This window comes from Hibiscus syriacus, unplaced genomic scaffold, assembly GCF_006381635.1.
Source record: "Hibiscus syriacus cultivar Baekdansim isolate YM2019G1 unplaced genomic scaffold, ASM638163v2 tig00117009_pilon, whole genome shotgun sequence".
Taxonomy (NCBI): Eukaryota; Viridiplantae; Streptophyta; class Magnoliopsida; order Malvales; family Malvaceae; genus Hibiscus; species Hibiscus syriacus.
In genome coordinates, this window is record NW_024063521.1 from 1 (window position 1) to 72,089 (window position 72,089).

Genomic DNA, 72,089 nt, shown 5'->3' on the forward strand with positions numbered 1-72,089 from the left:
AATTTCTTCATTTCTTGCCTTCTGCTTTTTTTTTTCTTCACCAGCGCGACAGCACAACCATGGCGACAAATCTTCAGTGAACTCGAGAGCCACACCGACCACTCGACTCTAGATCCGACAACGGCGACACCCCTACTCCGACTCCGACGAACACCGCAGCAAGGTACTTAACTCCCTATTTTATTTTAATTTTTTTTTGAACTCATGGAATTTACGTTAACTACGAACAAATTACAAACTAAATTTTTATTATTAGTTGCATTCGAATTGAACAAATAAATTAAAGAAACTAAAATATAAACTGAAATACCTTAGGATTGTTGAAAAATTATGTATTTTATTGTTATTTCCATTTGAAAAACGAGAGTCCCCCCTTCTTTACATTTTTTGTTCGGGTTTATATAGCCTGAATTATACATTTTTTAGTTTTTTTTTCAACATGTTTGAAATTGTGGATGCCTTTGTTGACTTGTGGCTTGTGGATGAAGCGGTGATAATGGAGAAATCGGTGGGTAGGCTTATAATGTGGCACCGATTATTTTTTGTTGACTTGGTGATGTTGGTCGTGATCTCCGGGGAAAAGTACTGGGCGAAAAGTAGTGTCTACACGTGCATAACATTAGATTCCAGAAACTGTGCTAAAAATGATGAAAAATTCTTTTTTTTTGGAGTCAAGACTGAACTTGAAGGCATGACTTTGGCATGACTTAGCTGACGTGGTATCCAGTCATTATCTTCTAGAAGGTCTATTAAGCATTTCATGAGGACAGAAGACTCAGCCAAAATTTAAAATCAAATTTAGGAATTATCTTTATTTTTAGTATTTAATTAAAACAATTTGTGTAAGTATCTTTTGTATTTTTTTAGGATTTATCTTAAGCATTTTTAGGGTTTTTAAGAAGCTATAAGTACCTTCCTTGTGGTGAGCTTCAAACATATCTCAGATTGACTGAATTCTTTGTTATAGTTTTCTTTCTTCTATAAAGTTTTTACTTTTCTTTTTCTAGTTTTTTACTTTTATACTTTTCATTGTTTTTTCTTTTAAAAATAATAATTATGATTTCTATCATACTTAGCGAAGTTTTTCATAACCAACGATGAAGTGATGACACAATTCTGATCATAAGAAATGAAGCACTCAATACCCTTCGGGTTACATTTTTGTTTTCATTTTCAGTTTTCTAGAATCATGATCGATAATCAACCATACTTTTATAATAAAAAAACGTTTTCTTTTCAAAAAGTACATGTTGGATTGATTGTGTTTTCGATTAACAGTTGGGAGGAAGGATTGTCTTGTAGCATATTCGACTTCCTGTGAACACATTTAACTACAGTCCGCTAAGGGAAACTAAGATCGATTCGATTATCAACGAGACACTATAATCCGAGTCAGGGTTTTTCAAGGCTTTTAAATTAAAATTAGCGCTATTAACGATTGTCGTGATTAATCACATAAGGATTGATAATTGAAAATTGGTTTAGATTGTTAGTTCAATTGAGAGAAAACAAGTTATAAGGGTTGAGCCCTGTAAATTATACCCAATATGAATCCGAAACTTAAATCTATTTCGATGATTGACGGAATTTGAGGCAAAGTGAAATCCTGAGGCAGATTTTTATTATGAATTTTACTTCAAAATTACTTTCTTTCAAATTTTACTTTCTTCGAACACAACCTGCCATTTTTACTTTCACTTGCAATTTCCGCCTAGCCCAGACACAAGACCAATTCATCGACTAGCCCAGAAGCAAACCAATTCATCGACAATTTCAATATTCCTGCGGATCGATCCTGCTCTCTCCATACTATTCTTACTTTATTTTTATGAGATTAAAGTATATTTATTTGACTTCAAATGACACGTTGTCAGCTTTTCATAAGAAAAACACAAGCAAAATGTCCATTCCTCACGAAATACAATTTCAGTCTTGGGACGTAAAAATGATTTTATTGACATTGCCTAAACAGGTGAATTGTTATAGGACTTTAGGGTATTTAAAAAAGGAGAGAAGACGAACGCATTCTTACTGCTTAGAACAATCAAATCCTGACCAGAACCTTCACACAATCTGCCTCCTCAACAGTTCAAATGCTTTGTTTATATCTTCTAGCTCCACTTCATGTGTCAAGAGTTCATCAAGATGGATTTCCTGTGAAAGAAAAAAAGAGAACAAAAGAACATGCATAATTTCAGAAAATCCCTTTCATATACGATTCTATGTTATGTATACATGAGTGAGTGCCAGAAAAAAAAATTAAAAAATCCGCATTAATAATAGGAGTGAGATATTACGGAAAAAACCCATGCATAATGCTAAATGAGACTTCAATGTTTACCAAAATCATCATTTGACTAGTATTCTTTTTTTTGAAGTATTTTGACCTCCAACGTTTTATTTTGGGCAAAATCTCTTTATGGAAACTATTAGTTAAGACATTGTTAACACTCCAAAATAAGAGTCTTTTTATAAAAATAAAACGTTGAAGTCAAAAAATTTCCCAGAAAAAGAGTAAGATCAAAGTTCTTATTCTGTCAAATATTACGGATCTTCTTGCTTTAATATAAAACGTTAGGGTTAGAATGCTCCAAACATATAGTAGAGGACAAGATGGCCATTTTAATATACATTGAATGCTAATTTTGACATTATACCAAAATATAAAGAAATAATCTTATTTATTTATTCTCATCAATGTCTTAAAACAGCTAAATGTTTTATACTAGTTATAATCGATCCTTATATATATATATATAATAAGATAACATCTTGAAAAGATTACTTTTATAAAATCTTGTATAGATGTTAAAAGATCGGGATCCTGTAATCATGAGAAAAATTATTATAACTAAAAACAATACCTTATTTCTGCATCTTTCAAATAGGATTGGAAAGTCAGATGTGGTTTTTATTCCTCCAAAAACTTCCCTTCAGTGTTCTTCCGCAAATGATGGGGAAGAAATTTATCTGCAGACTTAAGTCATTCCCTGTCCCTATCATATGGTTGTTCCCTTTCCCTGTCCACCAGTGAAAACCAGACCATACCATCAAATTTTTGGAAAACATCCCTCCGTTACTCTATTACCATACATTTCATTACAATTTACTCACCAGTTTTGTGGATTCAATGGCTTCATTGAGCAAGGGTCCAACCCCGGTGCACTCGAAGCTATAGTCCACACCCTTTCCATCGGTTAGTTCTCGAACCAATTCGCTGACGGACTTATCGGAATCGTAAGGGTTTATGAAATCCGTTATCCGAAAACTAGTCCCTTTTCTTTCTTTCTTGGGTTCTTGTCTATGCCGATTATTTTACTAGCACCTTGAATCCTTGCTCCCTCAACTACCTGTTGATTTAAGAACACATTTTGCAACGTTTGATGTTATGAAATGTTGCGATTTAGTAACTATTGATAGTGGACTAAACGATGTAAGATCATACCCCTAATCCGACAGTTCCGAGACCGAAACGGCAACGGATGAGCCCTCCTTAACCTTAGCCTCCTTCCAAGCAGCCCCAAATCCAGTTGAATATCCACATGAAAGGAAACTTGCATGTGAAAGGGACATGCTTGGATCAACCTTGACGGCATACTTGGCATGTATAACTGTATATTCACACCAAGTAGGAGAGCCAAATGCGTGGTACAAGCTTTGGCCTTTGATGGACATTCTTGAAGTGCCATCCAATTGTTGGCTATCCGAAAGCACAGGGTACTTTAAGCACATTGGTCTGCCCGGACGCGCAATTCTCACACGATTGACATTCTGCAACATAAGTTGGAATCACAATATCTCCTAGTTTTAGCCCATTGACTTCCTCACCATGCTCTCCACCACTCTGAAAGTTGCAGACATAACGTTTATAGCTCCTGGTTTCGTTTTTTCGTTTCGATCATAATGGAACATAGAACAGAGGGATCGATTTACCCGACGCCTTCGTGCCCCATTAGCCGAGGGAAAACTGGCTGAAAGAGGGCAAAGAAGAGTTCATCAGCAAACAATGACATCTAAGTGGCTGAAAAAAGGTTACTTACGGTTGGGAATCCGTTGGTGGACAATATGTCAGAGTGACAAACACTGGCACATAGCATTTTAACTCTAACTTCAGATGGTTTTGGTGGTTCTACTTGTATCTCTTCCACATTCATTGCCTCCCCTTTTCCCAGCATACTATTGCTGCCATGTACACATGCATCAGTAGGAAGGAGATAAGATTTTAATAATCTGGGGTGATTATAAGTAATATCTCTCCACAATCTTTTTAGTTGTTAACAATATACGACACAACTGTTCTAATCAATATTCTATTTTATCACTTATGTCATTCGATGAATTCAAGATATTGTAACAATTAAATGTACTAATCGGAACTTTTAAACTTGCTCCTGTAACGAGTCGAGTCAGATGTCTGAAAGCATCGGAGTTTTGTTTCCGAACATGCTCCGATTCTTAAGATCATCATTCAATATAACAAAGAATCCGAACTCATGAATGTTGATTAATCATATTCTAATTAAAACAATAATGGTAAAGTTCAAGTTACCTTTGCATGTTATGACTTGACAGCTGCCCTTGGTCATTGTTAGGCGATGACTTTGCTTTGGTTGCAGAACAGAAACTTCACAAGAACGAAGAAGATCATTGCTGCTTCTCTCTCCATCTGCAAACATAAATAAACTAGCAGAGTGTGGGCACCTTTCTTGTCTGAAAAACATTAAATTAGGACTGGGCACCTGTCCACCAACCTGGCCACGCTTAGCGGTTATTTCGATACCAGCACAAGGACAAAAGAGAACAACAAATATCACGTTATAGATGCTAGTAATTTATAACAGATAATAGTTATCTTTATCTCATTTCTACGGAAATATATATTACTTTTAAATGAAAAACAAGTGAATTTAAAGAAATCAAGAATAGAAATTTTTGTTACACTCCAATTTTAAGGCTTCGCTTTAAGTTATTTGGATCGATTCGGGTCGTATATCTAGTTTTGTTGAGTCTTCCAACGTGAAATTTCTACATACATAAGAACTCAAACCTCAAAATTTGAACAAGATTTAAAATAGTAATGTCATTCGAGTTTCATCTCTTTATTTTAAATATAAGAAATTTGAAAGACTGTTAATCATGATAAGCAACATCTATCTTCAAAATTGCACAAATTTGTACGAAACTTCTTTTAAAACAATAAATTATACAATACAATAGTTACATTATTTATTATTATTATTATTATTATTTCTAATAGTCAGTACTAACCGGTATTATTTTACATCATCATTTTTAGCTAACAATTTCAAAATAACCTCAACATTTTATTTTATATATTACTGTAAAAACAATTTGTGCTTAATTGTATGAAAACGTGGAGGAGTCGATTGAGAGTGGAGGTTCAAAAGGTATGCGATTTATTATTTAATGTATATTATATAAAGACATAATTATAAAATTATCAACGTTTGTATAAATTATCATTTTGTGTCGTATCTTTTTCTTGGAGTATTTTAGCCTCTAATATTTTATTTTAAAGTAAAATGTCCGTTAATTAAATGAAAATCATTAGTTGATTAATAGCTAGTTCTTCCTATTGACGTGATAAATCCATATGTGATGCCACATCATCAAAAAATATTTTAAGTTATTTTAAATATTTTTTTTTAATAAATGTATATGTAATTAATGAAAATTATAGTTTACTTTAAAAATATTTTTTTCTGACGTGTATTACACATAAATTTGTCACATCCTCATGAAACATTTATTATTAGTCAACTAAAGATTTTCATCTAATTAAAGCATATTTTGTTTTGAAATGATAACGTTAAAAGGTTAAAATACTCAAAAGAAAAGAATAGAACAAAGTGACCATTTGTACAACATTAGAAGATAATTTTATCATTATATCTTATATAAAGTGATGAGGGTCACCTAAAAACTAAAATGATATAATAATGATGAGGTTCACCTAAAAATTAAAATGAGAATTAAAATAAGAGAAAATAACCTCAGTGACCAAAAATCCCATATAATATACGATTTTAACAAACTTTTTCCGGATTTGCCAAAATGACCAACAAAATCGCAATGCGATCGCTAATTCGCAACGCGATCTCCATTATCGCAAATTCGCGTTGCATTTCGCGTTGCGATAGTTGGAAATCGCGTTGCGATGGTATACAGTGTCGTTGCGATTTTCCCAATTCGCAATGAATAAGTAAATCGCAACGCGAATTGGGAAAATCGCAATGCGATACTGACTATCGCAATGCGATAATAAAAATCGCAACGAGATACTTACTTTCGCAACTCGATACTGACTTTCGCAACGCGATAATACATAATCGCAATGCGATTTTCAAAGCGCCATTAGTATCCTGGCCAAGTATTTTATTTTTAAATTCCAAACATGAATATTAATATATTGGAACACTGAACTGTCCACATATATCCCGTAATCATAACTCATAACCTAAAACCTAAAATCACAACTCAGTCCCATCTCCATCTCTCACTCTCTCACCCATCTCCGACGAAATCCGTCCCCATCTCTGGCGAAATCCGTCTATCTCCATCTCTCAGAGCCACCCTCACAATCAGAAATGGAAAATCAACCAAATCAACCAACGAGGGTTAGTTTTTTTAATTATTTTCTTTTTGAATTTTTTGCATTATTATTAGGTTTTTCATATTGAAATTGATGATAAGTTTACTGGTAATTTCAATAATAGATTAACCATTTCACTTAGATTGCTTATTAAATCAACCAAGAATCGCAACGCGAAATGCAAATCGCAACGCGATTTTAGTTTCGCGTTGCGATTCTCTCGTTGCGATAGTCATTTTCGTGTTGCGATTTTCATTTTCAGAAACTATTCTTCTTCTGCAAATTGAAACTTGAATGAATTGCATTACTTCAACCAAAAAACAAAGACAAATACGAAATTCACAGTGTTGCATATTTAAGTTTGAAGAATAAACTACCACTATTTATGTTTATTATTGTTTTTGGTATATCTTCACAGTGTAGTTTTTGGTATATCTAATTTAGTATGTTTATTGTTTTTGTAGAACTTTTATTCGGCTCAATTGACCTTGAGAAATAAAGTCAGCCTGGCCAAAACAATTGCGTCGAAGCTTTCACCTGCACAAAGAAAAATGTTTGAGGATACATGCTTCGGGCCATGGCTGAAAGTACAACATCCCGGTGGAGATGCGATGTTGACACACCTGTTTCTTCAAACCATGACTAGCGATCTACCAGAGACTATACAACGTCGTGATGAAGAGATATGGTTTGATTTTCCACCGGCGTATACGTGTTTTAGACGGGAGGAGTTTTACTTAATCACCGGTCTACGCTTCGGACACGATGATGTAGGTCGGTACACTAGACACATTACCCGCCCATCATGGCTATCCCAGGTTTTTCCTGAGCTGGAGAGGCCGAGTCTACACGTAGAAGACCTGACAAGATTTTTGAATAATAAAGATGGTTTACTCGGATGGATGACGTCGACGTTGTCCGAGTATGCCTTCTAATTCTTTTGCATGCCGGCTTTTTAGGCAGAGAGGCCAGACAACCTATTCCAAATGATCTAATCAAATTGGTAGAAGACCTAAATGCGTGGAACCTGTTTCCGTGGGGCTCGTATTTATGGAAAGCTACATGGAATAAGTTATCGTCTGCCTTGAATGATCGAAAAAGTTTGCATGGCGATGGTTCCAAATACACTTTGACAGGCTTTATTTGGGCCTTTAAGGTAAGAATTTTTATATGATGTTTCCAAATTATAAGTAATTATTTAACAATTACTAATGTTTGTTATTATATTGTTTGTAGATTTGGATATTTGAGGCCTTTCCCGCCATGAGACATATGCAATAAAAACTTCAAATGATATTCCCAGGGCTATTTCCTGGAAGAGGAAACGGACCTTGCAATGGGAAGATTTACTACGGTATTGACAATAAATAATGTAAGTTAACATAAATACTACCATATGTTTATAAACAAGTTATTACTAGTACACGTTTAACTTTGTTTGAGCTTTATATTGTTAGGAGGCCAACACTCCTCTACAGAGGCTGACACCCACGGAAGCTGAGCTTGCCACTGATTGGTGGCAAGCTAGTAAGCGTTTTTTTGATGGAACGGTTGATGAGCATCCTTCACTTCGGGAGCCATCACCTCGCCCAGAGCTATCACCTCACCCAGAGCCATCATCTGATCGACCCGGCTATACACCTCCACAACGACAACCATCACCTATTCTGTCACATCATCGAGCCTCTTCTCCACCATCACCGCAAGATAGGCGACCGGCAAAGATGCCACGACGTTTATCTCCCTGTTCTCCACCTCCACCTCAATGGGGTACTTTACGCAAAGACGATGGTGCATGGCGTGTTGAGGTGTCTACATTACGCGGTGAGGTAGCTGCTCTACGTGAGATGGTAGCATCGTTGTAGAATGAGGTTCATACTCTACGCAACGAGGTAAGTTTAAGATTTTTCATACTCGTAATTCATTCGGTTGCTGCCAATACTGCTAAACTGTTTTTGTTAGTATTTGTTTTTGGTTTTGTTTTTGTCTTTTGGTTGAAGTAATGCAATCCATTCAAGTTTCAATTTGCAGAAGAAGAATAGTTTACTTTCGCAACACGAAAATGACTATCGCAACGCGGAAATGGCTAACGCAATGCGAAATGAAAATCGCAACGACAAAATCGCAATGCGAAATGAAATCACAACGACAAAATCGCAATGCGAAATGAAATCGCAACGACAAAATCGCAACGCGAAATGAAAATCGCAATGCGATTTGTGTTTCGCGTTGCGATTTTGTCGTTGCGATTTCATTTCGCGTTGCGATTTTGTCGTTGCGATTTTCATTTCGCATTGCGATAGCCATTTCCGCGTTGCGATAGTCATTTCGTGTTGCGATTTTAAGTTTCGTGTTGCGAAAGTAAACTATTCTTCTTCTGGAATGTTATATATGTTGTCCTTTTAAATGTTTATATAAGTGCTTACTTCTGGAATGTTATCTGAGCATTTTGTGAACTATGATAGAATAATGATTTGGGTGAATACAATGCTAGTTTGAAATATTTGTCTTGGTTTAATATCATGTCTATTTATTTATTGATTTATGTATTAATTTTTTTTAGCGGTCCGATAAGGTGGATGCTTTACGTCGGGTTTTCCTTGCACGACGGAGTTCACGCATCAGACGGCGTGGACGTGCTATTACGTCTCCGTTCACCCCAATGGTGCGAAGACTCCGCAAGAAGAAGCCCGACTCACCGGTCATCCCTCAAGAGTCCCCTCCAATCGTTCAAGAGGCCCCTATTCTCCCTCAAGATTCCCCCCCACCGTTCAAGAGGCCATTGTCATCGTTGAAGAGGTCCCTCCCACCATTCCAGAGCCCGATTCACATGGGGTAATATATCGAAGTATTGAGAAACCCCCACGGTTCCGGACATGATGGATGAGAGTTGGCTCTCGTATGAGTTACCGGCTAGTACCCTTCCGGTATCTGAAGTGGAGAGGTGACAACTACCGGAAACAATTGTGGATAATACCCTTTGGGCTAAGACCGCAGTTGATTTTTATCTACATGAGCGGAGCCAAGGGTGTTATACTGACATCAGCAAACTCAACGATGAAATGTTTTTGTTGCTTGATCGGTCTTGGTGGGGTGTGCTATTAGGGGTTGAAGATAGTGGCTATTTGGATGGGGAGGTAAGTCTTATATTTGTCTTATATATGATTTTGATTAATTTGTTTAAAAATTAATGTAATTCACTAATATATGTATTTTTTTGTAAAACAGCATATCGATGCGTGGGTGTCACGTCTACTAATAATAAGGAAGCTTAGGAAAAATAAAAAAAATTCGCTATATACAATAATGCCGACGGCTTTTCACGCAGTTCACTTGAAGAATCAACGAGATGAATCATTTTTGTTGGGCAATGGACAAGCTAAACTTTATCCTGCATGGTGGGAGGTCGATAAGGTTAGTGTTTATTTTTTAAATTTTTTAAAGGTGTTCATAAATAAGTGCGCAAATAAATGAATTATTACTTATGATCGCAGGTGTTTATCCCTGTTTTGGAACGTCGTCACTGGCTTCTCGTCCAACTTCAGCTCCCATCCCTGAAGATAATAGTGTATGACAGCATGATCAATTACATATCACTGTCTGATTTGAGAGATATTTCAAGGGATGGAGCTCTCATTTGGCTAAATTCTTGGATGGGATTAAGTATTGGAGTCATTCTGGACACAAGAAGCCAAAGAAGTTCAATGTCACAGTTGTCAGAGACGAGACCGCGCCACAGTAATCGCCGGGAGCCAGAGGGGATTGTGGTCCTCTCGTATGCCTTTGCTTGGCGCGTTTGACGACGGGAAGCACAGAGTTTTTACCTCCCACCGATAGAGATAGAGCTGCAGTAGGCTTGTGGTTTTGGCATTATATGGCTAGAGCAATATATTCGAGACGCTGCCTACCTGCATCCGTGTTATGAAAGTGTCCATTGTTAATTGGTAAGTCAAATGCAAGTTTTGTTAACATATATACTCCTTTTGGTTTCAAATGTTTGGTTAAGTACCTAGAATTCATAATTTGCTGTTTGTAGGTTTTAGATGTGTAGGAAGTCTTGTTTGAGCAAATGTTTGGTTCTGCAGGTTAATCCTTAAGTGAGCTGCGTGAAATGGATGTACGGGGTCACAAAGTTGTTGATTCATTGATTCAATAATTGATGAAGAAATAAGAATTATTATTTTTTGATTGTTTAATTGATTTGTAAAAGATGATTTGTAAATGTTGATTTGTTAATTGATGTGTACATAATTTGTGTTGAAATGTAATAGTTGATTTGCTGATTTTCAATATGCTTTATGTTGAAGGCAAACATACTATCGCAACGCGAAATGGCTATCGCAACGAGAAATCGCAATGCGAAATGAAAATCGCAATGCGAAATGAAAATCGCAACGAGAAATCGCAATGCGATTTTCATTTCGCATTGCGATTTTCTCGTTGCGATAACCATTTTCGCGTTGCGATAGCCATTTTCACGTTGCGATAGTCAAATGAATGTCTAATAATTGATGACAACTGAACAGATCATAGCAATGTTCAAACTCAAGTTACTAATACATGCCTAACTGAAAATGTTAAAAGTGCACACATAAAATACACATAATGCAAGTTTTGTTAACATATATACTCCTTTTGGTTTGAAAATGTTTGGTTAAGTACCTAGAATTCAATAATAATTGTTAAAAGTTTATGCATGTTAATCCTCGTTGCCTTTTTCATTTCGCATTACGATTCTATCGTTGTGATTTGCATTTCGCATTGCGATGGTCAAATGATTGCCTTTCGCAACGCGATTCTGACTTTCGCAACGAGATAATACAGAATCGCAATGCGAGTTTCAAAGTTCGCAACAGGTTTTAGTTTCGCAAGCCAAATTTTTTGTGTATATATATATGCAGCAGCAACAACTCATAACCTAAATCCCTAAATCGCAACTCATTCCATCTCCATCTATCACTCTCTCCGGCGACATCCGTTCCAATATCCAACGACATCCTTCCCCATCCGGCAACAGGTCTTAGTTTCGCATCTCGTTAGTTTAGTTACAACCATGAAATCATCTAATGTTAATCATGTTTGGATAGATTTGTGTTTCGGAGGGTCATGGGAGAATGTTCATGGTGTTTTCCAATATATGCCTTTACCCATGAATCTTCAACTAAAACTGTCATTAAAGAAGTTAACTTATGAAACCCTAATGTTACGTGTTTCAAAGAAATTGAATTTAGAGCCCCTAAGTGGATTTAGACTATCTTATCAGAGAAATGGTAAAGTTTATTTGTTAACCGACAATGAAGATGTTGAACGATTCATTGCTTACATTAATGTTTCAAGTGATGATGTTACATTGTATGTTGTTGAACCTAGAAGTAGTATTGTTGGGTCAGTAGCGGGTAGTAATCAATTAAGTGGGTCTCAAAACCCACAACCTTTCTCTAATCCAAATCCAAATCAACTTTCAGCACCAAATTCCGGTTTTCGTATTGACCAATTAGACGATGATGAGCCAAGAGAAAAAATTGTGAGTACTAGTCAGTATTCGAAATTTGATCTTGGTCAATACCCGGACTTTGATATTGGTCAATACACGGATTTTGATGATGTTTCAGAAGAAGAAACAGACCATGCGTGTAATGATTTTGATATTGGTCAATACCCGAATTTTGATGATGAAACACCCGTTGCCGACGATGTTGTTGATGATAATGAGGAGGAAGTTACGACTGTGAATGAACATGTTGAACATCCATTCTGTAATTCATATAATCCTGAAGAAGAAAAAGAAGAAGAAAAAGTCCCCGAAGAAAAGAAAATGCCACGGGAGTATAACTGGAATATGCCAGAATTACTTCAGTTACCGGAAGAAGAGTTGGCAAAGAAAGCAGTTGATTGTTACACAAAAGTTATTCGTATCAAGAAAGATGATTGTTTGATACAAAGTAAGACTTGAAGATAGCTTTGTATACGAAATGTGTGGAAGATGGCTATCAACTAAAAGTTAACAAATCAAGCAAAGATCGTTTCGAAACAAGGTGTACGATTGACAAAAACTGTACGTGGCGTATGATTGCAAAGAGGATAAAAGATTGCGCAATGTTTCAAGTTAGGACTTTTATTGATAAACATACATGTTCAAGAACCCAAGTTTTTCCTCACCATAGACAGGCAAACAAAAAGGTGTTGGGTGGTTTTCTGGCTGAGTTAATGTTTTGAATGGCAGGGTATATCGGGGACATGAAATTATGACTGACATGAATGCTCAGTTCAAGATTAGTATATCATATTCTCAAGCTTGGAGAGCCAAATGTTATGCCTTGGAATTGTTTAGGGGGTCGCCAGAAGCATCGTTTGCCCAACTGCCGGCTTATTGTCACAATTTAAAGCTGAAAAATCCTGGGTCGGTAACTCATATCAAAACAGATAGAGATGGACGCTTTGAGTTGTTGTTTATCGCCATTGGTGCTGCGGTTAGTAAATCAATATAATTCTGTTGACTCATTTCTATTAGTTACATGCATTTCACATTTAAATGATTATATTTCTTGTGTATATTATTTTGTAGATTCGTTCGTTTATTACTTGCATGCGCCCAGTTATTATAGTTGACGGAGCACATTTGAAAGGTCGATACCTTGGAGTAAACTTATTAGCAGTAGCCATGGATGCTAACAATGGGATATTGCCAATAGCTTACGGGGTTGGCAAATCTAAAACCTCTGATTCATGGACATGGTTTATGGGGCATCTTAGGGATTGCATAGGTCCTATTAGCAATCTGACAATCATATCCGATAGGGCAAACTCAATTGACAACGTTGTTAGAAGGTGTTTCCCAGATGCTTTTCATGGACTTTGTGGTGTTCATTTGTATAGAAATCTAAAATCAAGGTCTGCTGGTATAAAAAAAGCACAAAATGGACATACTGGAAGGCTGTAAAGGCTTATCGGGAAGTGGATTTCAATAAGCATATAAACTGTTTAAGACGTGTTTTGCCTCAGTGTGCTCAAACACTAGAAGATGTCGGGTTTGAAAGATGGTCAAGAGTACATCAACTTGGAGCAAGATATGGTTTCATGACGTCTAATAGTGCAGAATCAATTAACGCTCTAAGTCGTCATTCCCGGAAATTACCCATTACTATGTTAATGGAGTTTTTTCGAGCCTCTATTCAATAGTGGTACTACAAGAAAAGAAACCATGCATGTATTATTTCTTTGAATTCGTAACTTATCATATATTTTACTAAGTATTATTTATTTAAATTTACAGGAACATTGGAACATCGTGTTACACCATGGACTGAAAAAAAGATAACGAAACGTGTTGTGAAGTCAACGTCATGGAGAGTTGAACCATGTTCAAACACTTTGTTTGAAGTACTGGATAATAACTTAAATGGGCTTGTCGATCTAAATGCAAGGACGTGTAGTTGTATGAAATGGCAAACATTTGGTTATCCATGTGGCCATGTTATAAAAGTTGCTCTTCATCTAAACCAAGATGATTCAAGCACATACGCTATGGATTGCTACACTACAGAAGTATATCGACAGACTTATGCCGAGATTGTCTACCCTATTTCACATCCTTCTGAGTGGGACATACCAGATGACTTACAAACAGTTTTTCCACCAGCCATGGACAGAAGGCTACCTGGCCGACCAAAAAGTCACGATCGTATACCGTCTAAGGGTGAAGAGAAGAAGAGATTGACATGTAGTCGGTGCAAGGAAAGTGGTCATACAAGGTTGACATGTGGATCACCAGTGCCATCACAATAATCTTTTCCTCTACCAAAATATGGATCATCATCAAAATCCAAAGCTCATATGGTGTCAAGAAAAAGGCAATCAAAATCGCAATCATCTTTAAAATCCCAATCACAACTGGCTTCACCTTTTGGGACTGTTAACTTAGGTGATTTTTAAATGCAAACGTTGTATTATGTAGATTTTATGTGTGAACTTTTAACATTTTCAGTTAGGCATGTATTAGTAACTTGAGTTTGAAAATTGCTATGATCTGTTCCAGTTGTTATCACTTAATAGGCAATCATCTTAATGTCCATCGCAACGCGGAAATTACTATCGCAATGCGAAATGAAAATCGCAACGAGAGAATCGCAATGCGAAATGAAAATCGCAACGCTAATTTCGCAACGCGAAATGAAAATCGCAACGAGGGAATCGTAATGCGAAATGAAAATCGCAACGCGAATTTAATTTCGCGTTGCGATTTTCATTTTCGCGTTGCGATTCTCTCGTTGCGATTTTCATTTCGCATTGCGATAGTACTTTTTTCCTTCAAAATAATGCAGATTGAAATCAACAAAATCAACCATTACATTTCAATCAATTAAACAAGCACAAATAAGAATTATGTTAACATCAATTAAACAAATCAACTTTTACAAATCACCTTTTACAAATCAATTAAACAATAAAAAATAAGCAATAATTATTAGAGAAAATAACACTTCTACTATTGAATCAACTTTTGCAGCCATACATCATTTTCACGCAGCTCACTTCTGAGATTAACCTGCATAAACCAAACATTTGCTCAAACAACACTTTCTACACATCTAAAACCTACAAACAGCAAATTATTGAATTATAGGTACTTAACCAAACATTTTCAAACCACAAGCCTATAAACATACCAATTATTTATGGACATTTTTATAACGCGGATGCAGGTAGGCAGCGTCTCGTATATATCGATCTAGCCATATAATGTCGAAACCACAAGCCTACTGCAGCTCTATCTATATCGGTGGGAGGTAGATACTTATACTTCCTGTGATCAAACGGTCCAACGCCAAGCATACGAGAGGACCACAATCCCCTCTGGGTCCTTTCGTTTGTTGTGGTGCGGTCTCGTCTCTGCTAACTGTAATATTTAGCTTCTTTGGCTTCTTGTTTCCAGAACGAGTCCAATAATTTATCGCATCCAAGTATTTAGCCAAATAAGAGCTCCATCCCTTAATAATATCTCTTAAATCAGCCAATGATATGTAATTTATCATTCTGTCATATATTGCCTTAAGGGATGGGATCTGAAGCTCGACGAGAAGCCAATGGTTACGTTCCAAAACAGGATAAACACCTGCAATCATAAGTAATAATTCATTCATTTGCGCACTTATTTATGAATACCTTTAAACTCAATCTAAAATAAACACTAACCTTATCGACCTCCCACCATGCAGGATAAAGTTTAGCTTGTCCATTGCCCAACGCAAATGATTCATCTCGTTGATTCTTCAAGTGAACGGCGTTAAAAGACGTCGACATAATTGTATACCGTGTATTTCTTTTATTTTCCTTAAGTTTCCTAATTATTAGAAGACGTGACACCCCCATCGATATGCTGTTTTACAAAAAAAAGACATATATTAGTAACTTACATAAATTTACAAAAAAAATAATCAAATGAAAATATAAGAAAAATATAAGACTTACCCCTCCATCGAAATAGCCATTGTCTTCGACCCATAATAATACGCCCCACCAAGACCGATCAAGCAAAAAATAGATATCATCATTGAGCTTGCATATGTCAGTGAAACACCCCTGGCTTCGCTCATGTAGATAAAAATCAACTGCGGTCTTAGCCCAAAGGGTGTTATCCAGAATTGTGTCCGGTAGTTGTTTCCTCTCCTCTTCAGATACCGGTATGGTACTGGCCGGTAACTCATACGAGAGCCAACTTGAATCCATCATGTCCGGCACGTCAGAGGGTTTCTCAAGAATCCTACATATGACGCCATGTGAATCGGGCTCTTGAATGGTGGGAGGGACCTCTTCAACGATGACAGTGGCCTCTTGAACGGTGGGAGGGGACTCTCGAGGAATGATAGGGGCCTCTTCAACGATAGGAGTGGACTCTTGAGGGATGATAGGCGAGTCGGGCTTCTTCTTGCGTGTCTTCACACTATTGGGGTATACGGAGACTTAATAGCACGTGCACGCCGTCTGATGCGTGAACTCTGTCGTGCAAGAAAAACCCGACGTAAAGCATCCACCTTATCGGTCCGCTAAATAAAAATACAAATATCAGTAAATAAACAGACATGATATTTAAACAGTGAAAACAAAGATAAATATATTTCAAACTTTCAACCAAAAGACCAAACAAAGACAAATACTAACTTCACAGTGTTAAAGTAAAAAGTTTAGCAGTTTTGGCAGCAACCGAATAAATTTACTAAGCAATCTAAGTGAAATGGTTAATTTAAGTGAAATTACGAGTAAATTTATCATCAAGTTAAATATGGAAAATCTTAAACTTACCTCGTTGCGTAGAGTATGAACCTCATTCTGCAACGATACTACCATCTCACGTAGAGCGGCAACCTCACCACGTAAAGTAGACACCTCCACACGCCATGCACCATCGTTATCGCGTAGAGTACCGATCTCCTCACGCAAGGCATTGACCTCATCACGTAACTCCCTTGACTCATCCCGTGGAGGTGGAGAACAGGGAGATAGAAGTCGTGGCATCTTTTTCGGTTGCCTATCATGAGGTGATGGTGGAGAAGAGACTCGATGATGTGACGGGATAGGTGATGGCTCTCGTTGTAGAGGTGTATAGTCGGGTCGATCAGGTGATGGCTCTGGGTGAGGTGATGGCTCTCGAAGTGGAGGAAGTGGAGGCTGCTCATCATTCGTGCCATCAAAAAAACGCTTACTAGCTTGCCACCAATCAGTGGCAAGCTCACCCTCCGTGGGTGTCAGTCTCATTAATGGAGTGTTGGCCTCCTAAAAATATAAAAACTAAAACAAAGTTAAACGTCTACTATTAATAACTTGTTTATATATGATAGTATTTGTGTTAACTTACATTATTTATTATCGCATATGGTATTAAGTCTTCCCAATCCAACATACGTTTCCTCTTCCAGGAAATAGCCCTAGGAATATCATCTGAGGATTTTAATGCATATGTCCGCATGCTGGGGAAAGCCTCGAATATCCAAATCTACAAACAATATAATAACAAACATTAGTAATTGTTAAATAATTAATTATTTTTGAAAACATTATATAGAAATTCTTACCTTAAAGGCCCAAACAAAGCCTGACAAAGTGTATTTCGACCCATCGCCCCGCAAACTTTTGCGGTCATCAAAGGCAGACGACAACTTAGTCCAGGTAGCTTTCCATATATACGAACCCACGGAAACAGATTCCATGCATTTAGGTCCTCTACCAATAATATTAGCTCCTGAGGAATAGGTTGTCTGGCCTCTCTGCCTAAAAAGCCGGCATACAAAAGTAGTAGAAGGCATACTCGAACAACATCGACGTCATTCATCCGAGTAAAACCATCTTTCTTATTAAACAATTTCTTCATGTCGTCGACGTGTAAGTTCGGCTTCTCTATTGACTCATCAGGAAAAACCCTGGATAACCATGATGGGCGGGTGATATGACAGTGTACCGGCCTACATCATCGTGTCCGAATCGTAGACCAGTGATTAAGAAGAACTCCTTCCGCCCAAAACAAGTATACGCCGGTGGAAAATGAACCATATCTCTTCCTCACCACGTTGTATACTGTCGGGTAGATCGCTAGTCATGGTCTGAAGCCACAAATGGGTCAAACTAGCATCTCCACCCGGATGCTGTACTCTCAGCCATGGCCCGAAGCAGGTTTCTTCAAACAATTTTCTTTGTGCAGGTGAAAGCTTCGAAGCAATTGTAGTGGCTAGGCTAACTTTATTCCTTAATGTCAATGAAGCCGAAAAAAATTTCTACAAAAAAACAATAAACATACCAAGTTAGATATACCAAAAATTACACTGTCAAGATATACCAAAAACAAAACAATAAACATAAATAGTAGTTTATTCTTGAAACTAAAATTTGCAACACTGTTTTTGTCTTTTGGTTGAAATGAAAATCGCAACGAGATAATGAGAATCGCAACGCGGAAATGACTATCGCAACGAGAGAATCGCAACGCGAAATGACTATCGCGACCAGACAATCGCAACGCGAAATGAAAATCGCAACCGCAAAATAAAAATCGCAACGCGAAATGAAAATCGCTACGCGAAATGAAAATCGCAACGCGAAATGAAAATCGCAATGCGATTTTGGTTTCGCGTTGCGATTTTTATTTCGCATTGCGATTATCTCGTTGCGATAGTTATTTCCGCGTTGCGATTTTCATTCTCGAAACTATTCTTCTTCTGCATTACTTCAACCAAAAGACAAAGCAAAGACAAATACTAACTTCACAGGCCAAACAGTTTAGCAGTATTGGCAGCAATCGAATGAATTTAATAAGAAATCTAAGTGAAATGGTTAATCTATTATTGAAATTACCAGTAAACTTATCATCAATCTCAATATGAAAACCTAAAATAATGCAAAAATTTCAAAATAAAAATAAAAAAAACTAACCCTCGGAGGTTGATTTTCCATTTCTGAATGATTGTGAGGGATTTTTGACTGTGAATGGTTGTGAGGGATTTCGCCGGCGATGGGGACGGAAATCTTCGGAGATGAGGACGGATTTCGCCGTAGAGAGTGAGAGATGGAGATGGGACTGAGTGTTGTGTTTTTGGGTTTGAGGTTATGAGTTGCGATTATTGTGGACGGTTCAGTTTCCGAGTTATTAAGAAAAAATTCGTGTTTGGAATTTGAAAAAAAAAATGCGCGTTATTACGAATGGCGCTATGTAAATCGCGTTGCGAAAGTCAGTATCTCGTTGCGATTTTGTATTATCGCATTGCGATAGTAAGTATCGCATTGCGATTTTCCCAATTCGCGTTGCGATTTACTTATTCGCATTGCGAATTGGGAAAATCGCAACGACACTGTATACCATCGCAATGCGATTTCCAACTATCGCAACGCGAAATGCAACGCGAATTTGCGATAATGGAGATCGCGTTGCGAATTAGCGATCGCATTGCGATTTTGTTGGTCATTTTGGCAAATCCGGAAAAAATTGGTTAAAATCGTATATTATATGGGTTTTTTGGTCACTGAGGTTATTTTCTCTTAAAATAATTATAATTATAATGATAATGATGATGATAATAATAATAAACGGGTCACGGGTGGGTATAGTTCCCACTATTGGCATAGAAAATAAAGTGGTCATTGTCAAATTTCAAGTAGAAATATCTTTGGCATAGAAAATAAAGGGGTCATTGTCAAATTTCAAATAGAAATATCTTTAATATGTGCATATATAGTAAAAATAAATCTTAGGTGGGGTCAATTTTGTTACTCTTTAGATTCAAAGAATAATATATGTTAAACGAACCAAATGACTTCAATAGTAAGATAATTGTTGTTATTTTTTGAGGTTTTGGGTTCGTACACCATGAATGTCAGAGGAATAAGCGTTCAATATTAAGTGGTTGAGAGTTATCTTTAAACAAATATTATTACCTTATACTTACCCTAAATTAATAAAAAAATTAATAACCTTTGCTTACTAGTATGTCTCCTGGGTCAATGTTTACATCACACATTAATAGATCTAACATTTTAGCAGAATCACAAATTAAGTGATATCAATGATTAAAAAGTTGTTATTATCCATTAAAGATTTGAGTTTGAACATGATTCTACAAGAGTATATAAATATTTTATTATTAAACGATTTAGAATCTTTGAAATATATATTCTCTTGTAGGTAATAAAAAAAAACATTTCATTAGAAACTCCACTATTGTGGAGGAAAGCAATGTGGGTTGACCTATAATGATATGATAAGCGTATTATGAGCTACATTAATTTAGGTTCAACTTTTAAAATTCACGTAGATCATTAGTTGAGCGTAAAAAGATTGGTGGGCCCCATAACAAGGTTCATATTTGCTTAGTTTCAGGGCATTCGAATGAGGCTAAAGTTATGATGAATATCTGTATATTTTTTTTATTGGAAATGGATAATTCTTTTGTATCATTCATGTTATTATATTTATTCAATTTGGTCTCTTATGTTATAAGAAAATTGATAAATTGGTCCTATCAACTTTCACTTTTATGATTAAGTCCTTCTTTTATTGATTAATGATATGTAAATTTAATTTTTGATTTTTGAAGGGCCGAACTGAGTGAAAAAGGCTGCACAAAGGACTTGGAAGCTTATTTAGAAAATTCAAAGCTAGGATTTCGAGGTAATTAAATTTGAAGCAATATTAGAGGAAATTGCATTATGAGTATAATCATGATGACCTACCGGAATCTGAAGACCGTATTTAGAGTGTTGCATATCTAGATTCTAGATCGATCCTGCTATCTATTAAAAATAAAGAAACAATATCTAATATGCCCTAGATTTCGAGTCAACGAGTATGAGTTGACCCGAGGGTCTATGAACCGATTCGTTGGCCATTTTTGTATTCTTTTTTTTTCCCATTATTTTCGAAACAAAATAAGAAAAGAAGGGTCTTGATCTAGCTTACCTTGCTGTGTTTGGGTCTTCTCCAGAGTCGGAGTTGTTCACGAGGTAGTCGAAAAGTCGTAACGTTGCTGCAAGTTGGAAAGTCGAGGCCTACATCCATGTTAGGGGTCGGTTTGAGCTTCTAAACACTCGGTTGTAGGGGTTTAGACAAAAAAAAGACACTTTAGTTTTCGTTTGGCCAGGCTAGAGTTTACCCGACCACCGTTGGTGGTGGTCGGAGGGGAGGCTAGTTCCAATCTATGGCGACGTGAGCAGCGACCGTGCTCTTTGGGGGTTATGGTTAAGAGATAAAAGAAAGGGTGAGGGAGGCTTTTAAAAAAAAGGAATAACTTTGGTTTAGTTTTGGCCTTATCGGCCGTTTCTGGTAGTGACCGGTGAATACAGTAGACACCGGTGTGTGACGGTGGTCAGCGGCCGCATGGTGAGGGGGAGTTGAGAGAAAAAGAAGCTTTTTTTTTTAATTAGGGTTTTTATTTAAAAAAAAGAAAATGTGAGACTTATTTTTAAGTTTGAGGGCTAATTGCGTTTAGATCCAATACTTTGCGCATGTTTTTCAGGTTAGTACCTAGATTCCTTGATTTCGGGATTTACTTTGAATGTTCAAGCACTAATCATGCTATTTTCCGTTTTTATGTTTTAAGTGTTTACTTTTAGGATATTCTCGCTCATACCCCTGAATCATTGCCATGTTTTCTCATTTTGGTCATTTGTTTTGTTTTGTTTTTAGTTAATTCAAATGTGTTGTCCTTATTGAGTGTTTTTCTCATTCTTGTGAATATTAGTAATTACCAAGTGTGAAAAAAGCGAAAAATTGTGCGCTAGTCCCTCTAGTTAGGCGTGTTTTTGTATTATGGTCCCTAAATTAAAATTAGGTCCTTGAATTATTATGTTAGTTTTAATTTAGTCCATATTTTGAGTTTTTATGGTCATTTTTAAATTTGGTCCTTGAATTTTGTTGTTGACTTTAATTTAGTCCTTAGATTAATTATATTATTGATTAACCTTTTTCTAATTAGTTTGTTAAACTTTTATTCATGATTATTAATTAAATTTGTATTTTTTATTTTAGCATATTTAGATTACTTTATATTTTAGATTTAGTCCTTACATTTAGATTTCTTTAAATTTAGTCCCTTGTTAGGTAGTTACCTTTTTTAATTAGTTATATATATTTGTTTTGAATGTTGATATGTTACATATGTGCGAGTACGCAAATGATTTATTTACGAATCACATGACATCATTTTGCATAATATGTATGATACCCTCACAAGCATTACTCGATTGGATTCAAATAATTGGATTAAGGGTAATACCATTTTATTTTACAATTATCGTGAAGTGACTATCTTAACGTATAAAAATGTTACATTCGATGTTTTTAAAATGAAATCGTATCCCGTCAAGTGAAGACCTAAAAATTTGACTACACTTAAAACTTGGGAATGAGAGAAAAAGAAAAGAAAAAGAAATATTAATCTATTTAAATTCTTTGAGAAAAGATCGTTAGAACTTATAAAAAGTCCGATCTCGACGTCTTTAAATAATCGAACATCCTTCTTTCTAAAAGGATTGATAATTTTTATTTAATTAATTTTTATTTTATTTTATTCATGCATTTGAAAATTGAATTAGTAATGATTTTTTAAAGGGGATAAAGATATTTTTTTATTTCGATTGGAGTAAGAACTGAATGTCTCAAGGTATGAGAGGTCTTTTCTTCTCGATAGGAAATAATTAAATATTATTATGTTTCGTTCTAAAATTCAAGGAATAATGTTTGAAGTTATCTTAAACTAAATTGAATTTGAACTTGTAGATTTCATTGCAAAGACAATTAATTAATCGACTAGGTACCGATTTAAGGCACTGTGGGGGTGCTAATCCTTCCCCACGCGTAATCTACTCCCGAACTCAATTTTCTGGTATGCAGACCATAAATTTATTATTTTAATTAAAATTAATACTTTTATTAAAATGAAAATATATTTTTGGGTGCCCAATCACACCCTAATCAAAGTTTGGTGGCGACTTCTTGAACCATTCTTTTTTTTTCTTTATAAACGAAACAACATTCGAAGCCATATTTTAAAAAAAAAATCACATCTTTAATTAAAAATAAAAAAAATTAAAGTTGTTGTGTTTTTTAAAACAAAAACAATTTCGACAGCTTGGCTACTCTGCTGGGGACTTTTTTTTAGAGAGTCGAGCCGATAGTCAATTAGTTAATTGTCTTTGCAAATAAAAATTATAAGTTTGTTCTACTTCGGTTTTGATTCCTTGTTTGATTTTAAATAAATTTTTGTTTGCAATTTGATTAACCACTGAATAGTTATACTAATTTGTTTGCTAATGTGTTTAGATTTATTGTACATTTTTTGGATTTGAGGAATGAGTTTGTATGTTGTGTGATTGTGTGTTTTTTGCTTTTCCTCACACACTGTGCACTTGCATTATCATAACATGAGCTAAAACCCTGCTCCATCCTATTTAAGTAGGAGTGAGAAACTACTCCCTCGTGTGGTTTTCACCTCCATACGGGATAGTGAATCACTCCTGGATCTAATGCCTTATGGTCCTCGTGATGATTTTCACCTCGATATGGACATAAGGAGGTGTATTCCCTCGAATTGAACTCAATCCGAAAGCCTGTGATGGGTCAGGATTGAGGGTTTGGCAACCCAAGGGGGCAACGATAAGGACACTTCAAGAACCTTTTACTTTAGAGCCAAACCCATCATATATTGAACCTAGAATCCGAAACTAGGTAGAGCCTAATCCAAACCTTAAGAATCCCGTGAGGAGAGTACATTAGGAAAAGCTTTTTTTGCATCTTTTAATTTTTGTAGTATAATTTTACTTTTCTAATAAATGTATAAGAACTAGAAATCATGTGGCTATGTTTCTTTTATTCCGAATAAGCATGCGAATTAGGTGACATGAGGTTAGGATATATATGTTGAACAAAGCATGGGGGCAGAAAACATGTCTGGGTAGAACTGGTATAAAAGCATGTCAAGGTAAATACCTTGTTGGGTAGGATCTTTTCTTTTCATAAATTTTTTTTATGTTTTTTGGTTTAGTGGTACTAACAATTTCTTTTGTTTTATCATATTTTTCTCTGTCTTTTTTTTGCATGTGCATTTTCACATCATAACCAAACAAGGTGTTAATTCGCAAGTGATTGACCAAATTAGGTCTTCATATCGACATAAGAGTTCCATAACAAGGTAGTCAAATCCGTAAGGGCAATGACTTACAGACAAAGTTGATCGATGAAAGAAGAGCTCAAATTCGATCAAAGACTCCTATTAAATGAACAAAGATTGAGATGATACTAAAGAGTCAGATGCTAGTCAAGAATGAGAAGACCCTTCACGAGATATCAAGGTCGCTTTCCTCTTGAAGAAACCCACAAAAATTGAGGTCTAGAGATCCAACAATCACAATAGGTGAATTAAAAAGAAGATAGTGGATCAACACTTTGAGAAGTCCAACAATGAATATAAAGACAACATAAAATCATGGAAAAAGGCCTAGATCAAGTAAATAAAGAAAATAAAGCTCGCCTATCTAGTGTAAGGAGAATTTATGGTCTGATGAAGATTGCTTTATGGTGGTTGCTTTTGGAATTAACACCTTGTGATTTTGCATTATTGTTTTGCATTAGCTTATTAATTTATTTGTTTTTTTCTATTATTATTTTTATAATAATTCTTGTCGTTTTGTTATCTTATTTGTACTAACTTGTTTTTATGTCACTTTTGTTTTTGCTTGTATTGCATGATCATGCCATAATCAAAAGGTGTTGCTTTATGAGTGACCATCAGAGTAAAAGGTTTTCATGATGAACAAAGTTTTCATGATCAAGTAGACTATAACACAACTAGGGAATGGCATCTTGAGGAAGCTCCGAGAATAGTAGAGAGCTATGCACCCAAAGATCGTATGTTTGACGAAGAGCAAAAGGAGATAAGAGAGATGAGAGAGCAAATGTCTAAGATGATGGATATAATAACTACTTTGGCCAAAGGAAAAGAGACTTCTACAAAGGAAAAGAAAGAGCTCGACAAAAACAATCTCGCGGTGTCAAATGCACAAGGACTACTTTAGAACAAGTTGATCCTAGCTAAATTGAGAAATCAAACACAATCTCCATTCATATCAACAAGTTGTCTGGAGACACCAAGGAAATGGTGACAATTGTAGAAGTTCAAAAAGATGAAAAGAAGCCATGCAATTAGAACTCGTTGATATTTGAGAGTCTACTCCCAACGTCAAGGGAAATAAACATTAAGACTCTAGTTCAATCTAAGTCGAGAGGTGGCTCCCATTTTGATTTTATCCTTATATCATATAAGAAGTTATATGATAAGCTTTTAGAAGCCCAAAAGGTGACCCCGCATTATGTGAAACCTTGGCAACCTCTATATCCAAATTGGTATGACCTTATGTTCGTTATAAATATCATGTTGGAGCTCAAGGACATTCCATTGAGAATTGCACCGCCTTCAAGCATCGAGTCCAACATCTTTTGGATCATATAATATTGGAGTTCGAGATGAAAGATCGACCTAATCAATAACTGATTGTCCTGTTAAGATAAGCCAAAAGTGTTCAAAGGTAAGGGTATCAGTGGGGGCATCTATGAGGAAGAATGTTTCATAAAGTACAAAGCTCAACTGCATCATTTGAGGATTGGAAATGATAAACTAAATAAAAAGATGGAAGCCACGCGTGATGGTTTTCAAAGGACCAGTCAAGCCTTTAAAAATGTTGGTATAGGAAATGCCCCTGGGAGTGGGCAAAATGGGTCACTAAACTAAAAAATGATGTTTAACAATGGAGAAAAAATTACAAGGTGCATGAAGGTCGAGCCAAGAAGTTCTCTTATGATTTACATATTGTAGAAAAAAGGCGTAATATAGCCGTTAATGATTTGGGAAGATTTCAAACCAAAAATCAAATGTTGAATATGTTTATAGCCAATATGGGTACTTCATATCAGCGCCACAAGTGTGAGAATAATGCTGAGATAGAAGCCACTAGAGCCAAGAACAAGACATTGATGAAGCTGATAGATGATTCTAGAAATGTTGCATGATAACTACGTAACAACAAAGACTTTCTTATAAGGAAAAATGAACTACAACTCTGAGAATTAGTACATAAGATGGAGGAAAAGATAACTTCATGAAATAAGCTATTACCCAAGGAAGCAATATGGCCCACAAATTGGTTGATTTAGATGGCTTTGTAAGATAATTGAAACAGATTGACAACTCAACACCCGAGCATGAGAGAAAGTTAACTTGGTTTTTGAGAGAGACAAAGAAATTAGGAGTTAAAACTATTCCTTATATGTAAAGTTTGTTTGACTTACCAAAACCTTTGTGTTCAATGAAAGTTGTTTTAAGATGGTCACTCTGGAATAACACCTTTTGTTTACATGCATTTGCATCACATTTGTTTATTTAAGCATTTTATGTATTAGTCATGAAAACATAAAAATAACTTATGGAGGGTTATGTGACAGTAATACCAAGATCATTCATTCATACTACTTCCTCATCATCATGAACAAATAAATGGAAACAATGGAGCAATCTAATGAGGAATCACATTATCAGTTGCAAGGGCAGTTGACCGAGTTACAACAAGATATAGGGAATCAAGCATCAAGTCCTCTACAAGATGTATCTAATCAAATGATCCAAGTGTTGGCAACCAAGATTAGTGATAGAGATAAAATAACTAATAAAGATATCGATGTTATCAAACTAATGCGTTGATAATGATAACCTACCCTAGGGCATTCTACTCGAACCTAGGGAATAGCCTCATTAATCATAAGTAATTTAAACATAAATGCAAGCGGTTGAAGAAGTAATTGGAGCTATGAAAAGTGTTAATGCCTTCCACAAAGAACTAGAAGCAAGAGAACTCACCCTGGTCCCTGATTTGGTCATCCCACATGAATTTTGGGTGCCTAATTTTGAGAAATATGATGGCACCAGTTGTGCCCTAATTCACCTAAAAATATTTTGTAGAGAGATGGAAGTATTTAAATGATGATAATATTTGATTCATTACATCCATGATAGTCTTGCTGGGCCAGTTATGTATGTTATAACAATTTGAACAAAGAGCATATCAAGATGTAGGTTGATCTAGTTGATGCCTTTCTGGGGTAATATCGATATGTTAAAGGCTTAGCCCAAAACATCAAGATCTTCAAAGAATAATGATGAAAGCTATTGAAAGCTTTAAGGAATATTTCCTAAGATGGAGAGGGGTGGCAGCACAAGTTCAACCTCCCATATTAGAAGAAGAAATATCATACATGTTTCATAATTCTCTTCCAGATCCTTTCTTTGAGTTAATGCTGGCAAATTCAACAAAGGACTTCGAGGATTTTGTGAAAGATGAGGATTTAATTGAAAATGCAATTAAAAAAGGAAGCTTGAAAGTCACTTCCAAAAGCCCAACTGACCATGAAGCGAAAGTTGATGAGGTGAATGAATGTCATGTCTAGAGCCCCCATAGCTGCAAAAGAAAAAGAGCAGTTAGTCGTTTAAACCAACCAAAGAAAGTCTCACGATTAAGAAGTACTTTGAAGTTGTTCCAAACCTCTATCTCAGATCTATATCCCCATTTGATAAAAGGTCAATACCTCACACTGAGGCTAAAAAAAGTGCCACCAAACCCTTCTGCCCATATCTATGATCAAGATAGTGTCTGTGATTTCTACGTGGGGGCATCTGGGCATTCTACGGGGAATTATAGGTTGCTGTTAAAGGAGATAGAAATGCTTGTTGAAAATGGAACATTGACCAAGAATTGGTCGATCAGTGGATGACGAAATCGAGTAGGGCATCAAAGCACAATATATGGCATCATATCGAGTCAAGTGTCACTAGATTAGATGAATAATTTGGGGCATCCTAATTATGAAGAGATCATTTCATCCATGAAGCTTTATTTCACTTGCATTGTCTTGTTTTATTTTGTTTTGTTCTTTCTTTTTTTACATAAATATTTTGTGAAAATGTTTTGTGATTGAACTTATGCTACTTTTTAAGGTTACGAACAACGAATTAAATTTTCAATATGTTAGTTCTTTGAGTATCAAATGAATTAAGATTATTTTAATTTTTCAAGAATTATAAATCTTTGGAAAGCGACAAAATTAGACCTTTCATATCCCGTCCAAAGCCAAAAGCCCAATTACTCAAATATTTTACCTTAAATAATTAATGGTTAATACCAAAACCAAATTTTGACACTACATCTATCTGAGTCACCAAATTCATAACATTACCTCTCTTTGAGGCACTCAAAATCATACCCTTAACTCTATTTGAGGCAATAGGGTCACATCATCATCTTCTTCTCAGACATAACACCCTCATTTTTATACCAATAAAACCTGAATGCCTTAAGTAAAAACTTTGTGTGTGAATCTTCCTACAAGAAGAGATGAGATAGGGTATTATAAATTAACTTTTGAAGATAAGCTCTCAAATAATCAGATTATACCATGCTCGAAGCAAGAAGAAGAAATAAAGGAAATGGCATTGATAATTTTATCATGTATTAATTACATTGTTTTCATGTAAATAAAAGTTAATCTTGAATATTCATCCCCCTGAGGATACCTATTTTTGAAAGGATTTCTATGTGTCAAATGATGAATGAATTCTTTCAATATCCATTCACAAAAGGAGAAAAAAATATCCCTTGTTGTCTTCATTTAAGCCTAAATTATTTTCCTTCTGATTCAACCCTAACCAAGGATCACCCTACACATTGGTGGGAAAGGTGAAGGAAATATGCTCACATGAGTGAAGACCATCAATGTAGGTTTTATTACAGGGGTAAGCCCTTGTGAAATCAAGTGAAAATAACAAGACACATCAAGGTAGACCAAGTACAAGTGCGGAGATCAAATCAAGTCGAGAACAATGAAAGAAGTTTTAAATGCAAGAAATAAATAGGGCATGAAGGTGCTCAAAAATTGATGTCCTAAACTCATCCAATAAATTAATATTCGAAAAAAAAAAAAAGGAAAAGAAAAAAGAGAACAAACCAATTACTTCAAGATGAGTGACTCATTGAGCCTCAAGCCACAGGTTGATCAAGTAGAAATGGTTCAAAGATCCAGATTCAACATGAAGAGCGAGAAATGCCAAAGATATAGGAAAATGGAGATGAAATCTAGGGTGAAAATCCAAAAAATGGGTAGTATAGAGGGATCCAAAAAAGAATGAAAATAAAAGACAAGTGGTAAGTAGATTCAAATTTGATAAACAAGATTGAAGGCATCAAATGAATTGATTATTGGTTCGATCACCTTTAAACACTTGTTTAGGCCTATTATCCCTTTCTTTCATAATCGTGAACCGTATCTACATTACATGCTTAAAAAGTCCATTCTAATCATACATGAAGTTCTAAGCATAAGAGACTATCTTCATATTTCATTCTGCCTCTCAGGATTAATTTTTTATTTGCAAAAGGTTTTCTAAAAATCTTTAATGCATGATAGGAAAAGTGACAAATGGGGTTCAAGACATATAATTTTGAAAGATGTCTTGAAGCCAAAGGAGGATTTGAGTTGAAAACTTGAAAGGGTGCTCAAATATTAAATTTAGCAACTAAGACATAAGAGGTGATCTTGAAAATCTCTTGATGAAGCACCTGACATCCCAAATGTCTCTTGAGAGTTTGGAACCATTAAGTATATCTTGAAGATAAACATAACAACCACTTCCTCAAGTCAGTGGTCATCAAAGAACTATATATGCTATAATAAAAAGGCTAACCTGAGAGACATTACCTTTCTATAATCAAACTATACCTCAAATTTGTCATCAATATTGACACTTGTCAAAGGGATATAATTCTTGAAGAATCAAAAGAGTAATTGATTTTTTGATACTTAATGAACTCTTGTTTTATAATTTGTTTCAATGCGAGCCTTTTGAAAAATTCTTCATCAAACGTTTTCACATTTTGAAAATTGAAAGAGGAAGAAAAATATTTTCAAATAAGACAATCTCTCGAGAATGAAGGAGGTCCTTGAAGATGATGAGACTTTTCTGCCTCAAATAAACAAGTGAGAGAAAAGAATAAGAGCCAAAACAAGAAGAATAAACGACATTGGAGAAATGAAGACATTCTTTGTTTTATTTCGAAGTAATGAAGTTTGAAAGATCAAAAGACTCAAGAACAAAACTTCTTGTACTTTGTTGTGACATAATCAACATCAGTAGTAGATCATGAAGCAGGTAATCACCTTAATAAGGCGGGCTTGTAGTTTTTGATAAATGATGCAAGAGTGAGACCAGTCAAGGATGAAATTTTGGCACCCAAATATGGATGAGTCATGAAAGTACCCATATTGGGGCATGACCAAAAGCCCAGATCATGTTGAGATAACAAGTTTCAGACAGAAAAGACATTGAGAATAAGCGTCACAACTTGGAGTGTCAGGGCACCGTGAATTTGAGAAGAGCTTACCTTGTAAATCAAACCAATCGAGCATCAATTAACTATAGAGAGACTTGGAAAAACATCTCTGATAGCGCAATTGAGTCAATAACAAAAATGGGCATCAAGGTCATATTTCTAACCATAACAAGAATTCGAGAAATGAAACATTTCTTATGAGACTTTAATGCAGATAAGAGACAAAGAAGACACAAAGACAAAAGATGATCAGATGGCTCTTTAAAAATGCAAGATTGAAATCATAAGTTGCTACACTGATATCTGAGTAAACCCCAAAGAATAGTGATCAAGTGGAAGAAGACTGAGTTCTCCACTTTGGAGTCAAAGGAAAATTGAATCAACATTTATGCATTGATGAGAACATCATTTACATAAAAGAAAATAAATTACATTGATACATTTAATTTCATTCGTGTTTCACACATAAATGCATGGTTTTTACAGATCTTCCAATGAAAAGAGAAGATTCATGATGTCAAAATCCCAATAATTGAAAACTAGAATTCAAACCTCAAATACAGGGAATCATGTTTAGATAAGCAGAACCTGAAGAACATAGGGGCCCAATCCATAGAAAAAGCATTACTTTGAAGTGGGGCATATTACTCGACCATTAAGTTGTTTTTATATAATTTGAAAAATGAGAAAGCGATTTTTAAAGTTTCTCATTTAATATTTTTAGAAAATGAAATTTTTGAAGAGTAAGAAAGTGATTTCCAAAGTTTCTTACCTAGTAAGCTATTTCCAAAATTTGTAAGTCCTTCGGGCTATCAATAAGTCTTTCGAGCATGATGATTAATTCCTTCGGGTCATCTGTCACTCTTTTGAGCAGGATGATAAGTCCTTCGGGCCATCTATAAGACCTTTGGGCAAGATGCTTTCATATGATGTTTGTGAAAAATGAGAAAAACAATTTTCAAAGTTTCTCATTTAATATTTTCAGAAAATGAAATATTTGAAAAGTAAGAAAGCGATTTCCAAAGTTTCTTACCCAATAAAATATTTCCAAAACTAGTAAGTCATTTAGGCCATCAGTAAGCCTTTCGATCATGATGATTAAATCATTCGGGTCATCTTTCAATCTTTCGAGCAAGATGATAAGTCTTCGGGCCATCTATGAGACCTTTGGGGCAAGATACTTTCATATAATTTTAAAAAATGAGAAAGTAATTTTCAAAGTTTCTCATTTGGTATTTTCAAAAAATGAAATTTTTGAAAAGTAAAAAATTATTTTCAAAGTTTCTTACCTAGTAAACTATTTCCAAAATCGGTAAGTCCTTTGGGCCATCAGTAAGCCTTTCAAGCATGATGATTAATTCTTTCGGGTCATCTTTCATTCTTTCGAGCAAGGTGATAAGTCATTCAGGCCATCTATAAGACGTTTGGGCAAGATGCTTTCATATGGTATTTGTAAGAGAATGAGAAAGCGATTTTCAAAGTTTCTCATTTAATTAAAAAAAGAGAAAAGAAAAGAAAAATGGAGAGAAAAAAGAGAGAAAGAAAAATGAAGTGAAAAATAGAAAGAGAAAAAAGAGAAGGAAGAAAGAAATTAAATAAAAAAAACAAACCTTCAAATGTGCTAATTAATGGTAATTATGTATTTTGCAGGTTCGCCACCACATGAGAGATTGTGGCAAGTTAATAGAGAAGATTTTGAATATAGAGGAGTTGATCGATCAATTGAAAGGACTAAGATCTGCAGATTGGGATAGACCTAGCAAAAGATATTCCGATTCGAAAAGAGCAGATCATTCGGTTGAAGAGCGAAGGAACAAGTTGTTAAAATATTAAAAATGTTGGTGCAGAGAAGATGGAGTTTCAGTCAAACGAAACAAAATTATGCCATTATTTGTCTTTGCTTCATTCTTGTTTCCACAATAACAAGCATAGATGTGCAACTGTAATACTAATTTTGTCCAAATGATTTAAATTATTAAATGCGATTGATGATCAATTTAAAGACGTTTGCGTAATATCGTCAATTTGCTTCAAGTGGCTTCGGGATGGAAAATAGTTCAAGGGTTTTGAGAAATTCCAAATAGTTACCTATGTGGATTTGGTGATCATACATATTTATTTTGGGTTTCCAAACTTAAATTCAAATTCAACCCAAATTAAAAGGGTCCAAATTAAATATCCAATGTTCAAGTCCATTTACAACCATGCAAATACATCAAACAAATACCCACACAAATTCTCATACCCATTAAACAAAACCCAACATTCCCAAGCCCATTTCATAATCAAATGATCCGGCCGTGGAAACCAAAACAACAGTCCAGACGCCCCCAAAGTCGTACGTGTAGCCCATGGGAAGTCAGCAGTCTCTCGGCCGTCCATTTCACGAGATAGAACTGTTTCAATGCTGTAGGTATTCCCAAATCAGCACCCCTCCAGTAGTAACAAATTATCCTCGTCCAAGGCTAAGCTCTACTCGTTCCCTTGAGGTGTTCCTTCTTCGTTTGTGCGATGTGTTATACCCCTCTGCTCTTACAGAGGGTACTGGAAGGGGATTTTCATCACAACAAAACAAAATTGATGAAAGGCATGGACAAGCCTAGACTTCCACGTGAATTGTCATGCCAACAGTGGTCCTTCGCCAGCACCAACAACTCTCTAGTAGCCACCGAATCTGGTACCCTCTCCACAGCAAGCCACGCGCGTCCTCATCAGCAACCAAGACTTCCACATGAATGGCCACGCTAGCAGTACTCTTCCAGTAGTCAAGGGCACGAGTAGTGGTCCCAGCAGCTCCGCTCCTTGCCATGACAACACCGAGCTCCTCCATCTGCAAAAGCAATGCATACAACCAAACAAAAAGGGGCCGATTTATAATTGTGGGTAGAGTGAATATAAACCCCCATTCGAAAAGAAAAGGGGATCGACATTTTTTCTTCACCATTCGAACCCATAGTAAAAATCCTCTCCCTCCCATTCGAAAAACTAGAGAATCTTGTAAGGGGTCTTCCCCATTTTTGATTCAATATAATACAAGTATATTTTCTCCTCCGTTGTTACAGAAAGCAGTACAAGCAATGAAAAACCTTTTTTTCACTTTTTAAGGTATTTTCTATACCTATTTCGAATAAAAAATAGTTGCCATTTTTGTATTTTTTTTTTCATTTTTTCAAAACAAAATAAGAAAAGAAGGGTCTTGATCTAGCTTAACTTGTTGTGTTTAGGTCTTCACAAGAGTTGGGGTTGTTCACGGGGTAGTTGAAGAGTCATAGTGTCGGAAGTGGGAAAGTCGAGGCCTTTGGCCATGTTAGGGTTGGTTTGTTCTTCTAGGCACTCGATTGTAGGGGTTTAGACAAAAAAGAGACACTTTAGTTTTCGTTTTGCCAGGCTAGAGTTTACTTGACCACCGTTGGTGGTGGTCAGAGGGGAGGCTGGTGCCAATCTATGGCGGCGTGAGCGGCGTTCGTGCTCTTTGGGGGTTTCGTCAAGAGAGAAAAGAAAGGGTGAGGGAGGCTTTTAAAAAAAGGCGATAATTTTGATTTAGTTTTGGCCTTCTTGACCGTTTCTGGTAGTGATCGATGAATGGAGTAGACACTAGCGTCTGACGGTGGTCAGTGGCCACATGGTGAGGGGAAAGTTTGAGATAAAAAGAAGCTTTTTTTAGATTAGGGTTTTCATTTGAAAAAAGAAAAGAAAAGGTGAATCTTTTATTGAAGTTTGAGGGCTAATTGCGTATAGATCCCTAATACTTTGCGCATGTTTTTTAAGATTAGTCCCTAGCTTCTTTGATTTCATGATTTACTTTGAATGTTCAAGCATTAATCATGTTATTTCCCATTTTTATGTTTTAAGTGTTTACTTTTAGGGTATTCTCGCTCATACCCCTAAACCATTATTTTTAGTTAATTTGAATGTGTTGTCCTTATTGAGTGTTTTTATCATTTTTGTGAATAGTAGTAATTACCAGGTGTGAAAAAAAGTGAAAAATTGTCTTTAGTTTAGGCGTGTTTTTGTATTCTGGTCCCTGCCATATTTCTAATTTATTTATGCTTGATATTGATTTATGCTAATTGTTTTCTCCATGCTGAATTGTTTCATTGTATTAAAAATTAGGTCCCTAAATTATTCTTTAAGTTTTAATTTAGTCCCTATTCTAAGCTTGTATTTAAATTGGGTCATTGAATTTTGTTGATGACTTTAATTTAGTCTTTAGATTAATTATATTATTGATTAATCTTTTTCTAATTCGTTTGTTAAAATTTTAGTCATGATTATTAATTAATTTTGTATTTTTCATTTTAACATATTTAGATTACTTTATCTTTTAGATTTAGTCCTTACATTTAGATTTCTTTTAATTTAGTCACTTGTTAGGAAGTTGCATTCTTTAATTAGTTGTATATATATTTGTTTTACATGGTGATATGTTTACATATGTGCGATTATGCGAATGATTTATTTACGAATCACATGACATAAGTTTTTCATAATATGTATGATACCTCAGAAGCATCAGTTGACTCAATTCAAATAATTGGATTAAGGGTAATACCATTTTATTTTACGATTGTCGTGAAGTGACTGTCTTAACGTATAAGAAGGTTACTTCTGATGTTTTTAAAATGAAATTTATCCCATCAGGTGAAAACCTAAAAATTCAACTACACTTAAAACTTGGGAACGAGAGAAAAAGAAATGTTCGTCTATTTAAATTCTTCGAGAAAAGATCGTTAGAACTTATAAAAGGTTTGATCTCAACGTCTTTAAATAATCGAACATCCGCATTCTTTCTAAAAGGATTGGTGATTTGTATTTAATTAATCTTTATTTTATTTTATTCATGCATTTAAAAATTGAATTAGTAATGAATTTCAAAGGGGATAGTGATATTTCTTTATTTCGATTGGAGTAAGAACTGAATGTCAAGGTATGAGAGGTTGTTTCTTCTCGATAGGAAATAATTAAATATTATTATGTTTCGTTCTAAAATTCAAAGAATAATGTTTGAAGGGATCTTAAACTAAATTAAATTCAAACTTGTAAATTTCATTGCATAGATAATTAATTAATCCACTAGGTACTGATTTAGGGCGCTGTGGGGGTGCTAATCCTTCCCACACGTAATTGACTCCCGAACTCAATTTTCTAGTACGCAGACTGTAAATTTGTTTTTTTAATTAAAATTAATATTTTTATTAAAATGAAAAATATTTTTTTGGGTGCCTAATCACATCCTAATAAAGAATTGGTGGTGATCCTCGAACCATACGCTTTTTACTTTAAAAAGGAAACACCAAATTTTTTGAAGCGAGATTTTTAAATCAAATTCTTTAATTAAAATTTAAAAATTAAACTTGTGTTATTTAAAAAAATTAAAAATTATTTCAACACTTCAACCTAAGCTAGATGAGTTAGTAACTCATTTGTCTTGCCTTGATTAGAGAAAAAAGTTGGTGAGAGCTCAAAACCTAAAAGCAAAAGAAACGAGGTACTTGGGTGAGCTTGAGGTTCCCTACAACTCTTAGGTGCAAGGTAACATACTTCTAACCTTAGCTTACTGCTTGTACATAAGCATGTATAGCTTTGATGCATGTTTGGGAGTATAAGACATTGTGTGCACTTGGGTGGGGTTTAAAGCATGAAAACATTATTTGTTGTTGTTCTTTTTTAAAGTAATGGCCTTTCATGTTCCTTAAGTACTAAATAAGCTTTAAATATCACTTGGGGGGACCTTAGAGACATTTTAGGATTGATTTGGGGCCTTTGGAAGATTGAAACAAGGCTTTTAAGTAGAGAGTATCGGTACTAGAACAATAGTACCGATACTTCCCATCTTGGAAAAGTAAAATTTCAAGAGTTTGGGAGGAGATATCAATACACAATAAGAATTATTGATACTACTTGTATGGTATCGATACTCGGACCAAATTGGATTCCAACATCTAATTTTGGTATCGGTACTCATGTGAGTATCAATACCAAAGGGATAGTGTCGATACTCCCCATAGGGATATTGATAATGGGGTATTTTTCAAATTATCGAGTGCAATTTTGGTATCGATACTCAAGGGAGTATCGATACTAAGGAGGGTGATTTTTGATACTCCCAAGTGGGTATTGATAATGAGAATAATTTCCAAACATCGAAGGTAAGTTTGGTACCAATATTTAGGGGAGTATCGATGCCATTGTGAAGGGGAGTACCGATACCCGAGGTGGAGTATCGATACCCACGAGAATTTGTAGACAATAATATTAGTCGAATAGGGAAAATAGGTAAGTTTCTTTAAGAGGGGACACTCTTCCATAAGAATACAAGTGGTAACCTTAATAATTGTGTAATAACATAAGTGTTGAACTAAGTTTTTGATTTTTGATATAAAATGATTATTTTATTATTTTAAGTCGTTAAAATTTGCATTTCATAAAATTATAAATAATTTGCCATAAACAAGTTTAAAGCATTTTTCAGTGTGAAAAATAATCTCAATTGGTTTTGAGTTAATCCACATTTTATAAATATCGTTTTAAAGCTCAAAATACTTAAATTTTAGCTAAAACACCTTTAAGTCTCGAGACTACTAAGGTAGTCTCGATACCAAAATTCTAGAAGACTTTTTGGTATCGATACCAAGGCCTCATTCTCAAAATCGATATGTGGGTATCAATAATGGTTCAAACAATATTGATACTGATGACTTAACGACTATATGTTTTACCGTTGGAAGCCTCGGTCTTAAGACCAACCACTTGGTATTGAGACCAAATGTGCAGGTGAGCATTAAATGCTTAAAATTAATGAATCCAATGACTCTATTCATTCTTCAACAACTCCAAACGACTAGATTGGTGTTAGAAGACATAAAAGAGACTATTCAAATGGAGAATAACAAGAAAGTGAATTGCAAGATCAAACCATCTTTAATAGTGTTTTAGAGCAAAATAGTCAAATTTTTTATACACACTTGTGAGCTACATTGTTAAATTTACTCAAGTGTGATTTTTGGTGAGTGCTTAATTTGTGCAAACACATTTTTTCTTTGCTTAATTTGTGCAAACACATTTGTATTTGTGAGGTTTATATTTTGTTTTCTAACTTTGTAATTACCATTTGGGAGAGTGTGTTCTCAAGAATTTGGGGTATAATTCTTGAGGGAGTTATAAGGTTACACCTTATCCATAAAGGTTCGTAAATCTAGTGTATTTGAGAAATTCTTAGTGTGAATAGATAAGATAGTGGATGTAGACTTAGTTTAGAAGTCGAATAATTCTAAATTGTTGTACAAAGTTTTTATTTTCAATTGCTTCCAACACAAATTTTTCAAAGGCCAATTCACCCCTCTTGGCGATTTTCGGTTAATCGATAAAGCTAACAATTATTATTAGAGTGGGTCTCTATCGATGGTCTAACAACCTTGAGAAGATCCTAGGAGAGCTCTATCAATTTCTACATTCAATCGATAAAGATTACTTCGACTTTCGGCTTATACTATATTGAGGATATGCACTCTATCACTAGGCCACCCTACTTCAATGATGCAAATTATTCCTATAAGAAAAATAGGATGATGTTGTTAATCAAAGTCACTGAGCTTGAGATTTGAGATGCCATCGTTGACGGTTCTCCTGTTTTTCCAAAGAACCAAAAGGATTCGACAACTGAAGATATGATGCTTGCACAACTCAATGACAAAACCATGCATATCCTCTTTTGTGCTCTTGATATGGACGAATATAGTAGAGTATCTTCATGCTCTAATGCTAAGAAGAAATGGGACAAGTTAGAGGTGACCCATGAAGAAACTAGTCAAGTTAAGAAGTCCAAGATTGACATTCTCACTCTAAACTAGAAGAACTTCAAGATGAAGCTCGATGAAGATATTAAACAATGTTTGATCGGTTTACCATGATAAAAAATGACTTGAATAACTTTGTGAAGATTTATCCTAATGAAGAGATTATGAGAAAAATGCTTGCCTCATTACCTTCATCTTGGGAAGGCAAAGCTAATGCCATCGAAGAAGCCAATGACTTGGAGTTATACACCATCAATGTGCTTGTTAGCTCATTACTCACTCATGAAGTAAAACTTCAACTGAAGAAGGAAGAAAAAGAAAAGAAAAAAAAAAAGAGGAGGTTAGAATTGCCTTCAAATCCACTAATGAGAGTAATCAAGAATCAAACAAAGAAGTGGATAAAGATGAAGATATGACCAAACTCTTCAAAAGATTCACTAAATTCATGTCTTTCAAAGGAAAAGAAGGGAAGCATGAATCGAGTAAGAAGAAAGGTCCCTTGGTGTACTATGAATGCCAAAGTATGGGACATGTCAAATATGAATGTCCTCTTCTAAAGAAGAATGGATCAAGAAAAAAAGGCTTTTGTGGCTATATGGAGTGATGAAGACTTCACCGGCGATGAACGTGAAGAAGTAGCCAACCTTTGCCTCATGGCCATCCAAGAAGATTCAAAGGTATCCTCTAACTCATCTAATTCAAATTCACATACTTTTGATGAGTTACAAGATGCCTATGATGAATTAGATTAATGTGAAGTCATGGTTTCAAAACACAAAAAGATTAATTCAAAATTGAAAATTGAAAATGACTCACTTTCTAAGAATAATAATGAACTTGAAAGCAAAGTCAAGGATTTGCAAGAACAATTAAATATTTTTGAGAAAAAGAATTTAGACTTGCAAAATTTTTTTCCAAAGTTCATGAATATCATCAAAGGAAAATTGATGACCTTGAGAAAGAAAAGGCTAATTTTGACAAAGTCATTAAATAAATTTGAAAGAAGTGAGTACTCCAAATCAAAATTTCAAAATAACTTTTACAATAGACATGCTTATTCCCCTAAATATTTTAAAGGAAAAAAGGTTAAGAGTATATGGGTCCCTAAAGGGCTCATTGCCACTAAAAATAAGGATACATTATCTCTATGGATAATTAAGGGGACTAAATTGCTTGAAACTAACATTAATGGACCCAAAAAGATTTGGGTACCAAAAGTTGCATAATTGTCGATTGTAGGTGTATTGGAGCAGTGGTGAACAATGTCATGGTATTTAGAGGCTCTATAGATACTAAGGAAGGACACTTGAAGAGAGGGAGATTTAAAAAATCAATTTTAATTCAAGTGGTAAAATGTTTTAATTTCATGCAATTTTTGTGCTTTTATGTGATTACATGTGTTATTATTTTTTGTGTGTGCTTGATTGTGTGTCCCCAAATAGTGCTTAATTGCAATTAGTGAGGGGGAGTTAATATTGCATGAATTTTATTTATGTGGTCTTGTGTGCTTAATTTAATATTCTTTGGCCTTAATTATTTTTTGTGGTATGTTTTGGACCCTGTTTATTATAATTAGAAAACTCTTAAAAAAGTCCATAATATACACTCTAGTAAAGTACCTAGGAAAAGTCTTGAGACCGCTAGTCTCGGTATCGAGACCGGGGACTATGTAGCATTTAAACCCCATTTTATCTAAAACAAATAATCACTTTTCTTTAAGCATTCAAGCCGTAAACCAAGACCCGTCTCTAAAATCTCTTTTTTCCACTAAAAATTTCTACAAATTTGTGCCTAAATCTTCACTCTATTATCATATAGAGTGGATTAGCATTATCACCATCACAAATTATCTTCAAAAATTGAAAGTAATGAATATGAAACCCATTTTTTTTATTTTCTAAATTTATTTTCAAAATTTATTTTAATTCATGTTGTTAAGTTCTTTTTGACTCTATAAATGATTTTTAAGTTGTTTGAACAAATATCCTTTTCTTTAAAAACATATTTTACTAATTTTTTCTTCAAATTTTCTCTTTATAAGGGTTTCAATTTTTTTAATATGTAACAATTGTCAAAATTGGTTGCAATTAGGATGTTTATTGGATATATATTTGCATGTTTTGCAGGAGATCAACCCAATTACCATTATTAGCCTCGAATAATTGTTTTAGGTTTGTTCTCCAAATGTTCAACAAAATTCCCAAACGTAAAATCTTTTTGTTGTTTTTCATTTTTTTCTTTATAAAAAATGCCTCCTAGAACTTCAAACAAGCGTCCTAGGACTAGTAGGAATATCCTTAAAGGTCAATCCTCTAATTACACAAGCTTTGAAAATGCTTGCTTTAGGAATCCTGATGCTCTCGGATTATTTAATTGCTTTATAAGACTAAACATATTTGTTCCAAGCGTACCATAGACCCTGATTTTCTTATGTCATGGGAGTATCAATTTCCTATCTTTGAATCCTTCGTCTTGTGGGATTGTTAGACTTGTTTAGCATTCAAAGTTTCATCCAAACCTGGTTTTTGCTTTCTTCTCTAATACTATTCTTGTCCATGCCCAGGGTAATGATGATAAAATCATTGGGATTGGGGCATATCTCATGGGTCACACTTTCACTCTTAGTTCATCCTCCATTTCTTTTTACTTGAATATCATTGATAATGAATCTTTTCAAAGAAAATTAATTTGTTCAAATGGATAGATTCCCAATTGATAGCTCCACTTCTCTTAATTTTTCGGATCATCTCTTGGTACTCCTCATCACTTGGTTCTGTCGTCCTTCCGGTGGTAAAGCTACTCATATGCTCTCTTACCTATTGGTGGTTTTATCATATTAAGAAAACATCCGCTCGAACTTTACCAATATTATTTTCTTAGACCTCGTTGATGTTGTCTATAAATGGGTCAATTACACTGAGACGTTTCCATATGCTTATATTCTTAGCTACATCTTTAGGGATAAACTTGGGGTGTCTACTGTCTTTGACCCTCCTATTCCCATCGTTAGTGTCATTGATCTCAAATTGACCCGCAAATCCAATTTGGATTTTGATGACATTTTCGGTGAGTGACATCTTTTAGTAGACAAATCTTGGATGACATAAGGAGGAAGAGAATGAAATGGAAAAACCACCGATGCTCCCACCTCAAGAGGAGATATTGATTAAGTCCTTGCATGATTTTGTGGTTCAAGGAATCGAGAACATAAATGCTCGCTTGGACACGCTTGAGAATGATGTTCACTCAATACATCATCACTTGATGCCTCCTTCTCTTTCGCCACCGCATCTAGAAGAATAGGCATTTTTATGTCATTTTTGGGCATTTACTTTTTCTTTTCGACTTATGCACTTAATGACTATTTTTGGAACTTTATGTTATTTTTTGTTTGATACATTCATATGTTGGTACTTTATGGATTTGAACTATTGATGTTGATCTTATGAACTTGTTAAGCATAATTTGATCTTTTCTTTACATTAAATCTTTTTATGTTGATCTTATGTTTATGAGTTTGCTTATTTATGTTGAATATTTGAGTTCCCTATTACACGAACATATTTTCTCTTTTGAAACTTAATTTGATTTTGTTATAATACAAAGGTGAGAAATATGTATAAGTGTAAAATTTACAAAATTGTAAGCCAAATATCATTTTAGTCAAAAAATATTTTTCTAAGAGGGAGACTTTATTTTTCACAAAATATGAAAAATCATTTTTAAAAGAAAATTTTCACAAAAGATTTTGTTATATGAAAAGGGGAGATTGTTGAACTAAGTTTTTTTATTTTAATATAACACGATTATTTTAATATTTCAAGTTACTAAAATTTGCATTTCACAAATTTTACAAATAATTTGTTATAAAAAAATTTAACATTTTTAAGTGTAAAAATAATCTCAAGTGTTGTTGAGTTAATCCACATTTTGTAAACATCGTTTTAAAGCTTAAAACAGTTTTTGGTATCGATACCAAAATTCCAAAGGACTTTTTGGTATCAGTACCAAGGCCTCAGCCTTGAGACCGACGGGTGAGTATCAATAATGTAATACTCAAAAATTTTAGTTAGTGACAAAAATGTAAAATTTGAAAGTTAAGTGGCCAAAGTATAAACTTTGGAAAAAAATAGGGACTAAAGTGTAATTTTAAAAAGTTATGTAATTTGGCCTGTAAATGAATAGTTTACCCCCAAGAATGATGTTTCTATGGGAATCAGATTTTTCGTACGGATTTTGTATTAAAACCTATAAAACGATAAAGTTAGAGAAAAATTCGGTAAATTGAATCAAAGAAATTTTTGGAAAATTTAAAGGATAATAAATTAAGCTTAGAACCATTATTTCCAAATTTTAAAATGATGGAAAATAATATGGAGCATTGGATTTAAGAATTTATTTTCATGTTCAATTTGGATCGTTGGATGAAAAATGGCAAGATTAGAATTTTTGGAAAATGTCATGGGAAAAGTTGTAAAGGGCAAAATAATGGAAAAATGAACATTTCTCATTAAATGAATATTTTATTCATTTAAGCTTAATATAAGGTAAATTAACATGAAATTCATTAGAAATTTCATGAAAACTTAGCCATTTAAAGCCAACATTTCGTGCTCCCCATGAACAAGATAAGAGAATTTTTATTTTTCATTTTTGAAAAATTTCCTTTGGATTTTTAATTTTTTTGGATTTTTAATCATGCAGTGAAATAGAAAATTATTCTATTAAAAAAACGCTATCATTCGATACAATTATTGTTGTTAATTTGGTTTGTGTTCAAAGATCCCAAATTCTAGGGTTTATGTTCACATTAGGGTTTATGGAATTGATAAGGACTTTGATGTTATTGAGGTTGTAGAATCATTTCGAAGCATGATTGATGATTAAAATCACTTGTACATGGTTATATGAACCTAAAGTTTCGGCCAAACACTTTAGGGAGAGAGATGTTTTGATGAAATTAAGTTAGAGTTTTGATTGTAGAGATTTTATATGGTTTAATCAAAGTTGATTTTGGCCTCTGGCTTAACTTTGAAGTATTTGGCCTTGGCTTAAATGGATGAGAAAAATTATGAAAAAATTATGTAGGGACTAGAAATGATGTAGGAATTATTCTACAAGCCTTAGAAAAGTTTGGGGACCATTTTGTAATTTTTGAAAAGTTAGAGGACCAAGTTGGCAAGTTTAGAAAAGATGTGGATTGTTATGTAACTGTTCAATATTTGATCTACTATCCTGGAAATTAATATTTTAGTGTTGAAATTGAAGTTAGGATGTGAAATTGGATTATTTTAGAAAGCTTGTAAAAGTTGGGAGCTTAAGTGAAAATGTTATGTGAAGTTGGGATAAAAAGGAACTTGAGTGTTCAATAGAATTATTAGGTTCAACATTTATGTTGTGACATGGAAATTGTATCGAATAAGCATCAGAAAATTTGTTAGAAATTTATTTTCCAAAGTATGCCTATGTTAGTAAGATTCTAACATTTTGTTTGAATTTGTATATGTTTGGTAATGATGCTTATTAGATTGAGTGCTTGAAATGAAGATAAAATATTATTAAAGCTAAGGGGAAGCATAAGGATGAAATGAAAAATTCCAAGGAACGTTGCAAGCTAAGGACACTAGGTGAGTGCATATTTAATTTGTACTTATTTTATTGAACATACATTAGTTTGCGATGAGCTAGTGACAGATTTACTAAGGTTATATGCGACTTATAAAATGTTATGTGATTTGTGATTATTGCATATATGTGCATTTGGTGAGCTAATAGAATTAGTGAACAAGTTGAAAATGCAAATTGCTGAAATTTGTTTTGAATTTATGTTCTGGATAGTAAGTTTAGAAAATTGGCATAAATTATAACAAAATGATTAGAGCATGATTTTTATACTGTTAGATTTGTATACAAGTCTATTTTTTTTAGAAAAAATGGAAACTGATTTCAAGGAGTATAAAAAAAGATATGAATTTTTATCAGATGATAGGTCAGAAAACGGGGCAGCAGATTCTGCTCAAAACAGATTATGTCAGTCAAATTTGAAAATTCATCATAAATTGTACAAATTAATCTAGAAAGAGTGTCTTATATGGATAGATTTTAATTTGAGTCTATTTTCCATTGGTATAAACGGAATAATTTTTAAAGTTGTAGGTTAATACATAATAATATTTCTTTAAGGGTAATGCAAATTGCCAAGATATGAAATTATGACAAATTTTGGAATTTAACCAAATTAGAAGCAAATGATCAGGTTAAAGCTGAGTGAGGCTTATATTTTGACTTGCATATAATGTCAAAGAGAGTACAATGAATGCAAAACATTATACATAGATGTTTTACACATCATTGGGTAGGACTTGCAATAAATCTACCTTATTTATATTGGCATGATATTTTTGTCATATATCATATATTTGATATATTCTAAATATGTCAAAAGTTGAATATAACATTCATTGATCACTGGTTATTATATACATGATTTTTATCATGATTATATATGATGTTTATTATGAATGTTAATTCGGGTATGAACTGCCTAACTTCAAAATTATATTAATATAGATTGCCATGAATGGAATAAAAAAATAGATTATATGCGCAAGTAAGTCATTGAGGGACAGGGTATAGTTGGCATGTATAGAGTATAGCAGCGACAAGTTTATATTAGCACTAGTGTGATAGGACACTAAGTGCAGGTGATGGGCACGACCTTATGTGTCTTATCCGAATTAGCACTATAGTGGAAACCTAGTGTAGGTGGTGGGCACGACCTTATGTGTCATATCCGGATTAGCACTAGAGCATAAGCTTAGAGTAGGTTTAGCACTACAATACATATATTTGACTCGAATACCAAGGGTCCTCAGAGTTTAAATTGGGCTATGGTTTATTGGTTAATAAATGATAAACATGCAAATAACCTTATGAGCTTCTGAGATAAATTGCAAGTATATTGGTAATAAACTTTATATACGATTATATCATGTTAATTTATGGTAACATGGTTGGAATGCATGTAAAGTAATCACATTGCATTGAATATTATTACTCAATTATATTTATATGTTTCATTTCTTTGAATATTTATATGATTGCCTCACTAAATGTATACTTAGCGTGTGATGATTTTCATGCTTAGGAAAAAGGAAAGAAAAAGAGTAAGGAGCTGAGTTTGGCATCAATCATCAAGGAAATATTTACAGGTAACAATGATGACATCCTACTGTGTTATAAAGTTCTAGCTGGCATGTATATGAGAATGAAATATCCACAATTTCTTAATATAATTAGTTTTAAATATAATTAATAGTATGAATAAATATTATGATATTAAACTATGCTTAAAAAATAACTTGGGTCTTAAATTAAACGTGTTAGAGAGTCTTATTTATTTTATGAAACAGAACAAAACTGTTTATCACTTCTTGAAACTAGTTTTGAATTGGTAACTAAAACTATTATATTACGATTTTTCTCTGAATAATTATTTTATAACAAATGTTCAAGTGGTGATGTTTGAATTAAACAAAATTTTACTTAGTTCAATTAAAGAAATGTTTTGAATTTTTGATGTGACATCTATAACTCATATTGGTTCGCGTATACGGGTTATTTGTGTTATATTTATTGGTATCAAAGTTACAAGTTTAGCCGATTCTAGACTAAACCGAGCTTATTTTGAGTTAAAAAGTGTATACATGCCATCATTCTACTGTATAGTCTAATAAGATGATGTATTGGCTCAATGGGAAGTGCCTATGTTGGATTAAGAAAAACCCTTGTTCATGCATAAGTATAGTATGGATTAAAGAATGAAACATTATGATAGAATTGATCTTAAGTGACGTGTTCGCCTAACCCTTTAGGCTTGAAGGCGAGGGTGAGTAGTATTTGTAGACAATAAATGTCTAGTAATGATTCAAAGTGTTGAGTTTTAATGGATTTGATAGGGTTACCTTTCAAAGGTAATTTAAAAAATTTATTGATTTCCCCTTGAATGTCATGATGAATTATCGAGTAAAGCGATTGATTTTAAAGATTTTGAAAAGTTTCGAGATATTAGTGGTAAAGAAAGAGAGTAAACCTGTTCCCTAATGGGATTTTGACAGTAATTATTATGAAGTTATTATTATAAGGTTGTTAAGCTATCTTAGTGCACGAGGAGGATACTCAAACTTCTAAAGTTAAGTTGGAAGATATTCCAACTGTGTGAGAGTATCCAATTGTGTATCTACAACAATTACTTGAATTCCCTCTAAATTGAGATGTAGAAAGTAAAATAGAGATGCTTCCCGGTATTGCGTTTGTTTCTATAGCCTGTATGGAATGTCTTCAATTGAGCTTAGAGAATTAAAAGCATAGTTAGTATAATTGTTAAGACAGGGGATTTACAAGACTAAGAGTGTCATCTGGGATGCACCAGTGTTATTATGACAAGGAAAGACTAGTTTACGAAATTATGTATATATTATCGTCCGTTAAATAAGGTAACAAAGAAGAACAAATATCATCTTCCAAGGATTGATAATCTTTTGATCAGTTAAAAAATGCGCATTGGTGTCTCCCAATTCAGATCTCCTATCGCTATATTATTAGTTAAAGATGACGAAGAAGATCTTTCTAAGACAATTTTCAGAATTCGATATGAACACTACGAGTTTGAGATAATATCATTTGGTGTAACAAATGTTCCTACGACACTTATGGATTGTATAAACCGAGTATTTTAGTTATACTTGGATTAATTGGTGATAGTGTTCATTGATGTTATTGTGATATCTTGTAGGACCAGGGAAGAACACGATGTCTGTTTTTGTATAGCTCTTCCAACTATTTGGGAGAAAAATTGCATGCTAAGTTGGCCAAGTGTAAATGTTGGTTGTCTAAGGTTGTATTCCTTGGCCATGTAGACTCAGCTAAGGGGATAAGAATATATATATATATATATATATATATATATATATCAAGGCAGCACGAGATATAGTCGAATGATAAATTCCAAAGAATATTTTTGAATTTCAAAGTTTCTTAGGACTTGCTGGTTATTAACGAAGGTTCATGAAGAACTTTGCAATGATAGTCTTCCCTTTGATCAAGCTACTGAGGAAAGACGTGTTATTCACTTGGACTGATAAGTGAAAATAAAACTTTGAGATCTTAAAAGAAAAATGGCATAAGCTCCAACGTTAGTGTAAAATAATCTGGAAAGGATTACGTGAATTATAGCAATGCGTGTCATAATGGTTTTGGATGTGAGTTCGTACAAGAGGAAAAGTTTGGTTTTATGCTTCAAAACAACTATAATATTATAAAACAAATTATATGACTCAAGATCTCGATTTGCCAATATTTGTGTTTACTTTGTTGATATAACACCATTATCTACATGGTGAGTGACACTATATCTATACAGATCTCAAATGTCAAAAGTATGTGTTGACTCAAAGGAGTGAAAAAAAATGAAATGGATGGAATTCCTTGAAGAATGATGATTTGCTTATCAAATGCAAACATGAAAGGCTAATGTGGTGGCTGATACGATAAAGCCGAAAGACATTTATAATATGATAGTTTTGAATATGTGATTGTCTCTAAAGAAAGATGGTGTTTTGATTGTAGAAATAAATTTAAAGCCTATGTTGCTAAATCGAATAAAGGATCATCAGAGAAAATATGAAAATTGTCGTGCTTGTCAAAGATATAACAAGCAGAAAAGGTGAAACTAAAGACTTTAAGGTTAAGTCTGATGAATGTTTATATTATTGAGGAAAGAGTTTATAAACAGGTATGAAAAGAGTTACCATTGAGTTTGTTTCTAAATGACTGACATGTTAGTGAGTTAAAGTAAAGCATCAACTGCCTTCTGAATTACTGTAACCAATATATATCCTTTAATGGGAATAGGAACGAGTTATAATGGACCTTGTACTTGGAAAAGATCATTTAAGATAATCTCAAGATAGTTATTGATTGACAAGTCTTGCGCAAACTTGAAAAGAAAAGAGATTGAATACTAGGAAGGTGATAAAGAAGTATTTCTTAACTTATCACATTGGGAAAAAATATTGTGGTTCGGACACAAAGGAAAGTCGAGTCTGAGATTTATTGGACCTTATAAGAGTATATAAAAAAGAAAGAAAGTTGGATCAATGACTTATCACCTATAATTACCTCCGGAAATGGACTAGATCTATAATATTTTTCATGTGACGATGCTCAGGAAGTATCAATCAGATTCTTCACATATTATCACCGCAGATGAAATAGAGATTCAGCCAGATTTGACTTATGAAAAAGAATCAGTACTTACTAAAGTTCGACAGAGAATTCAAAGGTTGAAAAAGTTATTCGGAAAAGAGAACAATATATGAAAAATCAATATCCTCGTCCATTTACATAAGGTAGTATTGAAAATTCGAGGATGGATTTTCTTAAGGGGGAAAATTGTAATACCCCAAAATTTTGGTTAATGTAAAATTTAAAAGTTAAGTGGCCAAAGTATAAACTTTTAAAAAGTTTAGGGACTAAAGTGTAATTTTAAAAATTATGCAATATGGCCCCATAAATGAATAGTTTACCCCTAAGAATGACATTTCCGCGGGAATCATATTTTTCATACGGATTTTGTATTAAAAGCTTTAAAGTGATAAAGTTCGAGAAAAATTTGGTAAATTAGATTGAATATAAATTTTGGAAAATTTTGAATGATGATAAATTAAGCTTAGAAATATTATTTCCAGATTTTAAAATGGTGGAAAATAATATAGAGCATTGGATTTGATAATTTATTTTCATGTTCAATTTGGACCAATGGATGAAAAATGGTAAGATTGAAATTTTTGCAAAATGGCATGGGCAAAGTTGTAATTGGCAAAATGTTTTATTCATATTTGACTTTGGAAGATGATAAGGCTTATATGGCTTGATACTAAGGTAAATATCTTGTTTCATTAATGCCAAAATGAACATTTCTCATTAAATGAATATTTTATTCATTTAAGCTTAATATAAGGTAAATTAACATGAAATTCATTAGTAATTTCATGAAAACTTAGCAATTTTTAGCCAACATTTCGTGCTCCCCATGAAAAAGGTAAGAGAATTTTATTTTTCATTTTTGAGGAATTTTCTTTGGATTTTGGATCATGTCGTGAAATAGAAAATTGTTTTATTCGAAAAATGGTATTATTTGGTACCATTATTATTTGCTAATTTGGTTTGTGTTCTCCCAAATTCTAGGTTTTATGTTCACGTTAGGGTTTATGGAATTGATGAATGATTTTGATGTTATTGAGATTGTAAAATCATTTCCAAGCATGATTGATGATTAAAATCACTTGTACCTGGTTATATGAACCTATAAAGTTTCGGCCAAACCCTAACTTTAGTGGATAAGTGTGTTTTGATGAAATTAAGTTAGAGTTTTGATTGTAGAGATTTTATAAGGTTGAATCAAAGTTGATTTCATGCTTAAATCAAATTAAAATTGAGCAAAATCATGAAAACTCTAGTCTTAGAACTTTGAAGTATTCAACATTGGCTTAAATGGATAAGAAAAATTACGGAAAAATTATGTAGGGGCTGGAAATGATATAGGCAGTATTCTACAAGCCTTAGAATATTCACACCCCAATTTAGGGATAAAACTTATTAATTTTAAGTGTCTAATTAAAGTTTTATCAATGGATAATTTGAGGATCAAATTGTAATTTTTTTAAATGTTACGACGTGCTTATGGAAATTTTGGAAATTCAGGGGCTTGAACCCAAATTTTCCCATTTTTCTTGGGTTTTGAAAAATAACCCCCCATCTCTCGGTGATATCTAAAACTTCTTGAGAAATCAAGCCCTAAATTAAAGCTCTCTATCCCTTTTTCCAAACCAGCTCCTACCAACCTTCTACGGTCGATGGTGCTCGACACTGTCCGGTTCAATCGGCGCACCTAGTCGTCGTGTGCTAGTCCCCGTCAACCCCTTGTTGGTTGGTCGTGCCGTTCGTCATAGGAGAGACTCGATGTTTCATCAAATCCAATCCTGATCCTCTCGAGTTTTTCAAATTTACCGGCCATTCTAGGTGTTGGTTTGACACACCGCCCACACCGGTGTATTCCCCTTGAGTTTTCGATCAAAACCCAGGTGTGTTCGTCGGTCCTCCAACGCTCCTCCATTCGATCACCGAAGGTAAGTAGTCGGTCACCTTCGTAATTAGTTTTAATTTCGTAATTAGTTTTAATTTCGATTTTGGCCACCGGGTGTATGTGGGACTTGTTTTGGGTCCAAGGAAAATTCTAGAATCGGCTTGACCCGACCCAACTTCTCTACCCGGTCCAGTCACTGAGTCAACTCAGTCTGAGTCAACCCATTCGAGTCAACCCGTCCGAGTCAATTCGTTGACTTTGACAGTTGACCAAAAGTAAACTTTTTGAAAATGTCCCATCTTATGTTTTTCGAAGTCCTGAGTCCAAATCCAAAGTCTATTTTGTCAAATTTGCACCCATTAAGCTATTTTTCGATGTTTTATATTTGGAATTCAAAGTGGTTTCTTAATTGAGTTCAGTTTCTGATGTAAATTTGGTTGCTTTGTATCCGAGGAATTATTGGACGTTGAATTCAAGTTCGAGGGTGATTGAATGAAGTTTTAAATGGTATATTGATATGGCAAGAAAATTGAGGTAATACATTACTACGTGTTTCATGCTTTATAGAAAATGTTAGTATTGATTCCTGCATAGATAGTATAATTGGTCACATATATGTAGTGATTATTTCCTAAACTCGATCTGAATACTATCAAATGTCGGTAAATGGATAGGACTTATATGACTCGCTTAAGAAAATGGGAAATGAATCGAAAATAATAATAATAAGCTTGGTGATTCAATAATGAATGAATTCACTTTAAGATATGTAAATTTTGATTAATTTCTTTTAAGGCTAAATACCAGGAATATTTGGATAAGATGTTACCTAAAATAGCCCTAAGGGGTAAAATTACGAAAATGCTCTTGTATTGAAAAAGGACCAAGACTTCCCCTAGTGGAGAAATTAACCTCTAGTGAGCAAATGAGCAAAGTACTATGAACTTTAATACAATTGGAATACTTCCAAGCCTAGGTTACCCGAAGTAATGCTGCTGACGGAATTGAATGAAAATGACTAAAAACCCCTTAACGACTAAAAACAATATGTATGATTATGATAATAGGGATGATCTGAGAGCTCATGTATTGATTCACTTGAACCTTAGAATCATTTATTTAAATTCTGGATCTATATTGGATTTATAGAAATGTCCTAAAGTATAAAATGACCAAAATGCCCCTAAAGTGTAAAATGATAAAGTATTTCCAAGACCTAGAATGTCTAATGCCCTTAAACTATGAAAAGAATAAATCGACATCGAATATTAAATGACTTAAGTAACCTCAATGACTTAGGATTAAGTGGGTGACTTGGATAAGATTGGAAACACTGATGAGCTTACATGTCGTACTATCTCCATGGATTATGAACCACGAATCAAGTATATTAACATTTTCCTGATAGTGTTGCAATGTGGGAGTGAAATAAGAGTATTGGAATATATGTTCATCTCCTTAAGATCTATTCAGCAACGATTATGAAGGTGATCAATGGGCAATAATTTGTTGGTATTAAAGAGTAAATACCTTGGAAGGGCATTAATTCGACTGGTCAATATACATTAGTTATGGGAGATGTTCAGCTTGAGTTATCTTGATAATCTGATAGATCGACACAGATTGTAAATGTCTTGAACATTCATTTCCCTCTTATCAGTTCAATTCACTCTGGTTATATCTGATCACACAAGTAACTCAGATGCAAATGATTCGAAATACCCCATTGGTTCAATTGGACAAAAATCTTGTTAATTTAATATAAAATCTTGAATACCCTTGATTGTTTGAGTAATGAAATCACTCTCCGTAAATCTGAATCTAGAATTTATTCAATATAAAGGTTCCTAAACATCTTCCTAATGCACCTGGATCATAGCGGGATTATAAAATATCAACTCTAAATGTCTGATTAGATCTATTAGTAATCAATCCCCTTAAATAGGACATCATTCCTGGAATCCGATCAAATTACATAAGTTTCATGTTTTCCATTCTTGATAAACTAACAAATGCCTCTGATAAATACCTTGATACTCTACTGTGTTCCTTATGTGACATATAAATGTTTTACTTGTTTTAAAACATGATTTTTCGAAATAACTGACTTAATGATTTATTGCCTGATGAACTGACTACATGATATATGTTCTCTGGTTACCTGTTTTTAATGGAAAATATGAATTGTTCCTGATTTATGGAATCATGGAATTTACTAGTTTATGAACTATGGTTTCCTGTTTTTAGGAGTTATACTCGAACTGGTTTATTGGGATATTATCTGGGTGGACTGGAGTATGGAGGTACAACTCTGATCAAGCTGGTAAATCCTTACGGACCTAAGGTGACCCTTGGCTAGGCTCTCAGGCCCTAAGGCACTCACTTGGGATAATCATGGAACTATATATATGGTGTACAGGTGGAGATCAGTTATATGGTTTATTTCATTATCACGGTTATGAGATATTACTAGATCATGATCCAACTATTATGGTTTATGGTTAAAACTGATTTATACTGGATTTTTATATGAGTAGGACTCTGGAGTATGGAGGTACAGCCCTGATCCAGCTGATAAATCCTTATGGACCTAAGGATGCCCTTGGGTAGGCCCATAGGCCTCAAGGCATACCTTTAGGTTGGCTCCCTTTGCTGTGTGCTTATGGTAAGCCCTTATGGGTGCAGTTCTGGGAAACTACATAATGGAGTTTGGTTGGAGGGTTCCATTATGGTTTTAAAAATATTTATATATTTACCACCCCCACAAACATAGAAAGAAGTTCGAGGATTCCTGGGAAGATTAAACTATATTTCTCGATTTATTTCGCAATTAACTGAGAAGTGCGATCCCATTTTTCGCCTTATTCGTAAAAATAACCCAGGGGTATGGAATGATGATTGTCAAGGAGCTTTAGAAGAAATAAAAAGATATTTTTCGAATGCTCCAATCTTAATGCCTCCAATATCAAGAAAACCTTTAATCCTCTACTTGTCAATCTTTAAGAATTCAATGGGGTGTGTATTAGGGCAGCATGACCAAACTGAGAAGAGAGAAAGAACAATCTACTATCTCAACAAAAAGTTCACTTATTGTGAGGCAAAGTACTCACCAATAGAAAAGTTGTGTTGCTTTAGTTTGGACAACCCGAAGGCTTAGGCAGTATATGTTGTATCACACTACTTGGCTAATATCTAAACTTGATCTTCTAAAATATATAATGGGTGTACCTGCTTTATCTGGAAGATTGGCTCGTTGGCAAATCTTATTTTCTGAATTTGACATCCAATATGTAAGCCAAAAAGTAGTTAAAGGAAGTGTTGTGGTTGATTTCATTGCAAGTACGGGTTCTGCAGAGTACGAACCAATGAACTTTGATTTTTCAGACGAAGATTTAATGGTTGTTTCAACTGAGGAGGTAGTTTCCTCTACTAATGAACAATGAAAGATGAATTTTGATGGTGCCTCGAATGCCTTGGGGCACGGGATTGGGGCAATTCTTGTCTCATCTGGTAGAAAACACTATCCTTTCACCAGTCGATTGAATTTTGATTGCACAAATAACATGGTCGAGTATGAAGCATGTATTCTGGGTCTTAGAGCTGCCATTGAGCGTAAAGTGAAAACACTCAAAGTATACGGGGATTCAGCCCTGGTAATTTATAAACTCAGAGGTGAATGGGAAATAAAGGATGTGAAGTTGGTGGAATACTGTAAGATGGTCCTATAGCTCATTAAAGAATTCGAGAGGGTGACATTCTATTTCCTCCACAGAGAAGAGAATCAAATGGTGGATGCTCTGGCCACTTTGGCAGTAGCCTTCAAAGTCAATGAATATTCAAGCATGATGCCTATTACGATGCAATCTTACGGGTATCCAGCCCATTTCTATAGCATAGAAGAGGAAAAGGATGGAAACCCCTGGTATTACGACATCTTGCAACACATTAAATATCAAAGCTACCCTGACCATGCCACTGAGAATGACAAAAGAACTATTCGAAGAATGGTGGCAGGATATCTTCTTGATTGTGATATCTTGTACAAGAGGAGACATGATCATGTCTTGTTGCGATGTGTAGATGTCAAAGAAGCCAGAATGATCATTGAAGAAGTGCATGAAGGAGTATGCGGTACCCATGCTAATGGACATGCAATGGCTAACCAAATAATGAGATTTGGATATTATTGGTCAACCCTGGAAACAGATTGTATCAATTTTGCCAGAAAATGTCACAAATGTCAGATTTATGGAGACAAGCTCCACACCCCTCCTCATCCATTGCACGTAATGACTGCTCCATGGCCATTCTCTATGTAGGGCATGGATGTCATTGGGCAAATTTCACCCAAAGCTTCTAATGGCCATCGTTTCATATTCGTGGCAATAGACTACTTCACTAAGTGAGCAGAAGCGGACTCCTATGCAAATGTTATTCAGTCAACGGTTTACAAGTTCTTGAAGAGAGAAATCATCTGTCGGTATGGGCTACTAGAAAGGATAATCATCGACAATGCCTTGAGTTTAAACAATAAGATGATGGAGTCATTATGTAAACAGTTCCAGATTAAACATCATAATTCCACCACTTATCACCCAAAGATGAATGGAGCGGTAGAGACAGCTAATAAGAACATCAAGAGGCTCATACAGAAAATGACTGAGACTTATAGAGACTGGCATGAAAAGCTATCATTCGCTCTATTTGCCTATCAAACTTCAGTAAGGACGTCCATTCGGGAACCTCCGTTTTCTTTAGCCTATAGGATGGAGGTTGTGTTACCCATCGAGGTTAAGATTCTGTCACTACGGGTGTTGTCAGAGGTTAAGCTAGATGAAGCAGAATGGATGCAAGCTAGGTATGACCAGTTGAATCTGATTGAGGAAAAAAGATTTAAAGTTATCTGCCATGGACAAATGTACCAGAAACATATGATAAGGGCAAATAACAAGAAGTTTTGCCCATGAGAGTTTCAGGAGGGAGACTTGGTGTTGAGGAAGATTTTGTCAATTCAAAAATACTTTCGGGGAAAATGGATACCAAATTGGGAAGAACCTTATGTGGTAAAGAAGATCTTTTCTGGAGGGGCTTTGATACTCACTGAGATGGATGGACCTGAGTTACCTAACCCTGTGAATGCTGACGCAATCAAGAAGTACTTCACCTGAAAAATATAATAAAATGAGGGTTTAAGATGAAAACCCGTAAAGGGAAGCTTGAGAATTGTGTAAATTCAGAATTCATGCATGGAGGAGACTCTGAATTACTTTTTAAGGCTTGAAATGGTAGTCATGGGTTAGGATTGGAAATCAAAAGCTTGGGTAACCAGAAAGTAAATGAGATTCAAACACTGGCTTATGGTGTCCAACAGTCGGGAATTTGGTAGTCCAGGGGGAACTTCACCCCCTTACGCATTACCACAATCCTCAAGATCCTCTTGACATAAGCTACACTCGAGTCCTCTTACGGCGTGCCAGTTCAAAAGCATTCATACTATTGATATCTGATGACGCCTACTGTGTTTTCTTTTGATTATTCCAGTTAAAAGTTTGCCATGTATTTACCCAAAAACTCTTTATTTATAAATAAAAAGATGTTTTTAACCATATTGCAAGCATCCCGATAAAAAAATAAAAACATACAGATTAGCTCAGGGAACATAAGATCATTGTGCATTATTGTACAAAAAAAGTTTTGAAAAATGTAGGTATTCTGAAGCCAAAAATGGTTTTAGCATAAGGATTATGCAATGTCAGGCCACAAGAAGATAAAGCCTTGGGATACACGCGAATGCTCCACAAAGTGAGATAACTCAAGAGGTATTGTCACCGATCAAATAGCGGGTCATGAGAAGCACATGGGTTCAAAGAGAATCAGAGTCAGACTTAACCAAAGTGTGTCCAACCAGGGTTGTCGATCGAGATGAAATGTTGTTGATGATTTTTAGGCTCAAATCAGACTGAAGTACAAGACCATTAACAAAAGAAAATTCCCATTTAAAAAGAAAACACCCTCAAAATAAAGGCATCATTGGACATATTTTAGGTATAAACAGGGTCATGTCATAAAATGAATAATAATTGAGTGCTTGCAGATTCTCTTAAAAGAAAGGACAGAGCTTTAAAGACCTAACATAGAAATAACCAATTCAAATTTCCATGTTTGGTCGTGGCAAGACAAGCTCTGCAAGAGAAATCTCTTCCAAATATTATCATCCCAAGACTTTTAGGTATGATGTTTTCGAGTCCTCAAACATATACTAACAAAGGTTAATGTTTAATTCTCAGGTTTGACCCCGATTCAATGGATCAACTCCCTCCAGATCTGATATTCCCTTCAGAGTAAGCGGAACAGGTCTCTCTTTTCCAATATTTGATATTCCCTTCAGAGTAAGTGGAACAAGTTTGCCTCGATTCAATGGATCAACTCCCCCAAAATCGATATTCCCTTCAGAGTAAGCGGAACAAGTATATCTTTTCCAAGATTTGATATTCCCTTCAGAGTAAGTGGAACAAGTCTACCCCGATTCAATGGATCAACTCCCTCCAGATCTGATATTCCCTTCAGAGTAAGCGGAACATGTCTCTCTTTTCCAAGATTTGATATTCCCTTCAGAATAAAGCGAACAAGTATGCCCCGATTCAATGGATCAACTCCCTCCAGATCTGATATTCCCTTAAGAGTAAGCGGGACATGTCTTTCCTCTCCAAGATTTGATTTCAGAAAGAAGCGGAACATATCATTCAGTCCGCTCGGTATGAGTACTATAAATGAGTGCGGATATGTGTGCAAGTATACATAATCGAACAAGTAATAAAGTGATAAGTTGAGTATCGTCTCCACAGGGAATTGGAGAAATCAAATAGATTTGTCAAGGAACTTTACTTTGTCACCTAAGTAAAGTTAGTGATGGTATATACAAATGAGAATGATGTGGTAATATGGAATGACTGATGTTGAAATGGATTATTGCAGTGAGGTAGCAATTGATTATGTTGTGGCAACTTAAATTGTAATGCATGCAAACAAATGGAAATGTCAAGGCAAAAAGAAATGTAATTACAGGATTTAATAAATAGGACTTTAGTTTTCTCACACAACAAGCTACTATGAGAATGAGTGGTATGAGTCATTAAGAAAATCTAAGTCTATTTCTCTGAATGGTATTTCTTCTATGCCTAGCCTGCCCGACATAGTCTACAGAGGTTCCCTACGCTATCTCTAGTAAGGGACTTGACAGATTAAAGATGCCCTGGCATATCCGATTGGCGTAAACCCCTGCAGTGATCCTATTGGTCTAGATAACAGGATATGTCTCGATAATACCTTTTTGCGGCAGCATTAACATCAAACCTATCATTTTTGTACAGCTCCTTTTAGTCAAATGAAATCATATCCTTATCTCTAAGGTATATTAGGCCTAGTTACTACCTATAACCCCTTGTTTATGTAGTTCCTCCGTGGTTTCTCTCGAAGACCAAGGATATTTTGCCAAGGCATTCTCTCGAACCTTAAGAACCTCCTAAGGAAAGGCTACTCTCGTAGCTCATACAACCTTAAGGAATTAAGTTTCATAAATAAAACAGATTAAAGCATATAAAAACAATCATTCAATGAAATTAAACTTAAACATCCAAGCGAACTCCCACCAAATAGGATTAGTTCATGGTGGGGTTTGAAATAAACAAGCACAAAGCAAGTTTCATTCGTTCCTTACAACCCAACGACAAAATATGAAAGCAAAGAACCAAGGGGTGGAAAGAAAGCCTTCGGCGTACACTGCCTAATGCTTCCCTCGGCCACCAAAAACTGTTCCCAGCGAACTGGCTCCTCTCGGACGCTCAGGACGCCACTCCCTCAGGCTTGTCTAGGAGAAATGCCACGACAAGTAGGATTGATGGAGAAAGATGAGGCCTTCTCTCTCTAGCATTTTAAGCTCAAATCTGGATGGAACCAAAGTCTTCAACAATATGGCTTCATCCTCAATTTATAGGGGAAAACTAATCCTAGGACTTGGAGTTGACTATCCTAAGAAACCCCAAAACCATGGTTAAGATACTTAGGAGTCGGGCAGAATAGGCTATGATACAGCCTGGGTAGCTGGCTGAGTGACCGTCATAATCCCTTTACAGGCGCCCAAGGACAGATAGGATCTGCAAGGTCAGGCAACGTCATGAGCAGAACCGGCGGTTGCAGTGCTAGTACCTCCAGGAGGTTCTTCGAGGTGGATTTCTCGGGCAGAGCTCTCGGACAGTCGGATACAGCTGGCTTCAAAAATATCTTCTCGCACTTTAAGCACTTTCGAAATTCCAGTTCAACTTGGAAAATTCATTTTGCTCAGCAATCTCTTTATGTCACGGCATTTTCTTTCCTCTTCTCATTGCTTTCAATTTCCTGCACACTATCAAACAAAACACCTTTCCCATAAGGCAACACCGCTTTAAAAATAAATGTCGCGGTAAACTGAATTTCACCACATGCAACTAAATGCTTCTAAATGCATCTACATGGTCCTAAATGAGCTATTAGACACTCAATAACTTAAGTGAAAAGGTCCCAAAATGTGACCTTTTACAAACATATCATACCCCCAAAGTTAATCTATTGTTTGTCCTCAAGCAATGGATAATAGTTAGCAAAACAAAAATACAATGACAAGTTCAGAAACATAATAGTTTTATGGGATAAAATTTAGCCCTCAGCACATATGGCTTTAACATGATATACTAGGTTTGAGAATTCAAGTACTCCCCCCTAGAACAAGATTCTTTATGTGGGTGCGTGCGTGCTTGTTTGTATCCAGTCCATGCTTAACAAACCTAAAAATTTTCTAAGCACGCTTTCTTAAGTTGCCATGACATTTTCAAAATCTACTCCCACCTTGCCTTTCTTTTCTTTTATTAGTTCTGCTTCGATGGGAGTCAGCCCAGCACTCTACCATCCCACACTCTAGGTGAAAGGGAGCATACCTTCCACCCCCAAGCTAGTTAGGTATAGTCATCACGTGACTACTTTCATTCATTCATATGCCATGGCATAGCGGAGTGTCCCTCTACAGATATGCCTAGGCATTTATTCTCAACTTTATTTCATTTTCATTTTTTTTTCAAGAGTTTTCATCATTAAAAGTTTTATGCCACGACATTTAAGAATTCTCTTATAAAAAATTCCCAAGTTTCTCAAGCTTGGAAAACATACAATCGTGTTTTCAAAGATTTCAAAGAAACAAGTCCTAGAGTTGGTTCTATCATCCTCAACCAGTCATGTACATTCTATCCTAGCCATCAAAATCATCATCATCATAGGGCATCCTTAACTAATTCCAGAAAACTATTCAAACATTTACTAGTGTCATGGCATATTTATTTTACTACTACTATCATGCAGTGATGCGAGAACCCTACTTCCCCTAAACTTGAGAGAAGCATTGTCCCCAATGCTTACTGAAACTAATGAAAATGAAAACTACATGTTATGAATACAATGCAAATGCAAGATACCTTGATTCTTAGAGGGTGGTGGTGCAATGATCGCGCAAAGTGGGCGTTTTATCAACTTGACGGGGCTGGAGTGTTCTGAGTCAGAAGCTGGTGTGGCTAGAGGAGTGATAGGGCCTTATGGGACAGTTGAAAGCTGAGACTCCACATGTGTAGATGCCTTCTTCAGGCGACGTTGGCTCCTACACAAAGGAGCTTGCCTTGGCATCTCAGATTGTGACTCCTCGGTTGACTCGGTGGGCTGCGGTACTTTTGGGTGCTCTGCTTCCATTGGCGCGGTAGGGTGCGGCATATCAGGATGTTCTGCCACCAAGGTTTCATCATATTGGGGAGATTCTTGGCGATGAGCGAATTGGAGGTTGCCTTCTCGATCGACATCGGGTGATACAATATGGACGGGATCAGGGTCAGCGGGCTCTTTGGCTTTAGCGGGCTGGGGACTCTCTGCGCTAGGTGATTGATGAGCGTCAGCAGTGGCAGGACGTGGTACTTTTGTAGATACCTCAGCATCCTCGTTTGGTGGCACTAGTGTTGCAGGAAAGTCTGGGACGGTGAAGTTTGTATGCGGGAGAAATTCTAAGAAGCCTTGGTCAAAAATTCATCTCGGTGCTTAGTGTAGGCAAAATACATCATCGGTTTACGAAAAGCTGCCCGGCGATCTCTTGAGTACGCTGGATTGCCTGCTCTAGGGCATCTGAGTTTTCCCTAGCATGTGGAGATGGTGAAACATGAGATGTGGTCGCCTCCTTCAGCCCCAGCAATATAGGGATTTTTGTCGTGGTAATCCCAACAATACCCGGTAAAATCACCTCAAAATGCTCCTCATGAACTTTCTTTTTACGGCATAAAGTAGTGATGAGATTCGAAAATACCAGGGCACTTGCAGCTCACTTCAGGCATAAATGGGCTTGTTCTACAATGATTTTCCCCACATCAATGGGGCGCCCGAATATGATGGAGTGCAGTAAAAGAATCCGCTGGCAAGATACGGTTGTGTTGTGGGAAGTGGGCACCATCTTGTGCTTCATAAAATGGTTCCACAACTTCACTTGTGGGAGCAGTTTCTCCTGGTCTACGGTCTTACGACTCAATTGTTAACCGTTCCATTGGGTGTTGGGAAGACAGAGGTCTTCCAAAATGCCTTGGTATGTTTGGTTGTCTGCGTCTTGTGCGAATGTGGTGTGGCGGTCTTCCAGAACCTGCAATTTAAAATATCGATTAATGGCAGTAAGAGAGAATCGAAGAGAAATGCCACAAACCATGACGACATGCCGATTTGGCTCGGAGATATTTGAATAAAACTCCTTCACTATCAATGCGTTGACTGTGGCCGGATGCTTGGTAAATTTATGCCACTTGTTCTTGTTAACCACATCGAGCACCTCACTTCCGAAGGTGGCATCCTCCTCCTCGGAGAAGACAAATCCCAACTCGAAAAAGACTCACCAGTTTTTAATGGTTTAGAACCGGTCTCGGGAAGCATCATCTACAAATCGTGGTGGTGCAAAGGAAGATGGTCGGGCACGCACCATCATTAAAAGAGAAAATGAGAAAAGAATTAGAAAGCTTGAAGCTTTGGATAGCTATGGCGGTTTCGGTCAATGAGAGAAGAAGAAGACGAGATAAGAAAAAGTTAAAGGAAAAGTGAAAACAAAATGAAGATAAAAACAAAATTGAGATTTTGTGGGGGATAAAAAGTGAAATTGTGGGGTCTAGGCGGGAAGAAAACAAAAAGAAAAAGTTAATCCTAAGTAAAAGTGAAAAAGTTTCCCTCCTTTTACTATTCACGTTTACCGCCCAAATTTCACAAGCTTCCTCCATACTCTTCACGTGCTAGTCATGTGGGAAGTCCCTTACAATAAAAATAAAATAAACATAATTAATTAAAAATAAGAAAGACTAAAATAATGGTAAAGTAAAAATTATTTATGCACAGGAGTAAATTTAAAGTGTCATGGCATCCTTAAGATGCTGGACCAGTATCGACGTCTTGCAAGAGAAGCGTCGACTTGTCACGCAATGGTGGGACTCCTTGGTATGCCTTTAGGCGCTGAACATTGACTTTAAAGATGGACCCATCATCCATGTTCTTACTATCAAAAGTGTCGTACGGGTAAACATGGTGGACTTCAAATGGTCCCGACCACCGTGACTTTAATTTGCTTGGGAAGAGTTTGAGCCTATAGTTAAACAGCAATACTTTATGGCCCTCATGAAAATGCCGTGGCAAAAGCATTTTGTCATGCCACTTCTTGGTTTTTTCCTTGTAGAGCTTGGAATTTTCATATGCTTGCACTCGAAACTCTTCCATTTCATTCAGATCAAGCAACCGTTTTTCCCCAGCAAGTTATGCATCGAAGTTTAGCTTCTTGATTGCCCAATATGCCTTGTGTTCTAACTCAACTGGGAGGTGGCAGGCTTTTCCATATACCATCTTGAAAGGTGACATTCCCAATGGTGTTTTGAAGGCCGTACTATAGGCCCAGAGAGCTTCATCGAGTTTTGGGGACCAGTCTTTCCTTCGAGGGTTCACCACTTTCTCAAGGATCTTCTTAACTTCTCGGTTGGAAACTTCAGCTTGCCCATTCGTCTGTGGGTGATATATCATGGCAATCTTATATCGTACTCCGTATTTCTGTAATGCCTTGGCAATTAGCCTATTGTCAAAATGGGTTCCCTCGTCACTGATAATGGCCCTTGGTACTCTAAATCTAGTGAATATGTTCTTGTGAAGGAACTTGAGCACCGTCTTCGAGTCATTCCTCGGTGTGGCAATTGCTTCAACCCACTTAGAGACATAGTCCACCACAAGAAAGATGTATAAATCTCCAAAGGAAGATGGGAATGGTCCCATGAAATCAATGCCCCAAACATCAAAGAGCTCTATTTCCAAAATATTTTGTAGCGGCATTTCATATCGTCTGGAAATGTTTCCAGTGCACTGGCATATGTCGCATGCCTTGCAAAATGCGTTGGCATCCTTAAATAGTGATGGCCAATAGAAGCCTGATTGGAGGACCTTTACAGCAGTCCTTGTACCTCCAAAATGCCCTCCACAGGTTGCGGTGTGGCAATGGTATAAGATATTGTGTTGCTCCTTTTTGAGGACACACCGTCGAATCATTTTATCGGCACATTGCTTGAACAAGTACAGCTCATCCCAAAAATAGAACTTGGCATTATGCATAAACGTTTTCTTGCCCTGGCTGTTTAGTTCATAAGGAAAAACACCACTAACAAAAAAATTAACAAGGTCAGCGTACCACAGAATTGTCGTGGCATATAAAATTTTCTCGTCAGGGAATTCTTCTTTAATATCAACAATGTCATGACATTCTGAAAAGTTTTCTAGCCTAGATAAATGGTATGCAACATGATTGTTTTACCTTTTCTATCAATTACCTCTAAGTCAAATTCTTGCAAGAGTAATATCCACCTAATCAGTCTAGGTTTGGCATCTTTCTTGTTCACTAAGTATTTTATAGCTGAATGATCGGTGTGAACTATGACCTTTGTGCCTATCAAGTATGGCCTAAACTTGTCAAATGCAAATACCACGACAAGTAATTCTTTCACAGTGGTCATGTAATTCAATTGTGCATCATTTAAAGTACGGCTAGCATAATAAATAACATGGAAAACTTTACCTCTACGTTACCCAAGCACATCCCCCACGAAAAAATCACTTGCATTGCACATTAATTCAAACGGTGCCGTCCAATCTGGGGGAACTACGATCGGTACAGAGATAAGTCTTTGCTTCAGCTCTTTGAATGCGCCATGGCATTTCTGATCGAACACAAACGGTTAATTCTGTTACAGCATGGTGCACAAGGGCTTGGATATTATAGAGAAGTCCTTGATGAATCGTCTATAAAATCTAGCATGTCCAAGGAAACTCCGAATGCCCTTGACAGAGTTTGGTGGGGGTAGATTCTCGATCACCTCGATCTTGGCCTTGTCTACCTCAATGCCCTTTACAGAAATCGTGTGGCCTAGAACAATGCCTTCTATTACCATGAAGTGGCATTTTTCCCAATTCAGCACGAGATCAACCTCCTCGCACCGCGTCAGTACATTCGTTAAATTGCTGAGGCATTTTTTAAAGTCGTCCCCAGAAATAGAAAAATCATCCATGAAAATTTCAAGACACTCCTCAACCATGTCAGAGAATATGGCTTGCATGCAGCGCTAAAAAGTTGTCAGGGCATTACAGAGTCCAAAAGGCATTCTTCGAAAAGCGTAAGTGCCATAGGGGAATTTGAATGTGGTCTTCTCTTGGTCCTATGGTGCGATGGTAATCTGGTTATACTCCGAGTAACCGTCCAAGAAACAATAAAATGCCTTGCCAGCAAGTCGATCCAGTATTTTATCGATGAAAGGCAAAGGGAAGTGATCCTTCTTGGTGGCCTTGTTGAGCTTACGGTAGTCCATGCAGATTCGCCACCTGGTGATCGTGCAAGTAGGTATCAACTCGTTGTCTTCACTCGTCACCACGGTTATGCCTCCCTTCTTGGGCACATATTAAACTGGACTCACCCATAAACTATCTGAAATGGGGTAAATTACTCCAGCATCAAGCCATTTGAGAATCTCTTTCATCACAACTTGTTTCATGATTGGTTTTAATCTTCGTTGTGGCTCTATGGATTTGCCGTGGCATTCTTCCAGTAGGATTTTGTGCATGCAGATTGTTGGACTTATTCCCTTGAGATCTGCCATCGTCCAGCCTAACACTTTCTTATGCTGTGACAAAACACTTAACAAACTCGATTATTGGTTAGGAGTGAGGGCAGAGGAAATAATTACAGGTAAAGTTGCATTACTATCCAGATAAGCATATTTAAGATGCTGTGGCAAATTCTTAAGTTCTAGGGTAGGAGCATGATGTAATGAGGGCTTGGGAGGAACGAACTCTTCAAAGTTAAGATGTTCAAACCGCGTACCTGGGATAGCTTTAAGGAATCTAGCCTGCTGTTCCTCGGATGAAACATCATTAGGCTCTTCGGCCTTTAAGTCTTCCAATAGCCCCTCATCAGGTCTTAGCTGAACAAAATTGTCCTGTCAAAATTGATCTGCTTATTTTGTAATTGTTATATCTACTCCAAGAATTCTTTGGCATTCTTCAGAATCATCCATGTATTTGAGAGATCGGAAGACATTGACAGTGACATGCTGATCGGCCACTCGCATGGTCAGCTCACCCCTTTCACAGTCGATGAGAATATGACCGGTAGTTAGGAAGGGTCTCCCCAAGATGATGGGTGTTGTGGCATCAACCTCATCGTCCAGAATCAAAAAATCGACAGGAAAAACGAATTTGTCAACTCGCACGATGACATCTTTAATCCGCCTTTCAGGACGCACATGTGAACGGTTGGCTAATTGCAAGATGACTGATGTGGGTCTCGTATTTCCTATCCCTAGCTTCATGAAAATTGACTTAGGCATCAAATTTACACTAGATCCAAGGTCACATAATGCCTTCCCAATAAATTTGTCTCCTATCGAACATGGGATGATAAAACTACCCGGATCATGTCTCTTTGGTGGCAGCTTGCTTAAGGAAGAGCAAAATTCTTTTGTCGTGGAAATTCTCTCGTACTGCTCGACCTTTCTCTTCTTGGTAACTATTTCCTTGAAGAATTTAGCATAGGTGGGCATTTGTTCCATCGCCTCCAAAAAAGGAGCATTGATTTGTAGTTGACTCAGAATGTCAACGAACTTCTTAAACTGGATATCTTTGTTGTTGCAATAAAATCTTGTATGGTGGCTTCCAAAGAACTTGTGTTTGATGAAGATGACCCTCCCTTGTTAGAATTATGTCATGGCATATTCGATTGATAACCCTGTGAGTCATTGAAATTTTGCTGCTGAGCTGGTTGATGGGCATTGTTGGATCCTTGATTTCCCCATGAAAAGTTTGGATGCTGACGCCATCCAGTATTATATGTTTTTGAATAGGGGTTGTTGTTGCCTCGATTGAAGTTTCCTACAAAGTTCATGGATTCTTGATTGGTTGGGCAATCACTCTCATTGTGATTGTCGTGGCATAATAAACAAGCTGAATGGGTTTGCTTCACTTCTCTCAGCTCACTTGGCCTTTGCAAGTTCTTTAACATGTTGGTGATAGCAAGAAGTTAGGCAGACACTGAATCTTTAGAATCTAGCTCGAAAGCTCCATGAGATTTTCGCCCAACTCCAAGCCTTGTGGATGGAAACTGATAATCATTAGTGGCAATCTTATCCAGAATGTAAAATGCCTCTGCTGGTGATTTATCAAGTAACGTCCCATCTGCCGAGGCATCCAGCATCATCCTCGTGGGTGCGTTTACTCCATTATAGAACATCACCACTTGTGTCTAATCTTGAAAACCATGGTTTAATCACTTGTGAAGTAATGACTTGTATCGATCCCAACACTCATACATCAACTCATCATCAGCTTTATGAAAGAAAGCAATGTCGTTCGTCAGTTGGGTGTTCATATTCGGAGGATTATACCGCATCAAATTTTTTTTGCATAGATTAGTCCACGACTCCATTGAACCCGCTGGAACGCCACTCAACCACACCCTTGCTCGGTTACGCGGAGAATGTGGAAATAGTTTTAATTTCAAAACATCTTCGTGCACCCCTTGTAAGCGAAAAGAATCGCACACCTCCAAGAAATTACGAATATGCTGTCTGGCACTTCATTTGGCATGCCCCCAAACTGTCCTATTGAATTTAACATATTGAACATGACAGGTTTGAGCTCGAAGTGGGCAGCCTAAATTTTTTTGCCCACTTTTCCAGGATTTAAATCATCTAATATCAGGTTTAAGTGATCACGAATAGCGCGAGGCCTGGCTACATTCCCAGCGTTTAAATTTTCCTCAGAATTCTGATCCTCCTCATGACCAATGCCTTGATTTCCGATTTGGTACATGTTTACACATTGAGCGCATCTTCTTTTCCTAAAAAGCCTCTCGATTTCAGGATCAATCAGTTCTAATGGTTCTTCAGGTTTGCTTCGGGTCATGTACCTGGAAAAATAAATGATAAAAAATTAAGGAAAGTAAAAAAGTAAAGCTAACTGAAAAGAAAATATGAAAAAGTAAAATAAAAATGCTATGACAAATCAATTTAACTTCTAGTTGCCAATTCCTCGGTAACGGCGCCAAACACTTGTCCACTCGGTATGAGTACTATAAATGAGTGTGGATATGTGTGCAAGTATACACAATCGAACAAGTAATAAAGTGATAAGTTGAGTATCGTCTCCACGGGGAACTGGAGAAATGAAATAGATTTGTCAAGGCACTTTACTTTGTCACCTAAGTAAAGTTAGTGATGGTATATACAAATGAGAATGCTATGGCAATATGGAATGACTGATATGGAAATGAATGATGGCAGTGAGGTAGCAATTGATTATGTTGTGGCAACTTAAATTATGATGCATGCAAACAAATGGAAATGTCAATGTAAAATGAAATGCAATTACTGGATTTAATAAATAGGAATGTAGATTTCTCACATGACAAGCTACTATAGGAATGAGTGCTATGAGTCACTAAGAAAATCTAAGTCTATTTCTCTGAATGGTATTTCTTCTATGCCTAGCCTACCCAATAGAGTCTACAGAGATGCCCTATGCTATCTCTACTAAGGGACTCGACAAATTAAAGATGCCCTGGAAAATCCGATTGGCGTAAACCCCTGCAGTGATCCTATTGGTCCAGATAACAGGATATGTCTCGGCAACACCTTTTTGCGGCAGCATTAACATCTAACCTATCGTTTTTGTATAGCTCCTTTTAGTCGAATGAAATTCTATCCTTATCTCTAAGGTGGATTAGGCTTAGTTACTACCTAGAACCCCTTGTTTATGTAGTTTCTCTCGAAGACTAAGGATATTTTGCCAAGGTATTCTCTCGAACCCTAAGAACCTCCTAAGGAAAGGCTACTCTCGTAGCTCATACAACCTTAAGGAATTAAGTTTCATAAATAAAACAGATTAAAGCATATAAAAACAATCATTCATTGAAATTAAAATTAAACATCCAAGCGAACTCCCACCAAATAGGATTAGTTCATGGTGGGGTTTGAAATAAACAAGCACAAACCAAGTTTCATTCATTCCGTACAACCCAATGACAAAATATGAAAGCAAAGAACCAAGGGGTGGAGAGAAAGCCTTCGATGTACACTGCCCAATTCTTCCCTCGACCACCAAAAACTGCTCCTAGCGAACTGGCTCTTCTCGGACGCTCAGGACGCCACTCCCTCAGGCTTGTCTAGGAGAAATGCCACAACAAGTAGGATTGATGGAGAAAGATGAGGCCTTCTCTCTCTAACTTTTTAAGCTCAAATCTGGGTGGAACCAAAGTGTTCAACAATGTGGCTTCATCCTCTATTTATAGGGGAAAACTAATCCTAGGACTTGGTGTTGACTATCCTACGAAACCCCAAAACCATGGTTAAGATGCTTAAGAATCGGACAGAAGAAGCTTTGATACAGCCTGGGTAGCTGGTTGAGTGACTGATATAATCCCTTTGTAGGCGCCCAAGGACAGACATGATCTGCAGGGTCAGGCCGCGTCATCAGCAGAACCGGCGGTTGCAGTGTCGGTCCCTCTAGGCGGATCTTCGAGGTGGATTTCTCGGGCAGTTGGATACAGCTGGCTTCAAAAATATCTTCTCGTACTTTAAGCACTTTCGAAATGCCAGTTCAACTGAATTCCACCACATGTAACTAAATCTTTCTAAATGCATCTACATGGTCCTAAATGAGCTATTAGACACTCAATAACTTAAGTGAAAAGGTCCCAAAATGTGACCTTTTACGGACTTATCACATTCTGATATTCCTTGAGTGATAGCAGAACAGATCCCTTATCATATTTCAAACAATAAAGTTGGCTACACGAAAAATGCATTGTCTCTTCATCTTTGCCCTACTCTTGTTAATACAAGAATGGGCAAAGAGCGGCAGCTGTCGACACTCATTTTTTTCATCCCATTCAATATTAACGTTATTATTATTATATTTATTATTAATTAATATTATTATTTTATTGACAGATCCATGTTACAAATAAGCCCAATCGGGCCACCAAACTGACTCGAGCCCATAGAGTAAGCCCAACCCGGAAGCAAGCTGACCCAGTATTGAAACCCAACAATTCATGGCCCGATGTCAACCCAAATTTGTTGAGGCCCAAACCCACTAGGGTTTCCAGAACCCTTCAGCTGCCACACTCTCCACCAGTAGACTATCACCGCCGTTTGGTCCACTCCCAGGCCACTGCAGCTACTGCACCTGAAGACCCTGCAAATTTTCAGATACCATCAGCAAACAACATCGAGGCATACACAAACATTTGGATTTCAGTGCACTCACGGGATTTTCAAAAGGCATAAAAACAAATAACAAACAATGTAAATCTGGTTCTATATAAACCCGATTGTAACTTGTAATAAGGGGTTCAAACTCTTTCAGATTTTCCAGAACAAAAACAAAAGCAATAACATCCTACTTTCAAGAGGTATTCTATTTATTTATTTCTATTTATTATTTATTTATTTTCGAAGCAAAATATTAATGAAAAAAACTAAAACAAAACTTTGCATGTAAAAAAACGAAAGTAGATCGAGAGTCTAAGAGAGAAAGAAACTTACCATAATCGAGGAGGAATTCATAATGGCCAAAGGAGTGAAAAACCGAAGGGTTGGAGCTCGGTTTGGAGTTTGTTTTTTGGGTTTTTAAGGTGTTTTAGCCTAAGCCAGGTATCTAGGGAATTAGATCAGAGTGAGAGGGACGTTTTTAGAGAGTTTGAGAAAATTTAGGGGTTTCGACCACCATGTTCGAAGGCCGGTATGGTAGCCGGCCGGTGGCCTGCGTTCGTTCGAGGCGACTGACAGTGGGTCGGCCGGCTAATGGCGAGAGAGAAAGGAGATTTCTCTCTCCTTTTTTCTGAAATTGGTTACAAATTAGAGAAAACAAATAGGTGCTATATATAGATAAACTTAAGGGTAAAACTACAACATAAATCCCTCAATTTTTTCCCGTGTTTTACAAAATAGTCACCTGTAGGGACTGCTTTCGAAATTTAGCCATTTTTTTACGTTAGTTATATTTATCTTGGTATAATGGCAGTTTAATCATTAAAAGTTTATGCGTGTTTTGCATTTTAGTACCTAAAGGGATTACTTCTGTAATTTTCTTTTTTTATGTCTGATATTAGTTTTTGGTTTAATTTATTTACAGCCCTCTATATTTTGATGTATTTATATTTTGAGTACGAACATATGTTTTTATTCGGCCATAGAGTTTTAATTTATTTTAATTTAGTCCTCATTTCTTGCTTATTTTTATTTTAGCACTTAATATTGAAAATGTTTATTTTAGTCCCTTGTATGTTTTTGTTGTATTTTAATTATGGCATGCTAGTTTGACTATTTATGATTTAAGTCATATTTTCATGTTTTTAAATTTTTGCATGTTGTTTACATTTAGTTCATTTTAGTACTAATAAAGATCACATGATACCCTCATCAGCATCACTGGACTCGATTCAAAATAAATTGACTAAGGGTAATATCGAGCATTTTAATATCATCATAAAGTGACTGTCTTAACGGATAAGAAATTTACTTTCGCTAATTTTAAAATGAAAGTCTATCCCGTCAAGTGACACCAATTAAATCGAATCCATTTTATAAAATTCGAGGATTGAGGAAAAGATCGTATTCTTTTAATTAAATTCATCGAGAAAAGACAGTTAGATCGAATATATTGTCTCGTCTCAAGATATTTAATTAATTGAATATCCTTATTCTCATTAAATATTGGTAAAATAAATAATTAATTAATTGCTTGATATGCTATTTTTATTTTACTTTTGCATGTGTTTTCAAAAAAATAATGTTCGATAAAAAATAATTAAATATTATTATCTTCTCTCTAAAATTATTTTGGGTGTTATTTTTTTGAAATTTAGAATGGAATTTTAATATTTTTTTATTTCGATTGGAGTAAGAATCGATTGCTTCAAGGTATGATAGATCGGTTCTTCTTGATAAGAAATAATTAAATATTATTATCTTTCATCCAAAATTTCGAAAAATGTTATTTTAGGGGATCTTAAATTAAATTAGACTCGAGCTCGTACATTTTATTGCAAAGACAATTAATTAATCGACTAGGTACCGATTTAGGGCGTTGTGGGGGTGCTAATCCTTCCTCACACGTAACCGACTCCCGAACTCAAATTTTGGTAACTCAGACCCCAATTTTGTCTTTTTAATTAAATTAATATTTTATTAAAATGACAAATATATTTTTGGGTGCCCAATCACACCCTAATCAAATATTGGTGGTGACTCCTCGAACTACATTTTATCACTAACCGATCGATCCAAGAAAATCATTTTCAAAACGGGACCACCCCTTTTCTCCCCCGAAAAAAGACTGTTTCGATATGAGGTATTATGTCTGATGAAACCTCGATCAAGTAATTCCTAAAACTGAACCTTTAACTCCTTAAGTTCCTTTGGGGCCATACGATATGGTGCCATAGAAACAGGTGCATAACCCATATATGTTTCAATCTCGAACTCCACCTCTCCATCTGGAGGTAATACTGTCCTCAGGAAAGAGATCGGGAAACTCGCTAACTGTATGAAGCTCTTCAATCTTGGACCACAAGCCTTTAGTGTTCAAGATACAGACAACGAAAGTCTCATATTCCTTCTGGATCATCTGATCGACAATCAAAGTCGATATTATATTAGAAAAATAGCCTCGACGCTCCCTAACTAGCACAACAATCCGACCATCAAAAGTCTTCATAGTAACTCTCCTGTACTAGTAATCCAGATTGACCCGATGTTTATTCAACTAGTCCATCCCTATAATCATATCAAACTCCTCTAAAAGAAGTTCCATAAGGTCGACAAGGAAAAATTCACCTTGAACCTCTAGAGGATATCTCCTTAATACCATATTCACAACCATTGACTATCGTACTAGAGTCATAACAGTAATTGCACTCTCGGTGTCATCTATCAGAATTTGAAGGTCTCGGGATACCGAACTCAAAATATAGGAGTAGATGGAACCATTGTCTTGTAATGTAAAA

At 35.6% G+C, this 72,089-nt stretch overlaps 1 pseudogene; it reads right to left on the minus strand.

The window, feature by feature from the left end:
- Window positions 1–2,878: 2,878 nt before the first annotated feature.
- LOC120195175 lies at window positions 2,879–38,572 on the minus strand (annotated as a pseudogene).
- Between the last annotated feature and the right edge of the window lie 33,517 nt (window positions 38,573–72,089).